The sequence below is a fragment of the Onychostoma macrolepis genome, chromosome 19, assembly GCF_012432095.1.
Source record: "Onychostoma macrolepis isolate SWU-2019 chromosome 19, ASM1243209v1, whole genome shotgun sequence".
Lineage (NCBI taxonomy): Eukaryota > Metazoa > Chordata > Actinopteri > Cypriniformes > Cyprinidae > Onychostoma > Onychostoma macrolepis.
Window position 1 is genome coordinate 5693014 of NC_081173.1, and position 72089 is coordinate 5765102.

Genomic DNA, 72089 nt, shown 5'->3' on the forward strand with positions numbered 1-72089 from the left:
CAAACCAGCAACCTTCTGCTTATCACTTCACTACCACAGAAGTAATGAAGCTATATCAAAAATTAGCATCTAATTGTAAACATATGAAATTAAATTTAGCAAGAAATGGAATGAGATGTGACATGAGATGTAAAATGTTTTACTTAGTGTAAATATTTTACAGGTTGTGGTGCTCATGGAGAGCAGCACACAAATGTTTGGACACAGCGGCAGCCAGATTGTCCCGCACATGTTCTCCTGCTCTTGTTCAAGGTTGTGTGGTTCATCATGGTCTTCCTCATCCTCTCTGTGTACTCAGGCAATGACAGCCTCGATGTCCGTTTTCCATCCATGATCAGATTCAGTCTGGCTGCAGCAGTGAAGGACGTGATTCACAGCAGAGACAGGTGAAGGTGGACACAGTGGTCATCTGCTTCATCAGAATAAAACTGCAGAATTGGCACAACTGTGTTGAGATGGCAGTAAATGTGGGTTCACCATCTGTAAATTCATGATTGTTAGAATAAGATTGAATAAAGCTTTGTTTCACGTGTTATTGCCTTGTGACAAGGTCATATTGACATGTGTTTTTATTTATTGTCATGGTTACTTTTATTTATTCTTTTACTCATTTATTCATGTTTCCTGTTGTTGTCAGTAAATAAAATATAATTGTTTAATTAACTTATGCATTAATTCATTACTTGACTGGACATTGAGATGTATTCACCTTGGCTGCATTTGTCTAGTGTGTATTCATGCATAGCTGTGGCATATGACAAAACAAATTACATTTTGCTTGTTTTACTAAAATTATATATAAAATTAATGTTATTATTGGTCAGCATTTATCATTATTATTGTAAATGTTGAGGGGGGGGGGCTAGCAATGTGTTCTGGGATAATCTTATTTTTTAAGTAAGTAATACTTACATTTTTCCAGTGTAAAATCAACAGTTTTCTCCAAAGGCAAGATCTACAAACAGCTGCCCGACGTCTCCTTTGTGCAGACATTGCAAACGCTGAGGAAAACTATACTAGGAAGGGTTATCGTGTTACTGATGCAATGAGGTGTTTGTGCACCTGTCGCTCTTATCTTCTTTTTATTAATATTACTGCAGAACTTATGATTACATACAAGCTCAGGGAAAGATGGTTGTTCTGTATCTTTAACAATGAACAATCATAATAGAAAACATAAATATAATTGGTTTACGTGCATCATAGTATGAGAATATATACAGAAAAAAAAGCACAATTACAAGGGTAAATATCTTTGAATAATCATAATAGTCATATAATCATAAAATGTATCAAAAAATTGCATTTGTTGTTGTTGCTATTTATAAGCCAGAGGGGTGAAACAAAGAGTTAAATTCAACAAGAAAAAGAGGAAAACAAAGAAGATTTAAGATTAAGATTTAAGATTTTTGCTTGTGGATGAAAGAATTTGAACATAAAATAAAGAAATTAACAACATATTGAAAAGACAACAATTCGGGGGTTTTCATAATAAAATATAATATCTTTAAGGATGAAACTGTGGGTCATATTAGTAGGGTTAAAAATTGTGTTTGTAAAAAACTTTGTATTTTTTGTTTATACTACAATCACAATAAAAGGGCAGCTGTTTCTTCAACAAGACCACAAAAATGAGCAAATTTCATCAAAATATTTACAGCTAGATGAATTAAACCTGTCGCTCTTATCTTTTAAGTTGTTGCGCTTGTTATAACGTCATAGATCACATGATAACGTCAACACGGCGGATGAAGTCCAGATCACATTCATACTCAACGAGATTTGGCTGAAGAGTACGTACTCTTTTAGCGCTCGTTAAGTAAGTACTTATTGAAATTAAGTACGTACTCATTGAGTATGCGATTTCGAACACAGCCAAAGTCTTCTTGCACTGGATGTGTTGGTTTCGGCCTCATTGCCAACTGCAGTCATGTCCTCATCTCATAGAACACCTGTGATTCACAACTACTTGCTAAGGAACTCACATTCAAGTAAAGTAGCCCTGTTGACAAGTTTGGGTGAGTAGGGGCAAAATGCACAAGATATACAGGTGCATCTCAATAAATTAGAATGTCATGGAAAAGTTCATTAATTTCAATAATTCAAGTCAAATTGTGAAACTCGTGTATTAAATAAATTCAATGCACACAGACTGAAGTAGTTTAAGTCTTTGGTTCTTTTAATTGTGATGATTTTGGCTCACATTTAACAAAAACCCACCAATTCACTATCTCAACAAATTAGAATATGGTGACATGCCAATCAGCTAATCAACTCAAAACACCTGCAAAGGTTTCCTGAGCCTTCAAAATGGTCTCTCAGTTTGGTTCACTAGGCTACACAATCATGGGGAAGACTGCTGATCTGACAGCTGTCCAGAAGACAATCATTGACACCCTTCACAAGGAGGGTAAGCCACAAACATTCATTGCCAAAGAAGCTGGCTGTTCACAGATTGCTGTATCCAAGCATGTTAAAAGAAAGTTGAGTAGAAGGAAAAAGTGTGGAAGAAAAAGATGCACAACCAACCGAGAGAACTGCAGCCTTATGAGGATTGTCAAGCAAAATCGATTCAAGAATTTGGGTGAACTTCACAAGGAATGGACTGAGGCTGGGGTCAAGGCATCAAGAGCCACCACACACAGACGTGTCGAGGAATTTGGCTACAGTTGTCGTATTCCTCTTGTTACGCCACTCCTGAACCACAGACAACATCAGAGGCGTCTTACCTGGGCTAGGAGAAGAAGAACTGGACTGTTGCCCAGTGGTCCAAAGTCCTCTTTTCAGATGAGAGCAAGTTTTGTATTTCATTTGGAAACCAAGGTCCTAGAATCTGGAGGAAGGGTGGAGAAGCTCATATCCCAAGTTGCTTGAAGTCCAGTGTTAAGTTTCCACAGTCTGTGATGATTTGGGGTGCAATGTCATCTGCTGGTGTTGGTCCATTGTGTTTTTTGAAAACCAAAGTCACTGCACCCGTTTACCAAGAAATTTTGGAGCACTTCATGCTTCCTTCTGCTGACCAGCTTTTTGAAGATGCTGATTTCATTTTCCAGCAGGATTTGGCACCTGCCCACACTGCCAAAAGCACCAAAAGTTGGTTAAATGACCATGGTGTTGGTGTGCTTGACTGGCCAGCAAACTCACCAGACCTGAACCCCATAGAGAATCTATGGGGTATTGTCAAGAGGAAAATGAGAAACAAGAGACCAAAAAATGCAGATGAGCTGAAGGCCACTGTCAAAGACACCTGGGCTTCCATACCACCTCAGCAGTGCCACAAACTGATCACCTCCATGCCACGCCGAACTGAGGCAGTAATTAAAGCAAAAAGAGTCCCTACCAAGTATTGAGTACATATACAATAAATGAACATACTTTCCAGAAGGCCAACAATTCACTAAAAAATTTTTTTTTTTTTTTTTTGGTCTTATGAAGTATTCTAATTCGTTGTTGAATTGGTGGCTTTTTGTTAAATGTGAGCCAAAATCATCACAATTAAAAGAACCAAAGACTTAAATTACTTCAGTCTGTGTGCATTGAATTTATTTAATACACGAGTTTCACAATTTGAGTTGAATTACTGAAATAAATGAACTTTTCCACAACATTCTAATTTAGTGAGATGCACCTGTAGTACTCAGTGGCCTGTAGTTGGCAATATCACATCTTTTGTAGCAGAAATAAACTGCTGCAGAAATGCTAGGTGCCATGAAAAATGTGATGTGTAACTGCAAAATTTATTTCAAATGTAGTGGACTAAAGAGTACAGATACTCATTCAAAAATGTAGTAAAGTAGAGTGTAAAAGTTCCTCATATCATTGATACTCAGTAAAACTACAAAGTATCCAAAAAGATACTCAAGTACAGTAATTAGCTACATTTACTAAAATATTTTAAACCTTTGGTCCTGCGGGAGTGCAGGTCTCTAATTGGGGCACCCAAGTTAGACCCCTAATGTCGTCACGACATAACATCTCCATTCCCTCCATCAGGGAACGAGATAACCGAGACGTTTTAAAAAACACCTTTTTTATGTAACTTGTGCTGAAGTTTATTTAACTAATTTTTGGCCACTGTGCAAACTTCTTAGTTAATTGTTACAACAAACTATATGTAATTGAATTTAGTGCCCAATTAAAAAAAACTTTTGTCATGTTAACTTGTGTTGAAGTTTATTTAACTCATAATTTTAAGTCAACCATGTAAACTTCTTGGATAATTGTTACAACAAACTACAGGTGCTGGTCATATAATTAGAATATCATCAAAAAGTTGATTTATTTCACTAATTCCATTCAAAAAGTGAAACTTGTATATTATATTCATTCATTACACACAGACTGATATATTTCAAATGTTTATTTCTTTTAATTTTGATGATTAGAGCTTACAGCTCATGAAAGTCAAAAATCAGTATCTCAAAATATTAGAATATTACTTAAGACCAATACAAAGAAAGGATTTTTAGAAATCTTGGCCAACTGAAAAGTATGAAAATGAAAAGTATGAGCATGTACAGCACTTAATACTTAGTTGGGGCTCCTTTTGCCTGAATTACTGCAGAAATGCGGCGTGGCATGGAGTCGATCAGTCTGTGGCACTGCTCAGGTGTTATGAGAGCCCAGGTTGCTCTGATAGTGGCCTTCAGCTCATCTGCATTGTTGGGTCTGGTGTCTCTCATCTTCCTCTTGACAAATACCCCATAGATTCTCTATGTGGTTCAGGTCAGGCGAGTTTGCTGGCCAATCAAGCACAGTAACACTATGGTCATTGAACCAGCTTTTGGTACCTTTGGCAGTGCGGGCAGGTGCCAAGTCCTGCTGGAAAATGAAATCAGCATCTCCATAAAGCTTGTGAACAGAAGGAAGCATGAAGTGCTCTAAAATCTCCTGGTAGATGGCTGCGTTGACTTTGGACTTCAGAAAACACAGTGGACCAACACCAGCAGATGACATGGCAGCCCAAATCATCACAGACTGTGGAAACTTCACACTGGACTTCAAGCAACGTGGATTATGTGCCTCTCCACTCTTCCTTCAGACTCTGGGACCTTGATTTCCAAATGAAATGTAAAATTTACTTTCATCTGAAAAGAGGACTATGGACCACTGAGCAACAGTCCAGTTCTTTTTCTCCACAGCCCAGTTAAGATGCTTCTGACATTGTCTCTGGTTCAGAAGTGGCTTGGTAGCCCTTTTCCTGAAGACGTCTGAGCGTGGTGACTCTTGATGCACTGAGTCCAGCTTCAGTTCTCTCCTTGTGAAGCTCTCCCAAGTGTTTGAATTGGCTTTGCTTGACTGTATTCTCAAGCTTGCGGTCATCCCTGTTGCTTATGCACCTTTTCCTACCCAAATTCTTCCTTCCAGTCAACTTTGCATTTAATATGCTTTGATACAGCACTCTGTAAACAGCCACACCTTTCAGTAATGACCTTCTGTGATTTACCCTCTTTGTGGAGGGTGTCAATGTTTGTCTTCTGGATCATTGCCAAGTCAGCAGTCTTCCCCATTATTGTGGTTTCAAAGAACAAGAGATACCCAGAATTTATACTGTAGGGCTGGTCATTTATTCAAACTCAAATGTAAATATTCTAATATTTTGAGATACTGATTTTTGACTTTCATGAGCTGTAAGCTCTAATCATCAAAATTAAAAGAAATAAACATTTGAAATATATCAGTCTGTGTGTAATGAATGAATATAATATACAAGTTTCACTTTTTGAATGGAATTAGTGAAATAAATAAACTTTTTGATGATATTCTAATTATAGGACCAGCACCTGTATACTGTATGTATTTAATTTAGTGCACAATTAAGTTGAGTGGACTTACATTTGAAAGTTGATACAATATTCAATCTAAAGTTATGACAACAAAACAATGTTAAAAAAACAAGTTGAAACAACAAAATCTGGCACGATCTCTAGCAGAAGTGCCCGCGAGCTCTACTAGAGGGGACCCCATCCTGTATCTTCTACCATTCGCCCCCGGACTCCATTTCCCATAATCCTTTGCCTGGACTCATCATCAATTGCAATCACCTGTCTCTCATCACCTCATCAGTCTCACACCATAAGAATAGCACACACAGGCTCACATTGCTGGTGACTGAACGTTCAAAAGTTTTCCTAGTTTCCTGTGTGTTCCTTGTTTTCTGAGTTTTGCCTTGCCTTAGTGTTTTTGACCCTGGACTGTTTCTTTGATTCTGATTGTTTGCTGCCTGCCCTTACCATCGCCTGTTATCTGTATTACTCTTTTGCCTCTGCCTTGGATATAACTGTTTTCTGTTACTGGACCTTGCCTGTATGACTACGCCTTGTCGAATAAAACCTGCATTTGGATCCCCAACTCCGTTGTCGCCTCCCTTGTTACAAAATCATTATTTTTGAATAACTCAAATGATCAGTTTCAATGAACTTAAAATTGAGGCAACCAGGTTACTTACTTTTTTAAGATAAACCAACAAATCATTTTTACAGTGCAAGTACCACTTCTAAAAAGATAAAAATGTAGCTTTAAAAAAGCGTGCAGAAAATTAGTCTCTCAAATTAGTCTTAATACTTATTTTCTTGAAAGTATTTCATACAAAAAAATAAAATAAAATAAAATAATATAAAATAAAAAAAGTTACTGACTTTTGATTCTATTTGAGCTTCTATTTTGAGTTCCTGTATATTCTGACTCTCTGACAAGCAATTGTTGGGTTGCTGGTTAAGTGTTGGTTCATTAGACATCTTTTTTTTTCTGCATGAAGATTAGCCTGCTGCCTTGAAGAAATTTTTACAGCTGACTGCAACTAAAACCAGTATGTCAGTGTACAATTAATGCTTAATGTTCACCTGATAACATTGCATATCATAAAGTTTAGCAACAAGTGACAGTAACTAGTTGCAAAGTGTGTTTTTTATGTTTTTTTGTGTGTTTTTTTTTTACAAACTTCAAAGTATACTAATCCAAAGGTGTAAAAACAATAACAGTCAGCAAACATGAGCATATTGTACCATGTTACTTAACGCAGTTCACTGGAGGACAGGATGTGGTTTCACACTGTCAGTGAATTCAAGACTTCTGAGAAACATACAGCTTGATGAGAATGTGCTATAAAAATAGATTTTTTTTCCTTTTTTGTAACATTTTAAACAGGTTTGTGAAAATTAAGTGGCACTTAGCAAGATCACTGTTCAAATCTTCTGTATTTGGAGCTGTTCAGATTCACCTCTGAATTCATCCTCCATTAATGAAGATCTTTCATGAGGGGTAGTTGAACTTTGACCAAGATCCTCCATTTTGACTCGTTCAGCTTCAGGTTCTTTGGTTCCTGCTGCTTGGTGCCACATACATCCAATTATAAATAGGGGAGAAAGCTCAGACCCAGCATGGCCAGTGCCACTATCTGAAGCAAAAAAATATAACATTTAGAGCAATTTATAACATTTTAAATTGATGAATCTCATCTTCATTGACATCAAACAGAATTAAATCATCCCATTGATTCACTCACCTGGGAAGTATTTCGATAACCAGGAAATTTCATTCGCTTTTCAGTGATGTTGTCATATTTTATCAAAGGGTGACACCATGTTGTTGAAGCAGATATATCTGTGTGAACCATCAATGCTTCCCAGGAGGTTTTCGTACAGGCAATGTATTGTCCATCAAAGAACGTCAGCATGATGCAGACAGCAGCTGGAATGATGCAGGTTAAAATGGAGATCAGACACTTTGTTTTGCATTGTGGGCTTTGAATATAAAACATGAGTGCACTGGAGAACAGTAGCCTGGTAATACCAAACTCTGCTACTTCGCTTTGCTTCGTAGACAGAGTCTGGAAGGGCATAATTGACAAGCGTTTACTTTCTCGTGGCTTGCCTGAAGTTTAAAATCATTGGCCGGGTCAGCCGCCTCGAACTTCCACTGTAAACACAGGTAGGCGGTGAAAACAAAACCATCGAGCGAAATACCAGAGTGAAGATGGCCTTCTTCAAGCAGTGGATGGGCCTCAAGGAGAGGAATTCTTCTTTGACAAACATTGACATGATATATGGAAGACACTAAGGGCCAAATACCCAATGCAAACTGATTCAGGGTTCCTAAAAGGGGAGCCAGTGGGGGAATCTGATAACCCCACTACTTAAATCTAAAGGCAACTGAGGAATGCTGGGAAGAAGAACTGGAGAGAGATCCAGGGCATGACAAGGTACTGACAGCACTCTTCAGGACTACCATTGTGGAAGCCATGCCTGCAGCAGTTTTGAACTCCAAGACAAACAATGAGTTCAGAGATCATGTGGTTCATGTTGTGGAACAGTAGACAAGAACCAAAGATGAAGGACCAGGAGAAGGAGCTGCAAAGAAAGCTGACTCAGCTACAGCTTGAGGAGCTGCTCAATAAGAAGAAAAAGGTCCAAGCTGTGCAGAAGGAAAATCATTCAGCAGTGATGGCACCAGTTAACACTCCAGTGCCAATCAATCCACCTTTAAAGTCACAACAGAGGTGTTCAGCTTGGATTAGGACTTGGCTTTCTGCAGGCCAGTCAAGTTCTTCCACACTGACTCAATCAATCATTTCTTTTTGAACCTTGCCTTGTACACAGAGGCATTGTCATGTTAGAATAGAAAAGGGTCCTGTCCAAACTGTTGCTTTAAAATTAGAAGCACACAATTCCCTAGAATATCATTATATGCTTAAACATTAAGATTTGTACTCATGGAAATTACTAAAGTAGTCAAACCTGTTCATTAAAAGGGGGTGACCCAATACTTTTGGCAATATAGTGTATATCACTCAGTTAATTAGAGGGCATCAGTAAAGTGCCCCGACCACAAACAGGGGGACAAATTATTACTTTTTTGGGGATGACAGGTTTTAGTGCAGGTTGAATTGACGATTATGCAATCAAAGCAGCTCCACTTAGAGCACTAGTGAAACATGTGGGCCATCAAAATCTTAGAGCACTCTTGATGTGGACTACTGATGCATTAATAGCATTTGAATCATTGAAAAAAAAAGAGGTACAGAATGCTCCTGTCTTTACCACACCCACGTGGGACAAACCATTCTATTTGTATGTTGCAAACATATACAAGTCAATCCAGTTATCTCAGAGGACAATGATACAATGCAATAATGTAGTAGATAAATATTCTAGAAATGTGAAGGAGCAATAATGGCAATTGATGTTGCATTCATGCAACATCAAGCTACACCATATGAAATTAGTGTATGGCAACAAAAGAGGAGCAACACATAATGCAAATGGATTTTGACAATTTCATGAGAGCCATATGATTGCTCCTTATCTCTGACGCGCATGGTTTTGACCATTGCGCGAGGGGGGAAGTGAATAAAAAATAAAAAAAATAAATAAAGCGACAAGGATATTGGTCACCTTGTTTGCAAGCAATGGTGGAGGAGTATTTATCTGAATGCAAAGTTCAAACATCTAGTAATGGACTATGTAGACATGATAAAAATCAATCGGAAGCAATAGAACACTGAGTAAGATTACTACAAGGGGTGACAATATAGGAGGGGACCTAAATGAATCTGTACAGTCCCTGCAAAAAATACAAGGAGTGAAAAGAGCAAATAAGGCAGAGCCAAGCATATACATACATTTGAATGGCCGAGCAAGGGAATACTAGAGCAATTTAAGGCAAGAATGAGATAAAATATGGATTTAAATCAAAATTCATAATATAGATAACCCCTAACAAGAATATAGAGTGGATAAACTATATTTATTGCAATCAGAAAAGATTTATTAACTATACTGATGATGCATAGAAAAACATTGAACTGGTTGTTGGTCGAAAAGGCGTATGTGTAATGTTTGGACCTGACTGTTGCAGTTATACCCCAAATAATACAGTTTTGGCTCATTCACCAAAGCAATGGAGAGAATAAAAAACCTGAGAGATGAAGTGACTGAGAACGCTGAAACAGACATATATACTTGGGCAAATTGGTCAAAGTCTCTTTAAGACAAGTCATGTCACTCGGCGGCCATCTTTGAAACGCCTCTCAGGCATGCAAGTGCAGCTCCTGTCTCTTTGAATGGGGAAACATCAAATTCTCCAAAACTGTTCACTAAGCTTACGATTAAATTTCATATTTGAAATCACCAAAGAAATCTGACAACAACTGTATCATTAATGTTGTTTCTTTTGCTCAAATAGCCTTATAAAAAGCTTATTTCCCAGGCTAGATCGGCCAGTGCACATGCGCAGTCCTGAGCACACGTCTCAGAACGCTGACTGTTTCTATAGCAACCGTGACTTCTAACGGCAGCTGCAGTGACATGCTGACTTTACTGATTAGCGATTGGCTCTTTCATTCAGAAGGCGGGGCTTCCTGCGGTTGAGCAGCCATATTGAGCATTGCATTTTTACCCATTCAAAACTAGTGACACGTCTTGGGTATTCTATAGTCTTTGGATTGGTTTGATTCACTTTTTGGGGCTTGGGGAGAATGGTTAACTAAAGTGGGCATCATAATAGGAATTGTTGTTGTTATGTTTCTTCTGCTGTATTGTACCTTTCATCAGATCAGTGCTGGCCAGTGCTGCAGCCAAACAGATGATAAATTTGTCAGTGAGACCAACTGGAATTGACACTGGGTGTTTAATCGTGCATACAGTGGGACCTGGACTGGATGAATTGGGTGAATTTGTTTATAGCCTTCCTGAAAAACAATAGAGTGTCATCACTGGAAAATATGAATAGAAGAAAGGATCGACGAGCACCTCAGTGCTTAGCAGCATGAGTAGATTCAACTGGAGGTTTAAAAACCCACTATCTACTCCAACACCGGATAGTGCTGGAGGGCAATGATATTTGCCTAAAAGCTCCTCTGGCAACAAAGGACAGCATCACCAGTTAGCGCTCCAGGCTACTGGAAACGCTTGGAGTTCCTCTGGCAGTGTGGGATAAACCAGTGCATCATATATTGCATTACATTACTTTGTTTTTACTAATTTTGATATTTGATAAGTTTAATCATTTAACTAGTCATCCATATACTTTACATAACCATGACAACCATGGGCAAGGCTAAATCATTCCATGCACATGCTTTGATACACATGGCCAATTGGTTCATTGTTCATTGACCCCCAAGAATGTATAGGTAGGGAAGCAGATTATTTTACTCTTCTCTAGTCAATCGTGAGGAGAGATGTTTGGATCTGACTTCCTCTGGAGTGCAGCATCATAAAGAAGCCATTTGTTAAGAGGTAATGGAGGACCATTATTGGTTCATAGATGGATAGAAGGATAGATGGACTTGTGGTGTTGCACTCTGGGCAAAGGGTTTAGTGGTGAGACTTGGTAAAGTCTCAGAGGGGGGAATATATTGTGCAATTTTACTATATATTATGTTATTTACTCAATATAGTATTATCTTACTTAAAATATTATGTATGGTTATAAAAGTAATCAACAGACTGATCAATATGCTGATTATTACAATACTGGAAGTCTTAATACAGATTGTGAGTCTTAAGGGGCCATCCAGTGGACAGTACTGGTGTCTTCCATTAGATTGTACCAGTGAACTTAAATAACCCGATGAACTGGGTGATTTCCAGGATATGACAATAATGATATATGTCTCATGTGACCACCTCCAACCAATAGGAGGCCGTAGAATAAAAGTTTTTTTTTAAAATGGCATATCTGCACAAATTCCACCATTAAAAATGGACCAGGTGGGCTGGTAATAAATTGTGGCAAACCAGACAGGCATAAACAATCCACCTTTTTCCTGCCGTAAAAATGGGCGTGGCCATTTGTAAATTCTATGGTTCTAGCTTCCGGTCTCATTCGCGTCCAGCTATTTTTAGCTGTACAAAACAGTTTGTTTTGCTGCTTGATATTGAAAATTGGTGTGTCTTATCATATTATTTTAATGTATTATCTTAATTATGATCACACTGGTTTGTAGTGCAAACAGTTTTAGCGTTTACTGCACGTTGTTATTCTCCTCGTTAAGTCTCACCCATAGGCTTACTTCCGTGTTGAAGAAAAAGCTGGATAAAAAAACAGAACTACCAAATATGATTCGCTTGGACAGATATAAAGGTGGATGCCCCAATGGACAGAGATTAGATGCAGCGGCTGTCATCTCGGCTTTGTTGCTGTGGTCAATAAAGTCTTATTTTGACATCTGGAACTCTGCTTCTTGAGCTTTATTGACAAATTTGAGAAGACCATCGTTTGCTTCCACAACACCCTTAGCTGGACTTATATGTTCGCAGCTGCGAACAAGAGCTTGTGGTTTACCACTTGTGAGATAGTATAAGATAGTATAGCCTGTCTTGAGTGTAAGAACTAGCTCAGATTCTTTTTTTTTAGGGAATTGAATCTTACGATCCAGTTCGATTTGATTTGATTGAACGGATTCAAAATTTATAGCTTACACTTCATCAACAAGTCATCCAGCGTCATAGTAGAATTTAGTGTATCTTACCAATTCTGTTGGTATTACTCCATGGCCAGCGATAATACAGACAAAATGTTTTTGTTTTTTTTTAAACTATGAGCAAGGTAACAAAGATCGACAGCTCAAGGCAGTAACTTATCAAGCACATAAACACAAACACTGCTCTTTAAAATGAAACAAAAGTTTATTTGAGTTACTTTTATACATTAAACTAAACTAAAATACATGGAACTAAATCATTGAAACACACACACAATCCTGAAGATGAGATTTACGATGTTTGCATGAAGTTCCCAAAATTCTAGTACTTGCTACTAGTTCTTAAATCTTAGGCCTCACCCTGAAAAAAATCGCAAAGCAGAGATTTGGCGTATCTTTCCTGCTTAAAGTTTTGTGCCAGTTTTCCAGCTAGCAAGGAGATTTCGTTTGTTTTACTTGCGTTTTGGTGAGAGCTGACAGCGGGTTTCCTTGATGGCTAGTCTCAGGGGAATCCCGGCGCTTCCGATTGGTTGCTGACCGGTCGTTCGGATGACGTCTTTTGGGAAAGCCCTAGCAGTGATTGGTTAGTTGCCTGGTTCTGTGAGCGTAACGTGCTCATTCTTCGGGGAGTCTGTTTTGCAAAGACTTTAGGTTTTGAAGATTTCTGGCAGAGTCAGGAGGTTTCAACAAAGTGTTTGAGTTCTGGATGGCAAGAATGCTAGTTGCTTGTTGGAGTAGTCATTTCAGCAGTTCGAGCAATTCAAACAGTTCCTTTTGGTCACTTGGTTTTAACCGAGCCGATTTGGTCCTTCCCACGGAGTGATCTTCCAATCAGACGTTGTTACAGCTAGGCTTAGCCATGCCCCGTACTGTTCCTCTTCAGGCACAAATTGACATAATGCTGTATCTGTCACATGAGGAAATATCCTAGAAGATTTTCTTGGTACTTCTATAAAGTGTTGTAACATGTACAGGTGCATCTCAATAAAGTAGAATGCTGTGGAAAAGTTAATTTATTTCAGTAATTCAACTCAAATTGTGAAACTCGTGTATTAAATAAATTCAATGCACACAGACTGAAGTAGTTTAAGTCTTTGGTTCTTTTAATTGTGATGATTTTGGCTCACATTTAACAAAAACCCACCAATTCACATGCCAATCAGTTAATCAACTCAAAACACCTGCAAAGGTTTCCTGAGCCTTCAAAATGGTCTCTCAGTTTGGTTCACTAGGCTACACAGTCATGGGGAAAACTGCTGATCTGACAGTTGTCCAGAAGACAATCATTGACACCCTTCACAAGGAGGGTAAGCCACAAACATTCATTGCCAAAGAAGCTGGCTGTTCACAGAGTGCTGTATCCAAGCATGTTAAAAGAAAGTTGAGTGGAAGGAAAAAGTGTGGAAGAAAAAGATGCACAACCAACCGAGAGAACTGCAGCCTTATGAGGATTGTCAAGCAAAATCGATTCAAGAATTTGGGTGAACTTCACAAGGAATGGACTGAGGCTGGGGTCAAGGCATCAAGAGCCACCACACACAGACGTGTCAAGGAATTTGGCTACAGTTGTCGTATTCCTCTTGTTAAGCCACTCCTGAACCGCAGACAACGTCAGAGGCATCTTACCTGGGCTAAGGAGAAGAAGAACTGGACTGTTGCCCAGTGGTCCAAAGTCCTCTTTTCAGATGAGAGCAAGTTTTGTATTTCATTTGGAAACCAAGGTCCTAGAATCTAGGGGAAGGGTGGAGAAGCTCATAGCCCAAGTTGCTTGAAGTCCAGTGTTAAGTTTCCACAGTCTGTGATGATTTGGGGTGCAATGTCATCTGCTGGTGTTGCTCCATTGTGTTTTTTGAAAACCAAAGTCACTGCACCCATTTACCAAGAAATTTTGGTTAAATGACCATGGTGTTGGTGTGCTTGACTGGCCAGCAAACTCACCAGACCTGAACCCCATAGAGAATCTATGGGGTATTGTCAAGAGGAAAATGAGAAACAAGAGACCAAAAAATGCATATGAGCTGAAGGCCACTGTCAAAGACACCTGGGCTTCCAGACCACCTCAGCAGTGCCACAAACTGATCACCTCCATGCCACGCCGAACTGGGGCAGTAATTAAAGCAAAAGGAGCCCCTACCAAGTATTGAGTACATATACAGTAAATGAACATACTTTCCAGAAGGCCAACAATTCACTAAAAATGTTGTTTTTTTTATTGGTCTTATGAAGTATTCTAATTTGTTGAGATAGTGAATTGGTGGGTTTTTGTTAAATGTGAGCCAAAATCATCACAATTAAAAGAACCACAGACTTAAACTACTTCAGTCTGTGTGCAGTGAATTTATTTAATACACGAGTTTCACAATTTGAGTTGAATTACTGAAATAAATGAACTTTTCCACGACATTCTAATTTATTGAGATGCACCTGTATATAATACCCAATTTTCATTCATTTCTAAGTTCTGCACTTGTCGCGACCATTTGTTTGACACTAAACTTCAATAACTAAGCTTTATCTGCTAAAAGGGGTTATAAAACTTTGATTAAACTTCACAGGTTACAATAAACACTTCAAGCATATAGAAGACATAATACACATTATTTGTAAATATAGTGCTCTAATAGCAGTGGTAATAACTGGTTGTCTTTTAAAATCACCATTGAATTTTTCTGTTCTTTGTCTGTAAAAGAAAAGAGTTGAAAGCCCAGAAGCGCAGGAAGCAGATGGTCAACAGCGCGGGTCATGGGATGTCGTGCTGTACAGATCCTGTGTGCGTTTGCAGGCCTGAGGGTATCAGCGAATTATCCTTTTCCTGTACCTGCACTGGTTCCATACATAGGCTTCACGAGACGCCATGAGGCTTCTCTCAACCATGCGTTGTGACACAGAACTCTTTTAATTCTTAATACAAAAGTTCTTTGTGGTCTTCGGATTAGATTAGTTCTTTATCACTCTTCCAATTTCTTCTGAGGAGATAACGACAAGGCATCGACAGGAAATCGACCCAGATCATTGGTGTCATGTGATAGTGTGATTAGTTTTTAGACCTCATGATGAAATGACACAGAACGGACACAGTAAGACCTCTGTGTCCATTCACAGAGGTCTTACATGAGGATTATTAGTCTTGTTCTCAATCGAGTGCTCGAATGCCCTTATGAAAGAAATGTAGGCAAGAGGATCTCCAGAAAATATTGGCACATCTCTTTGAGGTAATTGGGATAAGCTCTGCTGCTTGACCAACAACTCAGTTATTTCATTTTGGCGTTGCATTACATTGAACAGATATCTGCCATCATCAATCGACTGTTGAGTGTTACCATGGCATGATCTGTGGTTTGTTGAGATGGTCTCTGGATAGAGCTTTGATCCTGGGTGCTTGACATAGGCTCAGACTTTCTACACAGGTTAGATACTGGCTGAACTTGCCGTTCCTTTTGGCCTTTGAATGAATCACCAGCTTGTGACCCAATCTGTGACCTGTAATAATCATTCATGCCATCTTGACCTTCTTCATACTCTTTTAACACTTTGAGTTCAGCATTTGAAGCAGCAATTTCTGTATCCAGTTATAGCTGTTCTCCTATGATTTCAATCTCAACACTTCAGCCTCTAATTCTTGCTTCGTTCTTAAAGCAGATGCTCGGGCTAAAAGTGTTGCACGCTTACACTGCAAAAAATGATTTTCTTAGATTTTTTTGTCTTGTTTCCAGCCAAAATATCTAAAAATTCTTAAATCAAGAAGGATTTTCTAGACAAGTAAAAATTATTTTGTTTTCAGCAAAAACAAGTCAAAATCAAGTGAGTTTTTGCTCGAAACAAGCTAAATAATCTGCCAATGGAGTAAGAAAATTAATCTTGTTTTCTGTTTGAAAAATGCTCATTAGACCCATTTCTTTATTTGTGGTTGAAACCCATTTGTTCACATTAAACAAACTGCTCGAAATGTTCAATGTTGGGTTGAAACCAGTTAATCTGATCTTCTTTCCCATCTTCGTCAGGCAACATGAGTAACATTTCAGCATGACAAATCTGGCAACAAAAAAAAACACACATTCAGTTCCTTTACAGCAGTCTTCGCATCTTCTTTATCTTGCATTAATCTGTCAATGTCATTCGTTTTGCATGTTAACGGTGCCAATTTCCCTTGTCTTTCATTCTCAAATCGATTAATTTTCTCTTCAGCCGCCTTTGCAGTAGGCTTTGGCTCCCTCCTGTGGCTCCCTCATTACCCGGCACGTTTGCATGCACAGAATCATCTGCCATTCTGCTTAATTAGAAAGCGATCTTCACGCAAACTATCGCAGTTAAAATGAGATGCTACAATCGTTTCTAGTCTTCTAAACATTCACAAACTCCATTTGTGAAAAGACTTCCATCACAGTACCTTCAATCCTTTCTAACTCCTGAACGTCCTGAATCCAAACAGTGTTTTGTCGCGAGCCGCCCTCCACTTTCTTAATGAGCAGGGGTTTTTACTTTGTTGTATAATAAGCTTCTCTATTCTTTCGGGAAAAGAATTGACTCGGGTCTTCGTTCAAATTTCAATCGTTTACTGAATGTTCTGGTACAATGAACAGAAACAAATAAACTCCGGTCAAAAACTGTGTTGCTCCGTCTTTCTTTCCTTCTTAAAAAGAGCACCCCCTTAAAGGCATTCCAATAATAAACGGAGCAAACCATTACAGAATAAACATGGGGGGTGTTTAACCAATGTACATATAAATCCAAATATATTAAAATATCTATTCAAGCACTTTTAACTTTAATGTTACATTATTATTTAAATTATGGCTCTTACATTTACATAAAGCACGAAATGAATATAAATAAACATTAGAAAGTATTTTATGTCGACCGCGGAACACACCATTTGTGACCCTGGACCACAAGACCAGTCTTAAGTGTCAATTTTTCGAAATTCTGAATAAATAAGCTTTCCATTGATGTATGGTTTGTTAGGACAATATTTGGTCGAGATACAACTATTTGAAAATCTGGAATCTGAGGGTGCAAAAAAAATCTAAATATTGAGAAAATCGCCTTTAAAGTTGTCCAAATGAAGTTCTTAGCACTGCATATTACTAATCAAAAATTAAGTTTTTATACATTTACGGTAAGAAATTTACAAAATATCTTCATGAAACATGATCTTTACTTAATATCCTAATGATTTTTGGCATAAAAGAAAAATTTATAATTTTGACCCATACAATGTATTTTTGGCTATTGCTACAAATATACCCCAGCGACTTAAGACTGGTTTTGTGGTCCAGGGTCACATTTTTCAAGTTTAAGTCCGCTGAAGTTAATCTACTCTCCTCCTGTCTGATTTGTGGTTAAGGCTGGAAGGGATAGGTTAGCAGTTAGCTGGTTTGAAAACAGAAGAGCGCACATGTGCATATATAGCTCCCATTCGGGGCGAAGTTCACAGGATTTTGTCCACATAATGATAAGAGCACACATTTTAACATATTATTTTATTATTTAACACTCAGTATTTTAACTTAAGCGCTGCAAGCCATGCATACAGTGCCGGACATGACAGGTTTTCTGTTACGCAAAACAAGTACTTTAAAGGAATTCCTTAACTTATTACCATTACTGTGGCAGCCAACAGCAGCACAGCAAGCAGGGCCGTGCACAGACCTTTTGAGGGGCATGTGCTTAAACTGAAAAAGGGCACCCGCCCCACACATTTTATTTTATTTTTTGGGGTCACATGTTAATGACAATTTAAATAACATAGAATAATAGTCTCAAAAGCTTTAGATTTATTCACTATTAATAACCATAATAATAATATAGTTTGAAGAAAAATATATATATTTTTTTAGCTAGGGCCTATTCTGTTTGGTTTTATAAGCTAATTTGTATTATTTGGTTAACATGTTTATTTATGTCAAGTCAAGTCACCTTTATTTATATAGCGCTTTTAACAATACAGATTGTGTCAAAGCAACTTTACAGTATCAAATAGGAAAATAGTGTGTCAATAATGTAAAATGACAAGATTAAATATTACATTTTCAGTTAATGGCATTTCATTATTGAATTCAGTGATGTCATCTTCCACCTCAGTTCAATTTAATTAGTATCTGTGCAATCAAGTCGACGATATCGCTGGAAAATAAGTGTCCCCAACTAAGCAAGCCAGAGGCGACAGCGGCAAGGAACCAAAACTTCATCGGTGACAGAATGGAGAAAAAAAACGTTGAGAGAAACCAGGCTCAGTCGGGAGGCCAGTTCTCCTCTGACCAGACGAACCAGCAGTTCAATTCCAACTGCAGCAAAGTCAGATTGTGCAGAGGACTCATCTGGTTCCCGAGGTCTTGTCCCGATGGCCGTCTAGGTGACGAGGTCCTCACTGGGGATCTGTCTCTGGGGCTCATCTAGGTGTCCTGGTCTCTGTTGACGTTCAGGGCTGTAGAGGTCGTCTCAAGGTGCTGATCCACCATCTGATCTGAATACGGACTGGATCGGGCGGCTACAGGGGCCTTGGAATAAGAAAGAAACAGACTAATATTAGATGCCATTCTTCTTTTGCTGTAACGAGTACATCGGGTGTTATGGGAAGTGTTCCCTGTTCTGGTTGATCTAATTAATGCAGCCTAACAATCCTTTAACGGATTTGAATATTAGAAGTGTATTAGTGTGTTATGTGTACGCCAGGTTAAAGAGATGGGTCTTTAATCTAGATTTGAACTGACAGAGTGTGTCTGCCTCCCGAACAGTGTTAGGTAGATTGTTCCAGAGATTGGGTGCTAAATAGGAATAGGATCTGCCGCCCGCAGTCAATTTTGATATTATAGGTATTATCAAACGGCCAGAGTTTTGAGAACGCAGCGGACGTGGAGGACTATAATGCGATAAGAGCTCGCTCAAGTACTGAGGAGCTAAACCATTCAGGGCTTTATAAGTAATTAACAAGATTTTAAAATCTATCCGATGTTTGATAGGGAGCTGGTGCAGTGTTGACAAAACCGGGCTAATGTGGTCATACTTATTCAAATTCCAGTCAAAATGTCATTGAGAAGAGGGGAAGGTATAGCAATAAGTCAAGTATTTTTGCCAAACTATTTTGAAATTTAATTTAAATAATTATGTCCAACACAATTAAAGTCAAAATGGGAGATTATAAAAAAACCTAGCCATACTGTCAATATAGCACAGGGTTCCTCAATTAGTTTTCGCCGAGGGATGAATTCTGCCAACAATACCAAGTCAAGGGCCACTGACCTATATATATACAGTATATACAGGTGCTGGTCATATAATTAGAATATCATCAAAAGTTGATTTATTTCACTAATTCCATTCAAAAGTGAAACTTGTATATTATATTCATTCATTACACACAGACTGATATATTTCAAATGTTTATTTCTTTTAATTTTGATGATTAGAGCTTACAGCTCATGAAAGTCAAAAATCAGTATCTCAAAATATTAGAATATTACTTAAGACCAATACAAAGAAAGGATTTTTAGAAATCTTGGCCAACTGAAAAGTATGAAAATGAAAAGTATGAGCATGTACAGCACTCAATACTTAGTTGGGGCTCCTTTTGCCTGAATTACTGCAGCAATGCGGCGTGGCATGGAGTCGATCAGTCTGTGGCACTGCTCAGGTGTTATGAGAGCCCAGGTTGCTCTGATAGTGGCCTTCGGCTCATCTGCATTGTTGGGTCTGGTGTCTCTCATCTTCCTCTTCACAATACCTCATAGATTCTCTCTGGGGTTCAGGTCAGGCGAGTTTGCTGGCCAATCAAGCACAGTAACACTATGGTCATTGAACCAGCTTTTGGTACCTTTGGCAGTGCGGGCAGGTGCCAAGTCCCGCTGGAAAATGAAATCAGCATCTCCATAAAGCTTGTCAACAGAAGGAAGCATGAAGTGCTCTAAAATCTCCTGGTAGATGGCTGCGTTGACTGTGGACTTCAGAAAACACAGTGGACCAACACCAGCAGATGACATGGCAGCCCAAATCATCACAGACTGTGGAAACTTCACACTGGACTTCAAGCAACATGGATTCTGTGCCTCTCCACTCTTCCTTCAGACTCTGGGACCTTGATTTCCAAATGAAATGTAAAATTTACTTTCATCTGAAAAGAGGACTTTGGACCACTGAGCAACAGTCCAGTTCTTTTCTCCACAGCCCAGTTAAGATGCTTCTGACATTGTCTCTGGTTCAGAAGTGGCTTGGTAGCCCTTTTCCTGAAGACGCCTGAGCGTGGTGACTCTTGATGCACTGAGTCCAGCTTCAGTTCTCTCCTTGTGAAGCTCTCCCAAGTGTTTGAATTGGCTTTGCTTGACTGTATTCTCAAGCTTGCGGTCATCCCTGTTGCTTATGCACCTTTTCCTACCCAAATTCTTCCTTCCAGTCAACTTTGCATTTAATATGCTTTGATACAGCACTCTGTAAACAGCCACACCTTTCAGTAATGACCTTCTGTGACTTACCCTCTTTGTGGAGGCGTCAATGTTCGTCTTCTGGATCATTGCCAAGTCAGCAGTCTTCCCCATTATTGTGGTTTCAAAGAACAAGAGATACCCAGAATTTATACTGTAGGGATGGTCATTTATTCAAACTCAAATGTAAATATTCTAATATTTTGAGATACTGATTTTTGACTTTCATGAGCTGTAAGCTCTAATCATCAAAATTAAAAGAAATAAACATTTGAAATATATCAGTCTGTGTGTAATAAATGAATATAATATACAAGTTTCACTTTTGAATGGAATTAGTGAAATAAATAAACTTTTTGATGATATTCTAATTATATGACCAGCACCTGTATATATATATATATATATATATAATTCTTATTGTTACAATTATTATATTATTGTTGCTTTTGTTAAAATAGTCACAAGATGGTCACAAGATAAATATTCAGATTTTTCCCCTAGTAGTCTGTTTTAATCTAACAATTATGAACATTTTTGCATTTAGATACAGAAGAACTGCCTGTTGAATATTAAAAACAAATGAACAAACAAAAAAATCTGGATCTCCATGTCTGCCATGCAAATCAACTGTTCCTGCTCATCTCCAGACTGGATCTCTTCTCTCCACTTTCCCTATTTGCAGATTCAATTATTAGATCTGTCAGAATATTTTAATACCTAGATTTTTAGTGGGGGATCAAACTGTAACATTTTCAATGTAATTTTTGTTAAGAGACACGGAATTCTATTTTATAAATGTTTTTTTTATTTTCTGCGACGTTGTGGCAGGAACGACATACAAAATATGACAGTGATAATCTCAGGTAATTCAATGTTAAAAGTGTCTGATGTGAGTTTGAACATTATTTTGCGTGAGGTTTATAGCCGTAGTGAAAGAAAATAGATAGTTTACCTCAGATCTTGAAAATAAATGAAAACAAACTTACGTTAAAACTGTGAACTCACTGCGAACCAACATCCATAACAAAGTTGATATCAGTCACTCACTCACTCAAAACTGTTCTGCCCATTCACATCTGAGTCATCTATTTTCCGTGTCCACTTTTCTTTACTTCACATTTGCCATGTTTCACATAATAGCCTATCTACACTGGACGCGACAAAGCATTGCAAATCATTTGAACTTTGTGTCAGTACGTCATAAATAGAACGAGTCATCAGTTTTCTGTCTGGGATTTGTCGCGCAGCGCTGCACCAACATCAATTTTGTTTGTTGTAGCTGTGTTGCTTACATAATTTTATCCAGCATCACCGTCCTGTGTAGACACAATATAAGTTAATGTCCTGTTCAGATGCTGCTTTTGAATTTTCATGCCATATTATTTGAGATTAGCGCGGGCCAAACATTTTTCTCTCCCACCTATTGAGGAACCCTGCTATAGCATATCCAACATGTATCCGCCTACCTGGCAAAAACACTTGATACTGTGGAGGACCAGGGATGTTGGTCTCATGAAGGTCTAAAATAAGCCAGCAATGAACAAATTACATACAGTGTTGGGGGTAACGCATTACAAGTAACGCGAGTTACGTAATCAGATTACTTCTTTTTCAAGTAACTATAAGTAACGCGTGACTTTTTCATTTACAAGAAAATATCCCATTTATTGACTGACAAGTCTCCTGTCCCCATATTGGGAGAAATTGGAAGTGTTTGCTGTGTGAACATGATCTTACTGTAGTTCCAGATTAAATGTGAATGTGCATTCATTCATCTCACTTGTATTCATCAAAATGAATTAAAACAGTGAAATGCAAACTCAGAATATGACGCAAAGCTGCAATAATTAATTATGTTAAATAACACAAATGTATCTAATCCAATTTTATTAACCAATGTCTTTGCTGCTGACCTTTGATGATCCAGTTCAACCATACTAATAAGCAAAAATAACTTTAGATAAACTAACAATTGTGCTTCGTTTTTTAAATTGCTGAAGAGTGTTGAACCTTCTTCTCCTGTGTTCTACTGTACAGATGTGAATTTACTTTTCTTTCAGCCTGAGGTTTATTCATAACAATTTTTGGTGTGAAAGGGCTTTTACATTTGCTATAAATAGTACGTCTTTTATTAAAAATAAACAATCAGTATCACTCAGTCGCTTTCTCTCAAACTCAAATGCAGTTATGGGGTTTTTGACCAGTAAATGTGTGCAAATGCGCATTTTATCCGTCATTAAAACGGCGGCATCACATTACGTTTTCATCAACAGGTTACAAAGTTTGTTGTGGTTAGCTTAACAAGACGGCACTCCTGGCCGTCACGTGTGGACTTGCTCCACGGGGACCCGGGTCTGGACTGGAGTCAGCAGCGGCGGCGGGCGGGAGCTCCAGGCGGGCTTGCCATACGCGCTCCTGGCGGGCTAGCCACATGCGCTTCCAGGCGGGCTAGGGTGAGCCGCGGACGACGGCGTGAAGGGAGGGAGCCGCCGACGTTCGGGTTGGCTTTCCCCGTAGTCGGCGGCGTGCACGAGCGGCCGCCCGTGAACAGGACGGAGGAGCCGCGGACGGCGGCGATGAACTCCCCGCGAACGGCGGGCTGAAGACAGCCGCTGACGGCGGCAGACCGGATGGGCTCGCGGCCAACGGATTCGCGGCACTCGCTGCGATCCCGCCGAACTCCCACGCCTTTCCGTGGGCTAGAGCGGGAAGGACGAGCGGCGACTTCCATGCCGCGGGACAGACAGGAACAAACAGGAACCAAAAATAAAAGACTTAAGAAAAAACGGAAAACAAAACGTGGTGAAGGGGCGCCGCTTACTGTTTTGGTCTGGTCTTCTGTCACGGTGCACACAGCAGGGAGGAACGAGGAACACGCAGACGAGGATAAACTTAAAAATCATAGTCTTTAATGAGGACATCAGGGCAAGACAAGGCAGACACGGACAGGAACACCGGGGAATAACGAGTAGACCAGACGAAAACTAACTAAACAGGCAGGAACTAAATACACATGACAATCACTGATAACTAAAACACAGCTGGACAAGACTTAACTAATAATCACACTTAACAAGGACAGGAACATGACCAAATATGGAAACAAGAGGCGGGAACACATGACACACACGACAGAGGACGTGACAATAATAAAAAGAAAACAGGATAGAATACAAAAAAAATAGAGCAAGCTAGTGTTAGAGGTCTTTTTTTGCTTTTGTTAATTGTATAATAATAAAATAAAAAGAAAACAAATAGATTAGAAAAGCTAGTGTTTTTGTTGTTGTTTTAAAGAAAACAAGCAGTAAATGAATAAAGTGCAAGTCTAAAAGGGACAAGTTTTTTTTTTTTTAAGAATAGAATTAGAGTAGAGAGTGCTAGATTTAGAGGGTGAAATAAAGATGGAAGATATATGTATATATATATATATATATATATAGATAGATAGATATAATATAGATATGCATATGCTAGCAGTATAGTTACAATGGTATAACAGAGCAGACTGTGACACTGCATACTGTTTAATGCAATGCTTCACTTTCTATTTCCAGTGTGAGAAATAAACCAGTAAAAGAAAAATAAACTAGTAAGTAAAAAAAAAAACTTTCTTTCCCATTATTTATTTGGACAGCCAAAAGTTAAGCCATGTATTGCTAATTATCTGTTTAACCTGAGAAAAAAAAAATCCACATTTATTTATTTGTGTGAATATTCGGTACAAATCATTATCATAAACAGCAGAGTCTAGTAGAATAAAGCAACACTGTCTCTTAAAAATCTCATCAGTGTCAGTATGTGACTCACATCTATTGGACAGTTGTATTATGAATCATTGTGCAGGAAAGTGCTCCACCACTTCAACCAGGTGGGTCTGTGAAGTGCATTAAACTTCTTTTTCCTGCATAATGATTCAAATGAATACTGAACTCCAAACTGAAGATGTGGAGTGTGATGTCTGTACTGGAAGAAAACACAAAGCTGTGAAGTCCTGTCTGGTGTGTCTGAATTCTTATTGTCAAAATCACCTTGAACAACATGAGAATCTCTTCAAAGGTAAGAGACACAATCTGATGGACGTCACTGGACAACTTCAGGAGATGATCTACCAGCAAAATTATAAACTGCTGGAAATTTACTGGGGATGTGCTTGAAAATGTTTACAAATGAACTTATTGAACATTGCTAAAAAAAAAACAACAAAGAACCACTTAGCGGTGCTATATAGCATCTCAACTACACTCTAAAAAAAGATGGTTCTTTAAAGGTTCTTTACATGTAGTGACAGTGACAGTTATATTTAGAACCATAGCGTCCTGAAGAACCCTTTTATGCTGAAATGATTCTTTGTGTTAGAGTTCCGGGTTCTTTATCCCCCCTTTTTTTTTTTTTTTTTTTTTTTTTTTTTTTAAATGTGTAACTGTCGAAGCACCTCATTACTGATTTTCTGGAGTTCGGTGGTACTACACAGACTGTCAACACACTCTCAACAGGTAAATGATTTCATTCTTAAAATGTCAATAATTTAACTTTCAAATTGTAACTGGTTTCCTACTAATGTATTTTTGTCTCTTTTTAGTTTAACAGAATATGTAAGTGTGACCAGCCCTGTTCAGTTAAAGATATCTCCTCTTCACAACCAAGTAAGTAACAAAGATAGAATTTATGTGAAATGTACGGAGCCCTTTAAAGGACATTGTGGTGGGGAAAATTCAGGGTGAGTGGAAAATATTCAGGGTGGGAGGAAAACATATTTTTCAAATGTTTTGCGTTCTCTCGAGAAACTTTGCGTTCCCTCGCAAAACTTTTGCTTTCTCTCGCAAAGATATTTGCGTTCCCTTGCAAAACCATTTGAATTCGGACAAATTCTTCCTGCTTACTTTACAGCTTGCAGTGGTTACAGCTCGTATGTTCACAATGGAGCGGTTCATAGAGTTTTATTTTGAACTTGGACTCAAATAAATTAATAAGTCAGTGCTTCAAGGCACGGTTTTGGGACAACATAAAATGCTTAATGTGGCGTAATGTTTTAAAACAGTGACTTGGAGGACCAAATTCGATAATAATAAAAGCTGATAAAATGATAAGGCTAATATTAATAACCTTATTAATAATATTACTATTAATCAAGGAGAATAGCCCAGAATACGAACGCAACGCCCTGCACGTAGCCTAAGCTTTTTCTCCCCCATAAAACGCTTAAGGTAGGCTAAAATGAAAACAGTGATTTAAAAATACCAAATCCGTTGCATTCATATTCTGGGCTATTCTCCTTTATTAATATTAATATTATTAATAAGGTTATTAATATAAGCCTAACAATTTTATTAGTATTTATTATTATCGAATTTGGTCCTAATGTCACTGTTTAAATACATTAAGCCACATTAAAGCGTTTTAGAATGTCCCAAAACCGTGCCTTGAACTAACCTGACTGTATTTCTTTATACTTGAGTCAAAGTTCAAAATAAAAACTTTATGAACCGCTCCATTGTGAACATACGAGCTGCATGAACCTTTCATTATAGCCTACCTTAAGCGTTTTCTCGGGAAGAAAAGGCTTAACGTGCAGGGCGTTGCGTTCATATTCTGCTTTATTAATAGGAATATTATTAATAAGGTTATTAATGTTTGCCTAATAATTTTTATCAGGATTTATTATGATCGAATTTAGTCCTCCAATGTCACTGTTTTAAAACATTAAGCCACATTAAGCGTTTTAGAATGTCCCAAAACATGCCTCGAAATAAGCGCTGACTGTATTATTTGAGTCCAAGTTCAAATTAAAACTCTATGAACCGCTCCATTGTGAACATACGAACTGTAACCACTGCAAGCTGTAAAGTAAACAGGAAGAGTTTGTCCGAACTCAAATGGTTTTGCGAGGGAACGCAAATATCTTTGCGAGAGAACGCAAAAGTTTTGCGAGGGAACACAAATATCTTTGCGAGAGAACCCAAAAGTTTTGCGAGAGAACGCGAAACATTTGAAAATAATTTTTTCCTCCCACCCTGATTTTTTTCCACTCACCCCGAATTTTTCCCACCACAATGTCCTTTAAAGGGCTCCGTAGAAACGATGATTATTATTACTATTATTATTATTTGAGTTTATGCATAAACATACCCAGTCACAGCTATCCCCTGACTTTATATCACTTTTCCTTTTAACATACTACTTTTGACCTTCATAAACAATTGTTTAAACAAATGGACGGAGACACATTTTAACTAAACTCAACTGTGCATTTCAGATGCTGTCACATCCTACAACCTCGTCATCTGCAGAGAGAAACTGCCACTCAATCACACCAAAATATGCATAATGATGGACTTTCAGGCATCATAGAGGATTATGAAAATACAGGATAATGGAAATTGCACTGGAACTTGGTCTTCATCACACTATTTTGTTTTACTTCAAGTATTTATGTTCAATGTCAATTGTCATTTATTAATGTATTTGGCTAACAACTGTTTCTAGAGCACTGTCATTTGTTACAATTTTGCATGTCATTAAAAATGAATAAATAAAAGTACCTAATTGACATGTTTTTGTTTTATTATGTAAAACCCTAATAGAGGCTACAAGATAATATAAGACCAGGCAGATAGAGGGGTAAAAAACTATATTAATAAATCATATATACAAATAATATTAATACTATTAAAGATATAAATATACTAATATTAATGAAAATAAATTATCATTAAAAAGACCATTAATGTCCTATATAACATATTCAAAGCATGGTTCTTTATGGAACCCTATAAAAGGGTTCTATTTAGCACCAAAAAGGGTTCTGCTATTGTTACAAGCTGAAGAACCCTTTTCGGGTACTGTTTAGAACCATTTTTCTTAAGAGTGTACCACAAAGAACCAAAGTTTTTTGTGTAAAGTTTATTTATAGAGCATATTTCATAAACAATAATAATTCAAAGTGCTTTACATAAAAGGAATTAAAATAAATCAAAACAATAAAAGCAAGGAATAAAAAAAAATAAAAAAATTGATTTAAAATGAATTAACTCAACTTTATTTCTAAAACACTTTCAAAAACCACAATGGGCACCAAAGTGCTGTACATGAAAAAAAGAAAAAACAAATACATACAACCCAAATACATACAATTTACAACACATTATTAAAAGCTAAAGAAAATAAATGCGTTTTTTAACATCCTCTGAAATTACCCCTTGTAACGGTGCGTCTCCAGTGCAGGAAGGCACTGGAGACAACTGCCGATTTCGTAAGAGATAACATTTAATCAAATATTCGGGAGAACAGAAAAACACACACCTAAACGTAACTAAGATCGGACAAAACTTCAATGGAACTGAATGCTTATAAAGAATAGGAAACAAAGGAGTAAACGAGATGATTAATACAAAACAGGTGGGGATAATAAACGATGATTAACTAACAAGAACCGGAACTAAACCAAATAAGGGCAAACAGGAACTTAGAAGGGCAGACACGTGACAACCCTAGAGTAGGAGATGTTTTTAAGGACAGCGGAAGCTCATCCCATAGTCTAGGAGCTGCCACGGAAAAATCTCTATCTCCTCTACATTTCAAGTGCGATCGAGGAACTGTCATACACAGTTGATCCTTGGAGCTAAGAGATCTCAAAGGTTGATGTAGACTAATTAAATCAGAAACATACTCTGGTGCCAAGCCATGGAGAGATTTGAAAACATATAACAGCACTTTATACTGGATTCTCTATCGAATCGGTAACCAATGTAGTGAAATCAATACAGGAGTAATATGGTCTCTTTTTTTGGTTCCAGTTTAAAGCCTAGCAGCTGAGTTCTGAACCAGCTGCAGGCGAGAGAGGGGGGCCTGACTCGCACCCAGATACAAAGCGTTGCAATAATCCAAACGAGAAGACACAAAGGTATGAATAACCTTCTCCAAATCACTGAAAGAGAGTATAGACTTCAGCTTGGCTATAGATCTAAGATATTTAAAAAATATATAATAAAAAAAACAATTTTTAACAACAGCATTTATTTGGTGATTGAATTTAAGCTCGGAGTCAAAAATAAAGCCAAGGCTTTTCACAAAGGAAAGTTTGTTTTTTGTTTTTCCCAGGAAGCAATAACAGATTGTCATTAGAATCCATACCACATCCTTTCTGACCAAAAACAATAAACTCTGACTTGTCCTCATTCAATTGGAGAAAGTTGTTTGCCAACCAACACTTCACATCAGCCAAACAGTTATACAAAGACTCGAGAAGGTTGCTCCCCATATTTTATAGGGAAATAAATTTGAGAATCATCAGCATACAGATGGTAAATTAAACCGTGCTTATCAAAAATATTTCCGAAAATATCTGATTGCACTGTATAAAATACAGTGCAATCAGTTAGGATGTAGCTTATTCAGTAAATGCACAGCTAAACAGATGGGTTTTGAGTCTGGATTTAAATGTGGCTAATGTTTTAGCATCTGATCTCTTCTGAAAGCTGGTTCCAACTGCGGGCGGCATAATAGCTAAAAGAAGACTCCCCTTGTTTTGTGTGAACCCTTGGTATTTCTAACTGAATCGATTCTAATGCTCTGAGTGGTCTGTTAGGTTTATATTCAGTGAGCATATCTGCAATGTATTTAGGTCCTAGGCCATTGATTGATTTATTAACAAGTAATAGTACTTTAAAAGCAATCCTAAATGTAACTGGAAGCCAGTGTAAGGACCTGAGGACTGGTGTGATATGCTCAGATTTTATGGTTCTCGTGAGAATCCTGGCAGCAGCGTTCTGGATGAGCTGCTGCTGTCTAATGGTCTTCTTGGGAAGGCCGGTGAGGAGACCATTACAATAGTCCACCCTGCTGGTGATGAAGGCATTAACGAGTTTCTCCAAGTTTTGACTGGAAACAAAACATCTAATTCTTGCAATGCTTTTGAGATGATAGTATGCTGATTTAGTCTGACTCCAGAATCACACCAAGATTCTTGACTTGACTCCTAGAGTCAAGGTATGCATTCACCTTGAGAAAGTCATCTTTGTTTGCAAATGCAATGACTTCAGTTTTCTCTCTTTTTTTAACTGAAGACAGTTTTGGCACATCCAACTGTTAATTTCATCAATGCGTTGGCAGAGGGTGTCAATAGGGCTGTAGTCATTAGGCAATGGGCTAGGCAAACCTGAGTGTCATCTGCATAACTGTGATATGCAGTTGGGTTCTTTCTTTCTTTACAAAGCACTTTCACACAACTACCGGTTGATCCAAAGTGCTGTACAATACAGCTAAAATAAAACAAATAAGAAACCACAAAATATCAAAACACAAAATAACAATACAGTTGACATGGCTAGATAAAAGCTATTGACAAAAAATGTTTTTTAAGCAGGTATTCCTTCTCATTACAGGTTGAACAAGAGCGGTGCAAGAATTAAGCCTTGTGGGACTCCGCATGTAATGGACATCCACTTAGACTTATGGTCTCCTATACTCACATAAGTTTCATCAAAATTTTATTAAATACTCTCAACTTAAAACAGAAGAAATACAAAACCGATACATCTACAAAACTGTCATTGTTTTACTCCACTATAGATTCTAAATCAATTCAATTTTATTATTACCATTCAGTTAGTGTTTGTTGGGTCTACTTTGTCATGTTTGTGTGTCTCCAGACGTTTCCTGTGTGAATTCCCCTTGTTTGGATTATATTAAAGACTGTTGAAATTGATTCCTCGCTTCTTCCATCACAGATTGTGACAGACTTGTTATGTGTCAATATGTCAAGAAAAAGGGCTTCCTCATGACATGACCCCTCTACATTAGAACTGATTACCACCACCTAAAGCCAACTCTGTGCCCTATTCATTTGAAATATCCACAGAATTTCCACTGATGTTGATCATAAAAATTGAGGTATATCATTTATCAAACAAGTCCATCGGTCACATTTTTCCACTAACAATTAACTGCAACATTTCTCTTCTTTGAAAACAATTGGTCTACGATGAAAGAAGTCAACATAAAATGCATGGACAGTTGGAGGTGTTTGTGTATTGAATTTCAATATAGCGCAGCATCATGCTCACTACATCTGTATTTTTTTAGGAGACTGCTGTCTAGTGGATCTTTGTATTATGAATGATAGGGCAAGTTTAATGCACTTCATGGACAGACTCATTTTGCTCACGTCTCTCAAACAAAGAAACAGGAAATTACATCAACTCTCCACTTCGAGGAAACAGAAACTTTAGTGCTGTTTCGCTGTACTGTGTCTCTGCATTTTGTGAAATGGCTGAAGCCAGGTTTTCTCATGACCAGTTCAGCTGTTCAGTGTGTCTGGATTTGCTGAAGGATCCAGTGACTATTCCCTGTGGACACAGTTACTGTATGAGCTGCATTAAACATTGCTGGAATCGAGAGGATCAGAAGAGAGTCTACAGCTGTCCTCAATGCAGACAGACCTTCAGACCAAGACCCACTTTAAAGAAAAACACCATGCTGGCTGAAGTGGTGGAGCAACTGAAGAAGACTGAATGCAAAACTGCTGTTCCTGCTGTTCCTGCTGGACCTGGAGATGTGAAGTGTGACGTCTGTATTGGAAGAAAACAAAAAGCTGTGAAGTCCTGTCTGGTGTGTCTGAACTCTTTCTGTCAAAACCACCTTGAACAACATGAGAATCTCTTCAAAGGTAAGAGACACAATCTAATGGATGCCACTGGATACCTTCAGAAGATGATCTGCCGTAAACATAATAAACTGCTGGACATTTTCTGCCGCTCTGACCAGAGTTGTATATGTATGCTCTGTATGGTGGATGAACACAAAAACCATGAGACTGTATCAACTGCAGCAGAGAGGACAGAGAAACAGGTAGGCCTATACAGACTGAAAGACACTGGTGTGCTTAATTTAAGCAATTTTGATAAAACTATCAAAATCATTAAACAGCTATAATTCTGTACTGAACTAGAGTGACAGTGATAAAAAAAAAAATGCAACAGCTAATAGAAAATCATTAAAAGACATCTTGAGCGCAAATGGTGCTGTTCGTAATGATTAAAGGGCCATGAAACCCTATGTTGCAGCAACGGTGAACACACAAGATATTCTCAGAAGAGCGCCAAATGCATGAGTCATCATAGAAAGCGCGCCATACTGTTTTTTCTTCTTAAACCAAAATGGAACATTCTAAAAAAAAAAACCCGCTTAATGTGATAAAAAAAAAACTAATAACTATGTGTGCATGTGTATGTTGGTGGTGTGTGAATTGTGTCTATTACTCAGTAATGTGTGAGATGCTTGTATCTACCCCTACAACGGTAAGTTAACCCTGATTTCTGGAATACAAAAACAGGTTATATTCGCGGTGCACAAATCTTGTTTGTGCCGTAGACTCAGTGGTATCCACCTTTTTCTACTCACCCTTCAACCATTTAGAAGGAAATTAAAAAGAGTAAATACATTAATTATTTCAACAGACCATGAATAACCCTAAAATCTCGATTATTATCGCAGCAATATTATACATGTGTGTTTATATTATGTAACACAGACTACATAATATTTCAAAATGATTTATGTCATTTTGACATATCAAATATTGTATTTTCCTGCTTCGGAAACATGTAGTGCTAATAGGGATTAGAAGTGAAATGAATCAATTTGAAAGCATTCATGTGAAAATAAACCTTGTAACAGATGATAAGATTTTTCATTTTTCATATTGTTACAGCGGAGTGCAAAGGAAAAAAAGAGAATAATCAAGATGAAAAAAATGCAGCGTCCTGACGTCTGAAAGTAGAATGTGAAGGAAAATTTACAGCTCATTCAGTCAAATTGATGGATAAGAATTATTTGTCGCACAACTTTATAATTTGAAATTATTTGAAATGATTAAGAGTTTTTGAGTGGAAATTCCTCTAAACAAAAAAAGTGCCTCCCATAATTTAAAAAACTGTAGATTTATTAGGAAAAAAGTGGATATGGAAAAGAATATATGGCATGCAGATCCAAGAACTTGTAGCTTATTTTCACTTACTGTAGGCGATCACACAGTTTAAAGCATCACGAATAATTAAGCAAAGCATCTTCTCACTAGATAAGAATACAGCTTGTTGTCACAATGTCTCAACTTCTATAAAGCAGCTCTCCAGTGTGATCATGTTTTCATCATGGACATCTGACCTTGATGGACTGAACAGAAGAAATGAAACAGAAAAGATGTCCATGTCAAAGAGCAGAGCTCCAGAGCACACCTATTTGTGACCTAATTTCCATAGACCAATGGTAATTGGTCATTCATGCACACAGGGCATGCGCATAAAAGTGTAAACAGGAAGTTGGTTACTAGTCAAGTACAACAATGAGCATGAATGGCGAATAAAAGCAAGGACATCTTTGTTGCCGATTGCAAAATTATGCGTTTTAAAACGAAAACGCATTAGTGTAAATGTAGCCTCAGTCATATCTGAGGCAGTGGTGTCTGGCACCAATATAGCCAAGCATTCACTGCAAAAAATAAAAAATAAATAAACAGACTTTAACAGCATTGCCCAAGCAGGTGCTTTAGCTTTATTAATCTTTTAACCAGAGATATTCTGTGAGACAAAGGCAGGAGTCCTCAAAACATTTTGTAATTGAAACATCACTCATATTGCTGTGATGTAATGTTATTTGTTTTGTCCTATAGAAACACTTGGGTGATACACAGAGAAAATACCAGCAGCAAATCAAGAAGAGAAAGAAAAGACTTCGGGAGCTGAAAGAGGCTGTGGAGGCTCACAAGGTGAGTTTTGAGAAGAATAAGAACTGCTGGTTTCAGACTCAGCTAAGACTCTTCTGCAGTCGGTCAGTGAGGGTTATTTTCAGTCCCACTGAAACACAGCAGACCGTGAGCAGCAGTAAGAGCTGATTGTAATGTGTGTCCTACAGAGCTCTGCACAGACAGCAGTGGAGGACAGTGAGAGGATCTTTACTGAACTCATCCGCTTCATTAAGAGAAGACGCTCTGAGGTCACACAGATGATCAGAGATCGAGAAAAGACTGAAGTGAGACGAACTGAAGCACTTATGAAGCAACTGGAGAAGGAGATTGACCAAATGAGGTTGATAAATGCTGAGCTGGAGCAGCTTTCACAAACACAAGATCACATCCATTTCCTCCAGGTTATACCATGATCTTTCAACTCTTCTTTACAGATTTTACTGATTTTTATTGGTCCCTGAGCAGTATGATAAAAAATGACAGCATCTGTGTAATTTTTTTGTCTTTGTGTCTGTGTAGAGTTACCTGTCTCTCCCTGTTCCTCCTGGATCTCCAGATGTTCCCAAAATCACTGAGAGGTCTTTTGATAAAGTAGGAAAATCAGTGTCTCGGCTGAGACAGAATTTGGAGGATTTCTGCACAGAGAATATTGAAACGCTATCTGGTCAAGGTAGAGTACTGGAGACTCGTTTGTTGTCCAAAATAAGCAGGAAAAAATTCAATATTATGTAAAACTGCTTTAAAAATTTGTAAAAGTTTTTTTTTTTTACACTGAAAATGTCTGTTGGTTTCCACAGTGAGATGCATCCAGATCATTTCTCCCCCAGTACATGTGATCAAGAAAAAGCTTTTTCACCACAATAAAACAACAAATACTAGAGGAAGAACAGACTTTTCCTTTTACAAATTATCACTGAGAGGTCACAAATTCACGCTCTTCTGCCCTCAGCTCGCGTTTTCGTGGAGTGCTTTGACAGAGAGCTAAACAAAGCCCCAGTAAAGCTCTGTAAGGGAAATTTTATTAGTAGTAGTATTAGTATTTGCTTTACTTAGAAGAGATTTGTTAAATTGTCTGAATGCTTCATGAGTATGCTTGAGTTATTTTGATGTGCTAAAAGACCAACAGGAAATGTATATGTGTGTGTGTGTGTGTGTGTGTGTGTGTGTGTGTGTACCTGTTTTTCTATTCAGGTGGGGACTTAAACCTGAATACACACAGACTCATGGGGACTCGTGTCATGGTGGGGACCTAAATTGAGGTCTCCACGGGTAAACAAGCTAATAAATCACACAGAGTTAAGTTTTTTGAAAATCTAAAAATGCAGAAAGTTTCCTGTAAGGGGTAGGTTTAGGTGTAGGGCAATAGAAAATACAGACTGTACAGTAGAAAAAGCATTACGCCTATGGAGAGTCCCCACAAGGATAGCAAACCAGACGTGTGTGTGTGTGTGTGTGTGTGTGTGTGTGTGTGTGTGTACTGGTATATATGGTTTATGAGGACACAAATGTGTATAATAACATATAGGTACTACAACATAAACATGGTTTATGAGGACACTTCCTGTGTCCCTGAAAAACCAAAGGCTTAAAAAACATACAAAACAGTGTTTTATGAAATTCAAAAATTGCCAGTAGTTTCCTGTAAGGGGTAGGTTTAGGTGTAGGGCAATAGCACATACAGTTTGTACAGTATAAAAACCATTACACCTATGGAGAGTCCCCGTAAACCACAAATGTCAGACTCTGTGTGTGTGCGTGTGTGTGTGTGCAAGACCGAAAATATTTTAGCTTCTTAGACGTCCTATAGCTTCTTAAATAATTTGCATTAAATACTTAGGAATACATCTGGGGACATGGTTGGATACCTTAAATGGACACATATATGTTGAATATGCATTATAATTGGATGAAATAGAAGCATCATTGTTTGATTAGGGTTTAAATCCTAAGTCAGAGTGTTATTTGGGGTCTCACTCTGCAGCCATGACAGTGATGACTGTATTGACGGTCACTTTTTCTTGCAAGAAAATAAATCTTCAAAAGACTTTTGTCTCATACCTTCATTGAAATAGAAAATTGCCACGACAGTTTGGTGTCAGAAGTGGGATACCTTGAGGGTTTTCGTCTGGACCCGAGAGCAGACATGACTGATTATGGACTTAGTTCCAGCCCTACCCCGCATAAAAGTTCAGGGAGAGGACCAGATGGACTCCACTGATATTGTCTAAAAGAACTCAGTTGCAACGAATGGAACAAAAGTGGAAGGCGACATTAAGTTCATGAAACTTGGGATGTTTGTTCTGGAATTAACTGGAATTAGGTTTGCTCCTAATCGATTAAGAGTATTTTTAAGGCTAAAATTGAGATCGACCAGTCTAGTTGTGAGATCAATTGACACTAATTGAGAGTTATTTTCTGAAAAGGAAATTGAGTTGCCACTGGATGTTGTTGATCAAGAGTATTTTCTAGGAAGAAAATTGAGATCGACTAATGGTAGTCATAAGTATTTTCTGAAATAAAAGAAAATTGAGATGAACTGGTAATGGTCAAGAGTTATTTTCTGAAATAGAAAAGTGAGATTAACTAATAGGGATCAGAGATCATTCAGCGTAGTGAGCTGAAACCTCGGAGACGTGTGGCAAAATGTATATGGCCATAAATGTATGAGAAGGATAAAACAATAAATAAATTGGTTAAGCATCATGGGTTCCCTGTTTGTGCAACACAGTGTTGAAAAGTAAAAAAAAAAAAAAAATCCTGGGTTATATAATAGTGTATGAATGCAAGAGATCTGACACTTGTCTGTGAATTTGAGTGGATAGTCATAGCAGATCTCTGTCCTACATCTCTGATTTGTGCTGCACAGCAAAGCAAAAGTGGCCTGGTGGCCCATCAAATTAAAATTCATCTTATAGTAATGTTATATAAATAATAATGCAGGCAACATATGTTTGAGGTTGTGTTCAGTAACACTTTAGAATAAGGAACACTTATTCACTATTAACTACGACTTTTCCCTCAATAAATTCCTAATTTGCTGCTTATAAATAGTAAATTAGTAGTTGTTAAGTTTAGGTATCGGGTAGGATTAGGGATGTAGAATAAGGTCATGCAGAATAAGGCATTAATATGTGCTTGATTACTACTAATAAATGGCTAATATTCTAGTAATATGCATGCTAATAAGCAACTAGTTAAGAGACCCTAAAATAAAGTTTTACCTTGTGTTCATATTGTATGTATGCAGTTTTTTTTTTTTTTTGTGATGGGTTGAAAACCCACAGTGCATGAAACAGGAAAATGTATGGCCTCTTGCTGCAGCCTTCATACTCTCAACAGCTTGTGGTTAGACAGAAGCTGTATAACAGGATTTTACAAGAGCCAAGGGTCTCATGAAGCAGAGCTGCAAACCTGCTTTCACTGTCAATTTTTGCAGCAACTACACTGGCATTAGTTAAACCTTCATATGAAAATTGTGAATAGCTATTACATGGACTGCCTCTGTTTTCTTCTTTTGTGCCGATTTACAGATCTTAGGGTTAGGGTTAGTGAATCATTTTTGTATTTCTAATTGTATATTGTGTATTAAAGGTGTATGTTTTTATATTTTCCATGTATTGTGTTAAAAGATCAAGCTTAAATGAATAGTTCACCCAAAAATGTACATTCTGCCATCATTTACACACCCTCATGTTGTTTCAAACATGTATGAATTTTATGTTTAACACTGACAATAAACAACATTGCATAGAAAAAAATACATTCCACAGAATAAGTCCATTTTAATTTTCATATTGGGGTGAAGTGTTTTAACATGTAGGCACATAATTCATATATTTACCAGCTTGACATTGCACACAGATGCAGCTGTCTGAAGTGGAGGGTGGAGAAACAGTACTGTCAGTTTGTGAGTGAAGGTGTGGGTGTTGAGCATTGGCCGTTCTTACACCATGCTGCCCTTTTCATCTCACAGCCATGTGGGTAGATCAGAACAAGTGACTGCATCCAGATTGTAAAAAAAGATTGAAAAAGCAGAAAGTTAACTGACAAGAAGAATATCTTCCCAGCTTGAAACGGAAATTTAAGAAAAAAAATTTAAAAAATCCATAAAAAAAAAAAAAACGGTAAAAATAAGGCTTAATACATTTTATTAATGCAAAGGAATTTATTTAGTATTTTGCACTTCATTCAGTTGTGTTTTAGGGGTAAGAGAAATGTCCATAAAATTATTGATGTCCTGAAAGAAAATTAACGTACTGTAAAAAAATAAAAATTAAAAACTGGGAAATGTACTGTTAATTTTCTGCCAGGACATTATGCTTTCATTTTATGGACATTTCTGTTAACTCTAAAGCACAACACAATTTAGTGCAAAAATTCTATTTTATGGATTTTATACAGTGCAGTATATATATATATATATATATATATATATATGTGTGTGTGTGTGTGTGTGTGTATATATATATACTGTATATACACACAGTTGAGGTCAAACGTTTACATCCCTCTTGCAGAATCTGCAAAATGTTAATTATTTTCCCAAAATAAGAGGGATAATTCAAAATGCATGTTATTGTTTATTTAGCAATTCAGTACTGACCTGAATAAGACATAAAAGATGATTGGTTTTTCAGCATTTTTGTGTATTTGAACCCTTTCCAACAATGAGTGTATGATTTTGAGATCCATCTTTTCACACTGAGGACAACTGAGGGACTCATATGTAACTATTACAGAAGGTTCAAACGCTCACTGATGCTCCAGAAGGAAAAACCATGCATTAAGAGCCAGGGGGTGAAAACTTTTGAATGAAGATGTATACATTTTTCTTATTTTTCCTAATTATCTTTTCTTTTCTTTTTTTTCATTTAGTACTGCCCTTTAGAAGTTACAGACGATGCTTACATGTTTCCTAGAAGACAAAATAAGTTCAATTTACCCTAATCTTCAAATTCAAAAAGTTTTCACCCTCCGGTTACTTCATTTTTCAACCACAGCCCAGTTTTAGCATAGTAATTTGTATTTGTGAGAATAACCGTTATACTGTTTGAACGCAGTTTGTCTCTGCAGTAGGAATTAACATTTACTTTGAAACAGAATAGTGTACTTCTCTACATTAATAGCCTAACAATAGAATCTGGTTTAAATGTCATAGGTTAATTTGTTACAGAGAAATATTTTTGTAAATGTGATCAAATCTATCTGCTTAGAATTTATATTAACCAACAGTTTATTGAAAATGTACTTATTTAATTTTTGGCCCTGCAAAATATTTGTAATTGACCGTTCACAAAGAGCTTGATTGACAGGCGATCTGACCAATCAGAACGCAGATATTATGTGCCGCCCCTGCTATCCTCCATCTTGCCTGACATCTACAGCCTGTCTCCATAGAAATACATGTTAAAACAGGGTAAAAAAGACTGAATTTAAACTTTTTCAATATAACTAAAAATAAAAACGCGCGGAGGGTTAAACTGCGCTGTTGTTGGCTGCCACGGTAGCTGGTATTCCTTTAAAGTACTTGTTTTGCGCACCAGAAAATCTGTCATGTCCGGCGCTGTATGCATGGCTTGCAGCGCTTACGTTAAATTACTGAGTGTTAAATAATAAAATAACATGTTAAAACTTGTGCTCTTATCATTCTGTGGACAAAATCCCGTGAACTACGCCCCGAATGGGAGCTATATATGCACATGTGCGCTCATCTGTTTTCAATGCAGGTTCAATGTCATCTTCCCTTGAAAAATGGTGTGTTCTGCGGTTGAAATAAAATACTTTCTGATGTTTATTCATGTTCATTTTGTGCTTTAAGTAAATATGAAAGTTTTCATAGTCATAGTCTTGCCTGTTTTCATTCTAGCCTGTGTATCTTGCATTAACCCTTTGCCTTGCTTTTTCGGATTGTGTTTGCCCCTGCCTGGATTACTGCTGCGTACCTAGATTATCTCTCTTTGCCTTGCCCTGTTGGATACTGTTCGCCGATCGAAGACCCACGCTTGTCCTAGGAATACTCTTTGTCTTGCCTCATCTATGTCTGTTTGCTGTGTATCGACCAATGCCTATTTCATGATCACGCCTTTTAATAAAGCTCTGCAGATGGATCCGCACACCTCACGCTTCTGTCAGCTCCGTTACACATATTTTCTTACCACTGCAGCCCTGTCTTAATAATATTCATAAGTTTTCCCTTTTTGTTTTCTTTTAGGACAGTTCTGGAGAAAATGGGGCTGCTGGAAAATTAAAAAATGACATGAATAAAGTTGTTCTATACATTACTTTTGTAATTTAAGTTTATTTCAATTAACTGAGCATTACATTTGCGAGTCATAAGCATATTACAACGATTTACACTTAACTAAGAATAATGGTCAAATTTATAACTATTAATATTCTAAAATAAGATCTTCTTTATGACGTATGCAGCCTACAAATGCGACCTCCGAAGGATGCAGCCTTCTGTTTGAGAAACGGCCAATGTGTTTCGATCTAGTTTTCCCTCGTGTTTTCCCATGCCCATATATGGTCTTCCTGTTCCTGTTCCCTGAATGTGTTCTATTTGATTCCAGGTGTGTCTCGTCTTCCCCTTATTGAGTTGTGCATTTAAGGAGTTTTTCTGTGTTGAGTTTTGTCGTCCGCTGTTAAACGTCATTATATGTCATCCCTGAGTTTCCATGTCTATATCCCTCCGTTTTTGTTTATTAAAGTCTATGTTCAGCATCTCCTCGTTGCTCCCAGAGTGAATCGTGACAGTATTTAGAGTGCTGAAAAAGTCCCAAAGTGAGTCCACCAGTGTATATACAATCCAAAATGAGTGATAATCCACAAGCTTGCAAGTAAATCTGGAAAGAAAAGTCCACAGAAAGAAAATGCCACAATCCAGGTGTGTTTGGTAGCTGTAGCCAGACCTTCAGACTGACGGCTGAAGCCTCGTTTATACTCCGCTGACTGCGCGCGCATGTTTGACTGACTGATGCTAAGTGTCAGACATTTAAAAAACATAAAAAAAAAAAAAAAAAACTGTGCCATTTTACAAACATAAGCTTTATATATATAAAATAGTATATGAGATAATTAATATTAGTCTGGTGAGTAAACTAAAAAATTTTCTAGCCAATGGTGATTCTATTGCCGAGGTGTCCGTAGAGGTTTGATAATATTTACTGTCCAATAATGTATTGAATTTAATAGGTGCCTCTCACATTGTCCCACAGCAACATTAAATAGTGTAGATTAGTGTGCAATGTTTTGTAATAATAATTTATTCTGTTTAGTGTCCATTTCATTCATTTAACATATTTAATATTGGGGGCATCCAAGTTATTTGACGTATTTGAACATTTAAATAAATAAAAAAGTAACACAATAGTTACTTTCCCTGGTAATTAGTTACTTTTTATAATGGTGTAACTCAGTTACTAACTCAGTTACTATTTGTGAGAAGTAACTAGTAACTATAACTAATTGTGCTGTGTGCGGAGGGAGTAGAGGGGAGCGTTAATCTCTGTGTTTTTCTGAATGTGTTTCTCCATCTATTTGCCCACATTGTTTTAAACTATATTGTATAGCTGTGTGTGCGATCAGGGCCGTCCGAGGCATGGTTGCAATGTGTTCACTGTCAAAATGCATTATTTTTAATTCTTAAAAAAACACCATTATTTTATATGAAAAATAAATTCTATTTTATTTTATTGACAAAATATTTTTAGTTTGTCTTGTATATTTTTTCATTATATCAGATAGCATTTTAAGCTGTCATATGGTCATGTTACAACGTGCCCCTCAGATGTTTCAGTGTAACCCACCTACGGGGCATGTTGTCACATTTTACTTCAGTTCTTTTGGGGTAAATAAAGAAATACATATACACTGTAATTATGAAATAAGGCGACATATTGTAATGACTTGCAGATAGTGGTGATGAGAATGCTGGTGACTGGGATCGCTGAGTGGAGGTGGTTAGAGAGCCTGGTGAAACTGTGACAATAATTAAAGGCAGTTATTGTTACAATGAGCTTTATCACATTAGTTTGATTGAAGTATTGTGTTTACATGAGGTAAAGTTTAATCACAATATTACTAAAAAAATCTATTATAATCATATTATGAGGGTGCATGTAAACATAGTAAATAATAACAAACTCATCTGTGCTTAATGTATGACTACTGTATGTGTATTGTACGTCTTTACCTTGATTACAGTCTTCATTGATTAAAACTTTATAAGAGTGTACTAGTTTGCTTTATCCAACCCGAGAGTTTGTGTATCATATACACAGATACCAATTCTTACTAACTAATTATTAATTACAACTTTTGCCTCAATAAAGTCCTAATTTGCTTCTTATTGTTGGATAATAAGTTAGTTGTTAAATTTAGGTATGGGGTAGGATTAAGGGATTTAAAATATGATCATGCAGAATAAAACATTAATATGCACATTATAAGCACTAATAAACAGCCAATATGCTAATAATATTCATGCTAATGAGCAACTAGTTAATAGTGAGAATTAGTCCTTAAAATAAAGTGGTGCATTTTGATACCAGGAAAAACCATGTTGATAACGTAAAATCATATTACAAAAATGTAGCATACATTACTTCTATTGTACATTGAATACAATTGATGCACTGATCATTATAATCATCATCATCATTTTTCTGTGTGGATTCATCCATTCTCCTCACTGATCGTCTAATGTGACTTGGGCTGAAGGCATGGGACACAACCTTGACAGATCTCAATGATGATCGTCACAGTTAAAATTCAATATTGCAGCTTCATGCAGTTAAGTATAAACAGCATAGTCAAGCAATACACTCTGTTAAAGCCTTTATGTTACATGTGAGCCAAGACAAGGAGGGGTGAGAATCCAAGTGCAAGCACAAAAGTTTATTAAAACACAAACACAGATAATCCAATTGCATTGTTTTCTTTTTATCCTAATTTATATATTAAGGTCAAATGAACTTTGCCCATGAAATAACAGTCCAAGGACTGAGGAATTAACATTGACAGATCACAAATTTAATTCACGAGTTTATGTTTGATTTATTTGAATTATTTTAGTGGCAGTACACCGACACAAATGAATGACTTCGACAATGGCCATACAATAAATTGAAACAAGGAATCGGTTGTAGAACCAGATGTGAAACCAGCAGCTCTAATGAATCACAGCACTTTGGAAGGTGTTATTCATTTTTTTTTGACCACAAGATGGCCACAGCATGAACCATTTTTTAAAAAGCTTCGAGTAATGAACCTTTTTCTGATACAATTGGGTTGAAAGCTTCACTTCACCATTACTAGCATAAACCACTCAGTGTAGGCAAGAGAGAACATCAACTGGGAACACACAGACAGGAAACAATGACTGGCACACTATGGGTGCTTCTCAAACGGAAGGCTGCATCCTTCCTACACTGTACAAACTAAAGGTGCCTCAAATATCCCTTTGAGTACTCAAGGAACTTCAAAATGTAATTTAAGTGCCTCAAAGCTCTTTTTTTCATAATAGGGTTCCTGGAGGAACCATTTCAGTCTTTGCAGTTCTTGCAAGAACTTATGGGATCCTTGAAGCACTTTGTTTCCACTTCTGAGGTTCTGGAGTCACCCTTTCATTACACTGAGACCTCAAAGTGCTCTGAAGGTTCCTGGAGGAACTCAAATTTTTTAAAAGGGTTATTGTAAGATCTGTTAACATTGAAATGGTTCCTGGAAGATCTGACTTGTATAAGCCAGCATCTGGAGGAACCCAGAGATTCATGTGACAGAAATGAAATAGGACTGATTATTATTATTATTATTATTATTATTTACTTTTTGGAATGGTATGGAACATAATCACTTTTGTGGCACTTGGCATGTGAAAACAAAAACTTGGGCATGATTAGAAAAGACTAAATAGTCTTACAAATTGTCAAAAAGGGACATGCAAAATATACAAATCAGCCAGGTATATCTAAAATTATGTCTGAAAACACTGTTTTCAGCAATAGGAATATACACATATAAGGCCATACAGGCAGTGGCTACACCATGGTATTACAGATTATTTTCTTTATTTCTTTCTGTCAGATTGCACTTTTATGCCTCCATTTGTTGGATTTTAAATACTTTTGTTGTATAACTTAAATACTGCAATAACTGAAAAATAGTTTTTAGTTTAGAAACAAATGTAAAATTATTTGAAGGTAGATATTGTTTTCCCTGAAACTTTAAAGCAAACATTAAAAATATTATTGAACTAAATATGGCTCAACACATTGATTTCATTAAAAATACACTAATTATAACAATCAGTACAAGTGTAATATTTAGAATTTTTATTTCCCTAATGAAATAAGTTTCAATTATTCAGAAATAATTGTTTAACAATTAATATAATAAAAAAGTATGCTGTTGTCAAGAAGAAGAAAATGTCCTCGCGCACCTGCTGTCTGCTCGCGCGCGCGCAAGTGCGATTTCAAATACAAAGCATCATTAACGGTTCCTCTCCTCAAAGAAACAACCACAGCGCAGGACTGTCTAACAAAAGGTGAGTAAATTCTCCAAAATAAATATACAGATTTACTATTTGTACACAAATTTCTGTACTGACACGCTTAACTGTATGTTTTTATATTTAAATGTTTGTTGTTTACCATTTTAACCGCTAATTTAATAGCCGCGATGCTAGCTATCATAATGAACTTCGTGGGACGAAATGGAGAGTATTAAATCACAAACGGCGATTTTTAGTCAGCTTTGTTCATTATATTCACTTTTAGTCATTGTAACTCTGTTCTTTTCTGAACTAATTTGTTGTCGTTTACGTTTGTTAATCGTTACCCATCCATGTTACATGTAGACTATCTAATAGCTTATTTTTCGATTCATTTAACTTACAGAAAAAAACTGTTTTTGTCCTTTTCTCTCCTCAGAACCTATACATTTAACAGGGTTCACTGAGCAGCACTAATGTAAGTAGACCTTTTTTTTTTTTTTACTTTGAAATAACTGAAATAGTGTTTCAGAGTGAGGCCTAACATTAATCCAAAATTATATACAATATTAATGTTACACTGAATTGAATTAAAGAGTTTATAATTTATGTTTTCTTTTGTTTTTGTTTTTTTTAGCAGTTAATGAAGACGTTGTATGTTTCATGAATATGGCTCTGTAGTGGACTGCTGGAGCTGCTGATGTCTGTTGCTGGCTGACAATAAAGTGATCTCTTTGGACTTACCTCATCTTTTGAAGGTGTGTAAATAAGTGAACAATTGAGGAGAAACATCAGAAACCGATCTAAAACATTCAATTACTTATAGTTTATATGTTTTATTTTTTTTCCACTTTTATTTTCTTCTAAGAAATCCGAGCCTTGCTCCTGATCCTGCTGTGCTGGATGGTATATTATTAATTGAGGTAAGTCTGAGTTTGTGCATTTTGAGGTTTACACACACACACATATACATACATATATATATATATATATACATACACATACACACACACAGGTGCATCAAAAAAACAAATTAGGATATCATGAAAAGTGTTTTTGTAACTTATTTCAAAAGTGAAACTTTCATATATTCTAGATTAATTACATGTAAAGTAAAACATTTCAAAAGTTTTTTTTTGTTTGTTTTAATTTTGATGATTAGAGCTTACAGCTCAAGTCAAAAATCCAGTATTGGATTGCTGCAGTTAAAGCTATTGCTATTCAAATCATCAATCTTATTGTCTCTAGCAAAACAAATCATTACAGCTCCAAGTGAACCATGTTCGACAGCTCACCAAACTATTGTTCAGGCTTTAATGTGTGTTGCTGCAGACACCCGGAATTTGTACTGTAGGGATGGTCATTTAATTCAACTAAAATGTAAATATTTTTGGCTTTCGTGATCTGTAAGCTGTAATCATTAAGATTAAAACAAAAAAAAATTTTTTTTTTAATGTTTTACTTTACATGTAATGAATCTAGAATATCTGAAAGTTTCACTTTTTGAAACAAGTTAGAGAAAAAAAATGAACTTTTTCACGATATTCAATTTTTTTTTAGATGCACCTGTGTACAGTATATATACATACACACGAACACATACATACATAAATACATTCAAATATACATACACTGTGTGTTATTGCAATAGATATTGCATTGAACTAGTCCACAACCATTAATCAGTACGCTAATATAACAAAATACTCATTTTAAAGATACTCTGAATAAAACCATGTGCTAAATGAATAAATGTCAATATTTTGTTATTAAATTTTATGTAAATCCCTCCTTTTTCAACGAACTACACAGAATCTTACACTAACTGTGGTAATGGAGACCCATTTGGTGAGAGCAGCACTGCAGATTTTCCTGATGGTGAGGAGCTACTTGCTGACGAACCCACCAACATGATTTCACCTTATAAGTGCCTTTGTTCTATTCAACATTATACAGAAAAGCTGTTAAACGTACAGCAAAGTGTACTATTTTTCTGCTGCATTTGTTGGGTATTCAAGAGGAGATCATCAAGCTACCTACAGCTGTCTTGAGGCTTATCAATTTCTTAAAATTTCCTGTGTGAATTTTCCCAATCTGTGACCTCCATTTAGAACAAGAAAGAATGTTATCATTGACTGCGATGTACATTAAATTTGCTCATTTGAATTGTACTATTTTTGAGGTATGATTGTTTTAAAGTTCTAAGATATTTGAGTCACATTTATTTGTTTATGGTTTTGTCAAGGTGTAAGTTTTTTATTTTTTTTATTTATAACAATATTAACACTGGTGTTCCCATGAATTTGATTGTGATGTGCAGTATTGATTATTTATTTGAAACTTCTATGGATATTGTTGTTGTTAATCAATAAACAATGTTTGATATGTATTCATTTTAGTTTTTCTGTTTGTTTATTAAAATAATTAAATGTCAATAGCAGGAACAATAAACTAGAGGGAGGGAGAGGGGAACAAATATTAAAGAACTGAAATTGAGAAATGGTGCCTCGAAGCACCAAGGTGGTTCCTGACCATTCTTAATAAAAGGGTTCCTCCAGGAACCGTTAAAAGTTCCTCAGAGAACCACCCCTTTTTAAAGGGTGCCTAGAGGCTCTACAGAGAGTTCCGCCACCGTGGCGAAGTGAAGAACCCCAAAAGGTGCCTCCAGGAACCTTTAGTTTTTACTTTAGTTCAGTCCTTCGGAGGCTTGTAGACTAGTGTCCTCCTCAGCATTAAACGCTGTCTAGTAAGTGCGCGTGGCTAAGTCACACGTTCCCACCCCCAAGGTCACGGCACGAAAATAATTAAAACTTAATTTTGAAGTACGTTTTTTAATTAAAAATCTTTATAATAACTGGCTTTTAATGCAATGCAGTGAATGACAATCAATTAATTTATAACAAAGCAAAGCATCGAGCACGCCCGAGTTTGTTATGAAATGTAAGACAAAAATGTTTTCAGAGATGAAAGCACTTATTTTTTCTTATGTTGTGTTGTAAATTTGCCACTTACTGGTAAACCACACATGCTGTAAAGCACTGTGAGACCACAGATGTTTGCCATAGAAAATATTAGACTGTAGTAATTACCATAACATAAATACCATTTTTGTCTTATTAGAATGAAAAGTTGCAGGCCTACGTACTGTTTAATAGATCTGAGCTAGCTTGATCTAACAAGGAACAGTTGTATGTTATTAACTAATGTTAACAAGGTAGGATTCATAAATAGTGTATGACATGTATTGGTCATCGTTAATGTTTGTTAATCCATTAAGTAATGCTAGCTAATGGGACATGTAAATTGTTACCGAACAATGATTTAATGTAGTTTGAATATTTTATTTTTGTTTCAAAATGTTACATTTTCAGCTAATTTAATCAGGACTGATACTATTAACAGTAGGGGGTGCTCTGTGTACATCATTCATTCATTCATTCATCTGTAGTCATGCAGTGTAATGACAGTTAATTGTCTTTATAAACGATAACAAATAGTGTGTCATTGACAGGGACCAAAGAACAAACAGAGCCCTTCATACGTCTCCGAGCTGAAAAGGACAGTCTCTTCACAGGGGGAAGGAACTCTGCCCTGAATGGTTGGAAGTGAGAGAAAGTTCACTATTTTATATGTGAGCCTGGAGCACAAAAGCAGTCTTAAGCAGCACAAGTCTATTTGTAGCGATAGCCAACAATACATTGTTTGGGTCAAAATGATCCATTTTTCTTTTATGCTAAAAATCAGGATATTAAGATCATGTTCCATGAAGATATTTTGGAACTTTCCTACTGTAAATATATCAACTTAATTTTTGATTAGTAATATGCATTGCTAAGAACTTCATCTGGACAACTTTAAAGGTGATTTTCTCAATATTTAGATTTTTTTGCACCCTCAGATTCCAGATATTCAAATAGTTGTATCTCGGCCAAATATTGTCCGATCCTAACAAACCATACATCAATGGAAAGCTTATTTATACATGATGTATACATTTAAAAAAACTTACCCTTATGACTGGTTTTGTTGTCCAGGGTCACTTATATGATGTTGTTGCCTTTTATATTTTTTAGGTTTTAGGTGCACAATGGGACATTTAGATTTTTTTTTACTTGACTAGACTTATCTTAGAGAAGATGGGTCTGCAGGGCACAGTCACCCCACTCCAGGCAAAGAAGAAATGGGATAATTTAAAGAAAAAATATAAGGTATTATTTCTCATTATGTACACCCAAGCTCAGGGGTGGGCAACTTCGGTCCTGGAGGGCCACTGTCCTGCAGAGTTGAGCTCCAATCCTAATAAAACACACTTGAACCAGCTAATCAAGCTCTTACTAGATATAGTAGTAGGCAGGTGTGTTGAGGCAAGTTGGAGCTAAACTCTGCAGGACACCGCCCCTCCAGGACCAAGTTTGGGGACCCCTGATATAAATTTACCGAAACATCACAACATGCCATGTCTGTACTCATTAGGATTGTAAATGTCCTGCATCAGGCCAGGGGACAGATGATGGGAAACCAACTGCAGCAACCTGGCCCTGGTTTGTGCTAATGGATGAGGTATTAGGGCAATCTGCTTCAGTGTCACCCCCAGTCCTAATTTCCTCCATCCAAGAAGACAAGGCAGGAACAAGCTCAGTTGTGCTGGAAGACGAAGGGACAGAGACAACAGACAAGATGGAGAAAAGAGGCAAGAAAAGAGGGAGGTGCAGGGAGCATTCTTTTCTGTCACTGCTCAAAGCGGATATAGCTTATCAAGAGAAGCAGAGGAGAGACGGGAGAGGGAGGCCAGGGAGAGAAATGAAAGATTTGTCTCTACTTGAAAAATTTGTAGAAAAAGAAAACAATTCAGACAAAGTGAAGTTTTCCTTTTTATTCTTGTATTTTACAATTTAATATTTTGTTAATTTTTCATATTCTATTAGTTGTTACAATCTTTTCAGTAAGCTTAAAAATGTATCACTTTGGACCTATAGTGATTATTGCATTTATTGCCATTGTTTTTTTTAATGTGAAGAATATTCTGTAACTGATGGCAATTACTGAATAACATAAATGAAAACATTTGTTTCTTTAGCCTTTAAAATATACAGGTTTATCTTTTTGCATAAACATTTGTTCAAAATGAAGTAAACAGATTGAAACAGTGTAGATTCACATTTATTTGTATAGTGCTTTTCAAAATACACAGTTTCAAAGCAACTCTACAGGAAAAATACACATCCTCACAATTTAGAATGATCTGTTATCAGAGGTGGCTGTGTGAAAATGCACATTTCAGAAATGTACAGTTTAAAGTAATGGAAATCATGCAGCAATTGTTACAAATACACTTTAATATTAACTGAACAAGTCAAAGGTCACTTTCACTCCATAAAAAAAAAAAAAAAAAATCATACTGTTTACATGTTTTCAGTGAATGCATGTTTATATGTAGCAGACTAGGTCTTGTTACAAAATTAACACAAACAGTTCTCTCTTGCATGTGTTTAAACTTTGTAAAATTGGATTATTTTGTGATATTTAAAAATAAGTCGGATAAAGAAGTTGAAAACTATCACTATCTAAAACATTTAAGCATTAAGCTAACACACCTGCAATTAATTATCCCCCTAGCGAGAAAAAAAACCCTTTCTTTTCACTTACCCCACCACGTCCTTTGCAAAGATGCAAGCACAGAAGAAAGCACCTTCTGCGCATAACAGCATGATTGCACAAACTCCTGATATCATTCTCCATTTCCCAAAAATAGTGGAAAAGCAGCGGTATGACATCTTCCATTTTCACCCTCTCTCTTTGACGTTTTCGTGTTGTGGACTAGGGTGCGGACACAATTATGATGTAGCCACGCGTACACCTGATGCATCTTTCCAAATGAGAAGAATGACGGACTCAAAACGAAGGCTGTCTTCCAAGGATCCTTCCGATTGCGATACCTTCCATTTGAGAAACACCTAATAAATCAAGCACGGACCTTATAAACACACAGACCTTAACAAGCTAATGATACACAGGTGGAAGTAATCACAGAACAAAAGTCCAGGCAAAGGTTTATGGAAAATGTAGTTTGTGATGGAATGGAGTAGTAAGGAGTGCCCCTGGGGGAGCTTATGGACACTCCAGCTGGTGATCGTGACACTTTATTTGTGTTTGTACTGTAAGTAACTGAAATCGATTAGATGGTTGCATTGTCAGCGATCAAACCTTTTGCAAACAAGCCTTTTGCAAACAAGACTTTTGTACTTCACAGGCATACCTGATTTGCACACGTCTCTCAAACAGAGAACCAGGAAACTATTCCAGTCCTCTCCAGTTCAGGGAAAATAAAACCTAAGTGCCGTTTAGCTGTGTTGTGTCTCTGTCTGTGAGTGCATGCAGTGAAATGGCTGAAGCAAGTGTTTCAGCAGAGCAGTTCAGCTGTTCAGTGTGTCTGGATTTGCTGAAGGATCCAGTAGCCATTCCCTGTGGACACAGTTACTGTAAGAGCTGCATTACAGACCACTGGAATCAAGAGGATCAGAAGAGAGTCTACAGCTGCCCTCAGTGCCGACAGACCTTCATACCAAGACCAGCTTTAGGTAAAAACACCATGCTGGCTGAAGTGGTGGAGAAACTGAAGAAAACTGAATTCCAAACTGTTCCTGCTGGACCTGGAGATGTGGAGTGTGACGTCTGTATTGGAAGAAAACACAAAGCTGTGAAGTCCTGTCTGGTGTGTCTGAACTCTTTCTGTCAAAATCACCTTGAACAACATGAGAATCTCTTCAAAGGAAAGAGACACGATCTAATGGATGCCACTGGACGACTACAGAAGATGATCTGCCAGAAACATGAAAAACTGCTGGACATTTACTGCCGCACTGACAAGTGTTGCATTTGTGTGCTCTGTGTGGTGGATGAACACAAAAAACACAAAACTGTCTCAAGTGCAGTGGAGAGGGCCGAGAAACAGGTACGGCATTGTATGCTGATTCTGTCTGTTGCGACAATAACAAATCACATTTCACATGACCTTAACATTGTATCATTAACAGCTGTAATAGATTTACATTTTTATAAGACAATGATAGACAAATAAGAGTGACACTAGAGAAAAAAAGTTAGCTAGACTTCCAGCTATAGCAGGAAGTCATTCATTTATGTGTTTTTTCATGGTTAAGAATGTCATTCATCCAGTTCTGTGAGATAAAAACACAAAAGCGGTAGTCACATACAAAAACAATTAGAACTTTTGTTTTCAGTCAATATATTTCTGTGACTTTCTGCTTTTGTCCTACAGAAACACTTGGTTCAGACACAGAGAAAATTCCAGCAGCAAATCCAGGAGCGAGAGAAGAAGCTTCAGGAACTGAAAGAGGCTGTGGAGGCTCACAAGGTGAGTTCGGAGGAGAAACAGCAGCACTGGTTTAGTAAAGACTCTTCTTCAGTTGGTTATTGAGGGTGATTTTCAGTCCCACTGAAGCACAGACTGTGTGTCCTACAGCGCTCTGCACAGACAGCAGTGGAGACCAACGAGAGGATCTTTACTGAGCTCATCCGCTCCATTGAGAGAAGACGCTCTGAGATCACACAGACGATCAGAGATCGAGAAAAGATTGTAGTGAGTCGAGCTGAAAGACTCTTGAAAGAACTAGAGCATGAAATTGATCAACTAAGGAGGAGAAATGCTGAGCTGCAGCAGCTTTCACAGACACATAATCACACCCATTTCCTCCAGGTAGCATCATGACCATCAGTCTTTTCATTACTGAGAGCTTTAACAGATTTTATTGACACTTGAGCAGTATTTATTTACTATGAAATATTTCTGTCTTAAATGTATTCTCTGATTGTTTGTTTTTGTGTCTGTGCAGAGTTTCCCGTCTCTCCCTGTTCCTCCTGGATCTCCAGATGTTCCCAGCATCGCTGATGGTTCTTTGGATGTTGTAGGAAAATCAGTCTCTAAACTGAGACAGAAACTGGAGGATTTCTGCAGAGAAGAGACTGAAAAACTCGCTGGAAGAGGTAAAGTTCTGGAGACTCATTAGTATTCTATTTATCTATCTAGTTCTTTTACACTGAAACTGTATGCATGTGTGTTGTTTTCCACAGTGATATGCATCCAGATCATTCCCACCCCAGAGTATGAGAGCAGGAAAGACTTTCTACAGTGTAAGTTACAAGGAAAATTGGAACACTCAAAATATAGGATTGTTGTCGATAAAAAAAAATATATATATAACATTCTTACAGGAAAAGGTCCAATTATGAACACTGATAAATCAGTGTATTTTTTTTTCTATGAATTTTTCAGATATACTAGGGAAACATGAAGATAAGATATTTATTTACATTCTTCAGATAAAATGGATCCCATGCACATTTGGCAAAACTTGTTATCAGAATACTCTACATCAGTGTTTTAAAATAAATGTAAAATATGATATGAAAAACTAACAAAGATTAATTTAATGTTTTAATTATTGAAACTACAGATTTTGGTGCAGATCATGTTTTTTTGTCTCCATCAGATTTCTGTCAATTTACTCTGGATCCAAACACAGTGCATGAACACCTCAATCTGTCTGAGGGGAACAGAGTGGTGACTTACAGTAGAACACACCAAGAGTGTCCTGATCATCCAGACAGATTTAGTTTTTGGCCACAGGTGTTGTGTATTGAGAGCGTGCGTGAACGCTGCTACTGGGAGGTTGAATGGAGTGGTGATTATTGTGTGTGTATATCAGTGTCTTATCAGAGTATAAGCAGAAAGGGATGGGGTAATAAGAGCAAATTTGGAAGTAATGATCAGTCTTGGTGTTTAATCTGCTCTCCTTCCAGTTACACATTCTGTCAAAATAACCAGCAGACTAAACTCTCTGTAGTGTCCAGCTCCCGTAGAATAGGAGTGTATGTGGATCGCAGTATTGGCATTCTGTCTTTCTACAGCGTCTCTGACACAATGACCCTCATCCACAGAGTCCAGACTACATTCACTCAGCCTCTCTATCCTGGGTTTAGGTTTATTTTTCCATTTGTGTACAGATTATTTGGATCAGCTGAATATCCAACAGTGAAACTGTGTGATATAAAATAGATGGTCCATGGATTCAGCACATGCTGAATTGCCTAAAATAGTTAATGGGATTTGAAAGATGTTGCTGCTTAGTAACAATACACACTTGTTGATGTAACAGATTTGATTAGATCGAAAAAAGATAAGAGTAAAGAGCTTCAGATCTTCAGTAGGACTCTACCCCTCATATAATAATGCATTTACATTTATGTGGGATTGCTGCAATATTTTATGCCTGTACACGTCACGTGTTTACATTTCTGTAATATGCAACCTGAATTCCGGAAATGTTGGGACGTTTTTTAAATTTGAATAAAATGAAAATTAAAAGACTTTCAAATCACATGAGCCAATATTGTACTCACAATAGAACATAGACAACATAACAAATGTTTAAACTGAGAAATTTTACACTTTTATCCTTTTTACAAATTTTTTTTTATAATTTCAAATTTGATGCCTGCTACAGGTCTTAAAAAGTTGGCACGGGGGCAAAAAATGGCTGAAAAAGCAAGACATTTTTAAAAGATTCAGCTGGGAAAACATCTAGCAACTAATTAAGTTAATTGACATCAGGTCTGTAACATGATTAGCTATAAAAGGGATGTCTTAGAGAGTCTCTCAGAAGTTAAGATGGGCAGAGGCTCTCCAATCTGTGAAAGAGTGTGTAAAAAGATTGTGGAATATTTTAAAAACAACGTTCCTCAACGTCAAATTGCAAAGGCTTTGCAAATCTCATCATCTACAGTGCATAACATCATCAAAAGATTCAGAGAAACTGGATAAATCTCATGTTTTGGAAGGCACTATGAATGAAAGGTATATAAAGGTTTTAGAGCAACATATGCTTCCCTCCAGATGACCTCTATTTCAGGGAAGGCCTTGTGTATTTCAGCAGGACAATGCAAAACCACATACTGCAGCTTTTACAACAACATGGCTTCGTAGTAGAAGAGTCCAGGTGCTGAATTGGCCTGCCTGCAGTCCAGATCTTTCTCATATAGAGAACATTTGGCCCTTCATTAAACGAAAAATACATCAAAGACGTCCACAAACTCTTCGGCAGCTGGAAACCTATATCAGGCAAGAATGGGACCAAATTCCAACACCAAAACTCCAGAAACTCATATCCTCGATGCCCAGACGTCTTCAAACTATTTTGAAAAGAAGAGGAGATGCTACATCATGGTAAACATGCCCCCAGTCCCACCTATTTTGAGACCTGTAGCAGGCATCAAATTTGAAATGAGCTCAATTTGTGCATAAAATTTTAAAATTTCTCAGTTTAAACATTTATGATATCCATTTTCTATTGTGAACAAAATGTTGGTTCATGTCATTTGAAATTCTTTTAGTTTTCATATTATTCAAGTTTAAAAAATGTCCAAACATTTCCGGAATTCGGGTTGTATATAATATATAGCATTATATTTTGCAGTATATTTCCAAATATTTTTGTTTCAAAAGGGGAGAGTATATGTTAAAAGGACAATTCACCCAAACACTGTATGAAAATTATGTCATTATTTACTCACCCTCAAGTTGTTCCAAACCAGAATTAATTTCTTACTTCTACTGAACACAAAAGAAGATATCCTGAAGAATGTTGGCAACCAAACACTTCCATAGTAATTTTTTTTCCCGTACTATACATACATACTCCTTTTCTCTACTACTTGACGGAATGAGCTGAAACATCTAAAGGTACACCTTTACTTTAAGCACTTAATTAATCCACAGCCATATACAAATGGACTCACTACACTTTTCTTGTTTTCTGCATTCCCCAGTTCTAGCTTGGATATTAATGTAGCTTATACTCTAAACTGTGCACAGATATTGTTCTTATGATTAATTTCTTGTGATAATCATTTGCGAGTTGCTTTAGATAAAAGCATTTGTTAAATGAATAAATAAATATGTATAAAATAGAGGACAAGAATATTGATAAGAATAAACTATATGTCACACATGGCAAAGGTGTGAATATCTGACAAACATTTCTTTGAACTTCTTACTGATCTGGGGTTATGGCTTTATGTTAGTGTTAATGGACTGCAAATGTTTTATTTAGACTAGGGCCAGAAGTCCTGGTGTACAGGGAGGTATAGTATGAAAAATGTATATTGCAACTGCAAAGATCATTTTGCTGATATACTTTCATTGTAGAACATCGTTGAGTCAATTATCTGCTGGCCATGACACAAACTTCAGGCACTTACTGCTGCTCGCTGCTCTCTGTTATCTTCTCAGTCAAAGCAGTTTCTAAAGTTTGAAATGCCTAAAGACTGCCTTTTCAGTGACAAGCTTAAAGAAATCAGTCCATCACAGTATGTATTGGGCTAAATCGTAGAAAATGTCATATTTTATTTATAGATATAACCATCGTAAAAGCTGCATAATATGCTAAAAGGCCATATTTCAAATTTGACCTGTAAAGATTACAAATGGAACATTTATTTTATAAAAAGAACTATAAAAGGCTAAAAATTAGCATTTTTAGTACCAAAAATATGGTAGGTAGTATATTTATAGTGTATTCTTAACTAAAAATGGCTAAGAAATTACTAAGATAATAGAAGTGTTATTGTTATAAAACAATAATGTATAAAATACAAAACAAATTTTAAATGCTTATTTAGGTAAATAAAAAAGTTCCTTTTGTCAATTTTGTAACACATCTTAAAAATGCACTTAAAAATGCACACACATCTTGAATATGCACCATTCATTTTAAAACATTTTAAAGTCAAGAGACAAGATGGTCGCGTTAGCGTGAGCACCTGTTGCTGGATTCGACTGCTTTGTAAATTGAGCCTTATATAATTATTCTTATTCGCTAATCTAACTTTTCTTTTGAGTATTTAAGATTGTGCTCTAATGCTGGCTTTCAATATTGGAGTATTTTTTCCTAACCGCACGACTTCTTCAACAATGGATCAGGCCGAGGTGTCGCTACAAACAATTTGGGACGCTATCCAGCAGATCAAAGTTGAAATGACTGCTCACCTCGACTTAAGAATCTCGACCGTCCAAACGGGTCTTACCAGCATTCAAGGGTCTTTATCCTCACTGTGCAAGCAAATATTGGATTTTGGTCAGGTTTCTACACCTCCAGGACAAAGTAAACATTCTTCATCAGGCCAGGGAGAAAAAGCAGCTTTTTTTATAAAGGTACTTGAGTGCATATTTATCAGGATTTTAGTGCCGGTGTTATGGATCAACTGGGGATCATGTTAACTGGGGATGTGCGCGCGCACGCAAGTATGTTTACCTGGATTTCCAGCAGATGTTAGACGGCGACAGATTCGTCACTGCGATATTCCACCAGTTATAGATTAAAAAAATTGGTATCATGCATAATAAAGCGTTTTGATTCTGCAGTGTCACTATCTGCGTATTTCACGTGGTTTTAGGGAAGTTTACCATGCTCCCATGTCACGCTCACAAACCACGCCCACGTTAACATGGGACATTCGTTTCAATGGATGATCAAACTCTTCAAGGAACTGAAGTAAAAATGTAAGTATTTTCTTTTCAATATTACTGTATCACGTTGTGTCTGTAGTGTGCTGTCATGTGTTCTAAATAACAGATATAAAAATTTAAATTAGTGGTAGGCTGCCTAAAGCAAACATGAATTGCAAAGTCCTTTATGTTTTTATTGACAAGCCTGTTCATTGATCTGTAGATTACTATTGTTCTTAATCAAATCATTTATTTTCTGAGTGATTACATACATACAGTATCTCACAGAAGTGAGTATACCCCTCACATTTTTGTAAATATTTTATTATATCTTTTCATGTGACAACACTGAAGAAATGACACTTTGCTACAATGTAAAGTAGTGAGTGTACAGCTTGTATAACAGTGTAAATTTGTTGTCCCCTCAAAATAACTCAACACACAGCCATTAATGTCTAAACTGCTGGCCACAAAAGTGAGTACACCCCTAAGTGAAAATGTCCAAATTGGGCCCAATTAGCCATTCTCTCAAGGTCTCAGGTGTGAATGGGGAGCAGGTGTGTTAAATTTGGCATTATCGTTCTCACTCTCTCATACTGGTCACTGGAAGTTCAACATGGCACCTCATGGCAAAGAACTCTCTGAGGATCTGAAAAAAAAGAATTGTTGGTCTACATAAAGATGGCGTAGGCTATAAGAAGAACGGTGGCCAAGACCATACAGCGGTTTAACAGGACAGGTTCCACTCAGAACAGGCCTCGCCATGGTCGACCAAAGAAGTTGAGTGCACGTGCTCAGCATCATATCCAGAGGTTGTGTTTGGGAAATAGACATATGAGTGCTGCCAGCACTGCTGCAGAGGTTGAAGGGGTGGGGGGTCAGCCTGTCAGTGCTCAGACCATACGCCGCACACTGCATCAAATTAGTCTGCATGGCTGTCGTCCCAGAAGGAAGCCTCTTCTAAAGATGATGCACAAGAAAGCCTGCAATCAGTTTGCTGAAGACAAGCAGACAAGGTCATGGATTATTGGAACCATGTCCTGTTGTCTGATGAGACCAAAATAAACTTATTTGGTTCAGATGGTGTCAAGCGTGTGTGGCGGCAACCAGGTGAGGAGTACAAAGACAAGTGTGTCTTGCCTACAGTCAAGCATGGTGGTGGGAGTGTCATGGTCTGGGGCTGCATGAGTGCTGCCGGCACTGGGGAGCTACAGTTCATTGAGGGAACCATGAATGCCAACATGTACTGTGACATACTGAAGCAGAGCATGATCCCCTCCCTTCTATTCCAACATGATAACGACCCCAAACACACCTCCAAGACGACCACTGCCTTGCTAAAGAAGCTGAGGGTAAAGGTGATGGACTGGCCAAGCATGTCTCCAGACCTAAACCCTATTGAGCATCTGTGGGGCATCCTCAAACGGAAGGTGGAGGAGCGCAAGGTCTCTAACATCCACCAGCTCTGTGATGTTGTCATGGAGGAGTGGAAGAGGACTCCAGTGGAAACCTGTGAAGCTCTGGTGAACTCCATGCCCAAGAGGGTTAAGGCAGTGCTGGAAAATAATGGTGGCCACACAAAATATTGACACTTTGGGCCCAATTTGGACATTTTCACTTAGGGGTGGCCAGTGGTTTAGACATTAATGGCTGTGTGTTGAGTTATTTTGAGGGTACAGCAAATTTACACTGTTATACAAGCTGTACACTCACTACTTTACATTGTAGAAAATTGTCATTTCTTCAGTGTTGTCACATGAAAAGATATAATAAAATATTTACAAAAATGTGAGGGGTGTACTCACTTCTGTGAGATACTGTATATATATGTATGTATGAAGAACACAGATGGGCTACTTTGGCTTGAGTTTGTGTGATTTTACTCTGCTGATTTTATTATCTGAGATCTCTTGCTTGTACAGTCAGCTCTGGTGCCTCTGTATCCTCTTCCCTGGACATAAAGCAGCTATGTTTCATCCTGGATTTATGACTGATCTGAAATCAACATTTTGCACTGCCTTAGAACTCTGTTTAGAACAATTTTGTATTCAGTTTACTATAATCATATAATCAATTAAATTAACTAAATTTTATATATGCTTAATAGTTTGTTTGTATTGAAGGCCTACTGTACATTATGCTCAGTTAGGTGCTTGAATATAAATGTTGTGGATCTGTTGTCTTTCATTGAACATGTAGAGGACACTTTGTCTAAAGTAAATTCTAAGTTCATGACTCCTGCTTTTCATTTTACATATAGGCCTCTTGGCAGACTACTTGTGTTTCCGACCGTAGAAAACATGATATGAGCAGTGCAGGATTCAAAGGCAAACTCTTTAATACTGTATGTGTGATGAACACAATTTTTTCCACAATTTGTATGAACAATATATGTCACGTGTATGGCATGTTTACATTTTTAAGGTGACAGTGTTTGACAGGTGTTTATTAAAAGTGAACCATGCTGTAGGATCTTTCTTACTGCCTCATAGCTTCTTTTTCTAGTTCCCATGCTGTCTTTTGTATGAAAGTCGTATGACAATCACTCAGCAGCCACAACTTTTTCATGACTGACATAGGCAGAGCATGATACTGTGATGATGAATTATTACATATATGGCTAATATTGCAAAAGACAGTATATATCACTAACCTCATAATCATTTGTCATTTTACACAAATATGATACCTCTCTCTCCCAAAAGTTAATTAGAATAAGAAATCTTCAATATTTACTTCATTGCAGACTTCTTGAACTAAAAATATGACACAAAAGTCTGTCAGTTTCATAAATAATGACTGTGGGTCTTTTTATATGTAATATAACTTTGAATTATGCCAGTTATCTTCATTTCAGTGGTAACAACCTCACTAACATTTGTATTCAGCCTTTATGAAGATTTTAGATGACTCTAACACCTGTAAAGAGATGACAACAACCCCTGCAAGAACTTCAGATGATCCCAACTCTGAATCAACATGCGAAACTGCAAAATTACCCTTATATTGTAATCATTACGATCACAATATGTAAATCATTGCCTTAACATGTTTGTGCTTAACTGAATGATGTTAACTAACCAGATCCAATCTGTATCCAGACCAGATGGTGGATCAGCACCTAGAGAAGACCACAACATCTCTGAGTGTCAGTGGAGACCATGTCAGCTATATGTGCCCTACAGACAGATCCCCTGCAAAGACCTTGTCACCTCGACAGTCATCAGCACAACTGAGCTGGAAAATGACATCACTGAATCAACGATGAACTGACTTTAACTGAGAAGCTGTTTACTATTGTCCTCATTTTAGAGCTGCGTTACAGCAGAATTGAACTTTGTTTGCATTTTTGACACTCTATTTCCATATTTAACACTATGAAGCTCCTTTGACACAATCTGTATTGCATAAAGCACTATAAATAAAGGTGACCTCACTTGACTTGACAGACCTCTATTATAAAGCTGTACATTTCTGCAATACGGACATTGCATTTACAGTCATTTCTGACATAGCAGATTTCTCTTCATAGTAAAAGAAACATGCATTTTATGTGAAGCTGCTTTGAAGCTATATTGTTAAATAGTGTTTTTTTTTTTTTTGGCTTCAACACCTATTAACTGTATATAGGCTACGTTTTGTGAACATTCCCTTAAATAACTATTTGGGATAATTCACTGTATCCATGTGTAATTAATGTGTCAACAGGGCACGAAGACTGGGATTGGGAAACGCTGCTTTAACCACAGCAATATTGCTGCTGAAATTACATTGACACAAATTAAGGAATATTTTTGAACAACTGCCCACACACGCGTTTCAATGAAACAAAGTAAACACCTTATTTAATACATTTTCAATTGCCATTAGAAGAAAAATAATCCTTTGAAACGAATGTAGCCTAAACAAAATAATCTGGGCGTGGTCTGTGAGACGCGACATGAAAGCGCATTAAAACTTCCCTTAAACGGCGTCAGATACATTGGGACATCGACAGGGGAAACAACAGTGTCCAATAATTATACAAACATTCACAAATAATGTGGAAAGCTTTGAAATCAGTTCCGTTGAAAATTCATTGTGACGAATCTGTGGAGGTCCAACATCTGCTGGAAACTCAGGTGAAACTATTAGCGTGCACGCGCATGTCCCCAGCTGATCTGTAACACCTGTTTGATCAAAGAAGCGTTGGGAGTTTAATAGTGTAAAAAAAATTGCTTCGAAGCAATTCGACACCCGTCTCTACGGTGACACCTAGTGGTCATTTTCAAGTATTGCTCTGAAACAGTTTCGACAGAGAAGCAGTTAGGCGAATATACGAATTATAATCTATGTTGTGTTCGTTGGTTCGCCAAGTGATTCGGGGGCGTGGTTAGTGTTCATGACTGGAATGCTGTCACCTGGTTTCGAATCCGGGGTGAAGCAGTAATGCATAAAATAATAATAAGCAATTAGAATTTGTGTTTTTATTGTTCTGCTATTCTAATGTGTTGAAACATCGGTCTGACATCTGAATGAACTCTATATGAATAAATGTTATTTTGGTCATGAAAAATGAACATTAATGAAAGACATCAAGCCACAATGTCTGACTTCTTTTTTTTTTCTTTTTTTTTTTTACATATAAAGATTTTTATTTTAAAATATGGATTTTCTAAACAGTGTCTCAACACTTTGTGATCTGAATTAGATTTCATACAAGGTATGCCTTGCTTAGACGGCCCAGCAGTGTCAATAGCAGGCCTAGGTACAGGGACAATGTTACCATTCTCTGCACCCCCCAAAAGGCCAGGATGAGTGCTCCTCAAATGGCCCATCGTGGATGTTGTATTATTACAGTATTATTACAGTACATCTCACTTTATTTTGTGTTTCCAAATGGAAATGCTCCCACACCACAGATGCATGGCATCTCTTGCATGGAGCTTCCATTATTATGTAATCTATCAGTATGAAATAATCTATGTATCAATTAGCCTATGATATCCTATCTCTAACTTGCTTGTCACTATCTAACTTATATTAATGTATATGTATGCCTATATGAATGTATCAGTATATTTATCCTAATTATCTGTCAATGTCTATAGCCTATATCTATCAATATCTTAATAATAACTTTTCATCTAGCCTAAATATAATTAACAAGATTACACTATAAATATCACTATATCGCAAAATCTTTCTCCTCTCACAAAAACCCACGAAGTGAAGATGCGTTAACTTCACTTTTATACTTTGTGGGAGTTAGGTTGAGAAAGATGTGCGATTGTGTGATTTGTTCCCGACCCTGTCAATCAAACGCTGATTCGGCAGGTATGCCAAGTCTCGAAACACTTGTGACACGCCCCGATGCTTCGAATCGCCTTAGTCACGTGACATGGGTGTTTCGAATCGCCTTAGTCACGTGACATGGGTGTTTCGAATGGCCTTAGTCACGTGACATGGGTGTTTCGAATCACGCTTCGGAGCAGTGTTTCGAAACATCTGCGCTTCGGGATCTCGACACTGTGTCGAAACATCAGCTTCGCGTCAGCCATCCCTACGTTGAAGGTGTTGGTGCATGGAAAGCCTCAATTATTCCGCTGCCCAAAGGAGGCTTTCTTTAGTGACTTCTCTGTTACTTCTTCATTGTACTACTGTCTGCTTTGTAAGTGTCTTTCTCCCTCTTTGCTGAGAAACGGGGATCAGTGGAATTACATTTCTGTACAATGTGTTTTTGTAGAGCCATGTATTTTGTTTAATTGTATTATAATATGACCTGGCCACTTTCTTTTCGTTTTCTATAATATACTGCAGTTTGAATCTGAATTTGCAGATGTTGGCTTTATTTTTGTTTTGTGTGTGTGTGTGTGCCTGTGTGTGTTTTGTTTATGTGGTGTGTTTGTGGATTTGTGGTCCTTGTGTTTGCTCAACTTGTTGCTTTTTCCTTCACTCCTACCGTTCCTTTTGTTTTTCTCACTTATTTCTCTTTTTCTCTCTCTTAAACTATTACTTGATTGGCTAATTTATTGTTCCTTTAGTTATAATTGAATTAGTTAAAGGTTTAAAAGTTGTTCACCTTAATATTAGAAGTATTCTCTCAAAAATCGATGATCTTAGAGTTTGGGTTTTTCTGTATGAACCAAATATTATACTTTTTCAGAAACATGGCTAGATAGTAAAATCTCTGATGATGAAATTAAAATTGATTATGTTTTGTATAGATCTGATGGAGCTTCTAGAGGGGGTGGGGTGGCCACATACAGTATGTTTCTGTAAATCTTGTTTCTGAATGTATTATCTCTCACGTTGATCCTGTTAATTTTGAGTGCCTTTTATGCCTTATTATGGTTACTCTTCATGCTAACAATAAATGAATTACTGGGGACATCTATAGGCCACCCTTTGCTCTGTCTGACTCTACAATGTGTATTTTGTCCACTATCAATTCTTTTGAGAATTGAACATTATGAAATGATTATTTTGGGAGATTTTAATAGTAATTGGTTAGATCGTTCCTCTGTTAATGATAGAAATTGATTTGGAAGTGTTAATCTTACTCAGTTAATTAAGGAGCCCACCAGAGCTGATTATCGTTCTTCAACTTTGTTGGATTGGATACTTGTTACCAATCCTGAAAGGATAATCAAATCTGGTGTATTGTCAGATTGTTTAATTGATCATTCGGTTATTTATTGTGTCTGGAAAATAAAAACTCCCAAGTTCTCCTCCTAAATATAGAAGTATGAGACAGTGTAAAAATATGAATGAGCTTTACTCATGATTTAATTGATATAAACTGGGATAGGTTTCAGTTAATTCCTTTTGTTGAGGATGTTTGGAGTTTGTCTTATTGTCTGAGGTTACAAATGTAATTAATAAACATGCTCCCATTAGAACTGTTAGAGTCAAAGGCAGACATTTACCTTGGATTAGCTCTGATTTTATTAAACTTTACAAGCAAAGGGGTAAAGCTTGGGCTAAATATCGGTTATCTAGGGACTCCTCTGATTGGGAAAACTACAGGAATCTGTGTAAGGCAGAAACTAGGAATGCCAAAGCAATTTACTTTAAAGATCGTCTTTCTCAGGATTTTCATAATCCCAAACAGTTTTGGAATCAGTTGAATAAACTCTTTAACAAACCCATTAAAAGCTCATCAGTAAATATTAAATTGAATAATGATTCTATTTTTGATCCCTCACTTATTTCTCAATCCTTCAATCAGCATCTTTCCTCTATTTGTGGTTCTCAGTGTTTTGATTTCCATAGTATTACTTGTTCTTTAAACCCCACTACTCGTACTTGGTCATTCTCCTTTAAGAAAATTATGCCCGTTGATACTGTGCTATATATGATCTAAAAACCAACAGTAGTCCTGGTCCCGATGGCTTAGAAGCTAAATTTGTTATATCTGCTGCTTATGTATTAATGTATCCTCTTGCTGATTTATTTAATTTGCCTTTGTCAACTTGTTCTGTTCCCTCTATATGGAAGTGTGCAAGAGTTATTCCTCTGTTCAAAGGTGGAGACTCATCTGATGTGAATAACTATCACCCTATTTCTATTATTTGCTTTATTACCAAAATATTTGAGAAACTTATATTTAATCAATTATCTCTTTATATATCAGTTCTCTAAATATTCTTTCACCATTTCAATTGGGTTTTAGACCCAACTTTTCCACTACTACTGCCCTTTTAAAATTCACAAATCATGTGTTCTCATCCTTTGATAAAGGCCAAGCCACAGGTGCCATTTCCATCGATCTTTCAAAGGCTTTTGACATGCTCAATCATTACCTTCTTCTCGAAAAATTGTCTTCCATTGGTTTAACTACGAATGCTCTCCTTTGGTTTAATGCTTACTTGCAGAATAGGCGTCAGTATGTTGTATACCAAGGTTTTCAGTCTGATTACTCGATTGTTGAAAAAGGTGTTCCTCAAGGTTCTACTCTAGGTCCACTACTTTTTTCTATTTTTATTAATGATTTATCTCAAATATGTTTAAACTGCTCTGTACATCTCTATGCTGATGACACTGTTATTTACATCACTAATTCTGATCTGTCACAAATCCAGAACTCTTTACAGTCTGATTTTAATCTGGTTCAAAAATGGTTTCATAACATGTTTATGTTGAACAAGAAGAAATCTTGCTGTATGTTATTTGGCACACGTTGGTGCTGTTCTTTTTCTTTTGATTTGAATATTACTTTTGATGATGGTTTATCTCTTGAGGCTGTTGATTCATTTAAATATATTGGTTTTTGGATTGACCCTGAACTTACTTTCAAGCCTCATATTGATTATATTGTTAACAGAACATATGGTTGTTTGCGCTTACTTTATCGTTCAGTTAATTGTTTTACATGTCAAGTTAGGAAAATAATTATTTCTCAGGTTATACTACGTCTTATTGATTATGCTGATATAGTTTATCAAAATACCTCTGAAGGTGTCCATATCGTACTCATCATTGTCATGTATGAAATGCTTAATTGGTTACACCCTAAATCAAGAAGACAATTTAATTGGTTTCTGTTTATTTTTAAATGTGTTTATTATGAATCTTTACTAATGAGCTCATGACCTGAATCAGATGTGTTTAAGAAGATATGCAAAATGTGCAGGGTTGGGAACCACTGTGCTAGTGCAAAACATGTGTTTTTAATGAGACTGCCGTCTAGTGGCCATTTGAGACACAGGGTTAATAAGCAGAATATGAGTACATTTAAAATGATATGATGTTACACACTCTTGTACAGTAGGTGGCGGTATGCACCTAAAAGTTGTTTGCAATCCGCCATTAACCAAGAGAAGAAGAAGAAGAAGAAGTGGCCATTTGTATTATGAGTAATTTTGCATTAAATTCTCTTCAGACACGCCTGTTTTCCGCATGTCTCTCAAACACAGAACCAAGAAATCCTCTGGTTAGTGCCATTTAGCTGTGTTGTTTCTCTATATGTGTGTGTGCGCGCAATGGCATGCAGTGAAATGGCTGAAGCGAGTGTTTCTGCAGAGCAGTTCAGCTGTTCAGTGTGTCTGGATTTGCTGAAGGATCAGTGACCATCCCCTGTGGACACAGTTACTGTAAGAGCTGTATTACAGACCACTGGAATCAAGAGGATCAGAAGAGAGTCTACAGCTGCCCTCAGTGCAGACAGACCTTCAGACCAAGACCTGCTTTAGGTAAAAACACCATGCTGGCTGAAGTGGAGGAGCAACTGAAGAAGACTGAACTGCAAAGTGAAGATGTGGAGTGTGATGTCTGTACGGAAAGAAAACAAAAAGCTGTGAAGTCCTGTCTGGTGTGTCTGAATTCTTATTGTCAAAATCACCTTGAACAACATGAGAATTTCTTCAAAGGTAAGAGACACAATCTTATGGATGCCACTGGACGACTTCAGGAGATGATCTGCCATCAACATGATAAACTACTGGAAATTTACTGCCACACTGACTGTCGTTGTATTTGTTTGCTCTGTATGGTGGATGAACACAAAAACCACAGCACTGTATCAACTGCAGCAGGGAGGGCTGAGAAACAGGTAGGGTAAACGTACCTATTAAGCTCACCAAAATCTACACTGAGACATTTTTAGTGCACAAAATATTGGTTTCAGTACAAAAAGTTATCGTCCCCTTGGAATTATAAGGTTCTGTCTGATATATTTGTCAAAATTGAGTTATTCACGTATTCTTATTCTGTGACAATTTATGCTCCGTAATGCAGGAACCATTAAACAACAATAATTACGTGTCTGCATAATCAATAAGTGCAATTCACCTTTTTAGTGGCACTGTTTAAAACATAAGTTTAAAACATGATTTTTCACTCTTAATTAGCGCATGCATAAAACAAATAATCATCTGCAAAAATTGAACTGGCTTGAATGGCTTTACTGCAGAGCAATTACTGCACATAATGAAATATGTGTCACTGTCGTTTGATGGTGGATGTGGTGAATAGCGATCAAAATTTTATTTTTGAAGATGCTGAAAACGATAGTTTTGAGAATATATTGAGATTGTGAATATGAGCAGATGCTGAATGTATACTGGGGAAATGCGCTCTGACAGTGATGGTAAAATCATCTGCTCAAATCGAACCCTTAAGTTTCAAAAGGTAAGGAAGTATGCTTATTTTATTCTTTTTTTTATTGTATGTTCTTAAAATATCAGGAGAGTTTGCAGCAGTTAGAGATCCATCCGTGCTGGATATAAGTCTGGGTCGCTAAAGAACCGAATATATTCAGTTTAAAGTCTTAAAATGTCTTAGATTTTACAGCATTAAAACTTAAATATCAAATAGTCAACAATTTAAATGATGGGGGTCTTAATTACAACAATAAACGTCAACATGTTATCTCGGCCATACTGATTTAAAGAGAAAGCCATTTTCCTGCTTTTTGTGGAATAAAGTCCTGGTCAGATGGATTAGAGTAACGTTAGCTGTCTTAACTGTTCCCTCAATAATGTGTTTAATTACCCACTATAATCCTAGCTAAAATTAACATTTAGAATTTAACAATATTTAGTATTGCCCTTTGTGTCTAACTTAACCAAGAAAAAATTATTTGTCCTAAAATATGGAATAAATGTGATAACGAAAGCATTAAATTTACCTTTCTCATACATGTTGAAGTGTGCTTAATGGGTATGTTTACCCTATAGACTGAGAGACACTGGTGTGCTGATTCCTTGTCATGCTAAATAATTATTCCTGATATCATTAAATAAGGATTAAAACATTACTTTTCATTAATTAAAAGATTAACATGTTTAAAAGGCAGTGACAGAGAAATAAAAGCAATTTGCAACTAGAGTTAAAAAGAGGTCCTGAGAACTAGCTCATCTTTATCATTGATTTTGATGTGTTTTCGTCATGGTTAAGAATGCAAACCATCCAGTATTCTGAGATAAAAACACATAGGCAGGAGTCACTCAAAAACATTTTGTTACTTTCAGTTTCACTCATATTTCTGTAATTTACTGTAATTGTTTTGTCCTATAGAAACATTTGGGGGTTACACAGAGAAAATATGAGCAGCAAATCAAGGAGAGAGAGAAGAAGCTTTGGGAGCTAAAAGAGGCTGTGGAGATTCACAAGGTGAGTTTTGAGAAGAAGAAGAAGAAGAACTGCTGGTTTCAGACTCTTCAATTAGTCGGTGAGTCCCACTAAAGCACAGCTGACTGTGCAAGCAGCAGTAAGAGCTGATTGTAATGTGTGTCCTACAGCGCTCTGCACAGACAGCAGTGGAGGACAGTGAGAGGATCTTTACTGAGCTCATCCGCTCCATTGAGAGAAGACGCTCTGAGGTCACACAGATGATCAGAGATCGTGAAAAGACTGAAGTGAGTCGAGCTGAAGCACTCTTGGAGAAACTGAAGCAGGAGATTGATGAACTGAGGAGGAGAAATGTTGAGCTGGAGCAGCTGTCAAACACACACGATCACATTCATTTCCTCCAGGTAGCATGATGACCACTTTTACTGATTTTATTAAACTCATTAGCGGTACTTGTCAATGAAATATTTATTTTCTGGTTGTTTATTTTTGTGTCTTCGTAGAGTTTCTCATCTCTCTCTGTCCCTCCTGGATCTCCAGACATTCCCAGTATTACTGACAGTTCATTTGATGATGTAGGAAAATCTGTCCTTCACCTGAGACAGAAAATTGAGAATATTTGCAAAGAGGAAATTGAAAAGCTATCTGGTCAAGGTAAGGTACTGGCAGTGTTGCCAAGTCTGCTGTTTTCTCGCAGAACTGAACTACTTTGACACGTTGCCATGTGTTGTTTTTCATGTCCATGAGTTGAAGTGATCCCAATAACATGATATTTAGGCCCTGGAATGGAAATTTTACCAGGGGAACCCTGCCAAAAAACATGCATTTTCCCCTGGAATGCAATTTTTACTGGATCCCCCGAAATGTGATTGGGCTAGTTCTGAGTAGCAATTGACCTATCGGTAAGTCCCGCCCCTTAGTTACTGTTGCTCCCTCGGACAAACAAACGGAGTTGCTCACTGTCTTTCAATGACAGCTGCAGTGTGAAAACCTTGTCCCACGATGTTTTTGCACAATTTTGGACACAGAAGGCCACCAAATGGGAATTAAATATTCCATGGAGGGATTTATAAAATATTTAAAAATAAATACGGTGGGTAACTCGAAGCAAGGGTTTACAGATCACGATGCAAGCGGGAGAAGTCTCATATTACGGTCGGTCATCACGATCGCGGATGACAACATGCAGCATCAGCACTGTTCATGTATCGCAGGGTACGATTAAATTAATGTATATTTAACCAGTTTAATATGGAGAGGCACTGAAATGTAGACCTTCGTTTATGTGTTTTTGACCTACACTGTACAAGACGCGAGAACAGCCCGCTATTTAGGTTGTACGTTAGCATGGACTCACTAACTTTAACGTTAGCTAGTTTTAGCCAGAGATACCTTGCTAAAGCACAAGATAACATTAACGTTCTGCTTGAGCAGATGAGAACTGTAACTTAATGAGTGTATGACAACCAGAAAATGAATGTTTTTGTCTTCATTTGTATTGGGGTGAATACTTAGGGACATTTTGCTCTGTTTAGTTTGGATTCAGGAAATGTAATAAAATAAATTATATTGCCCATCCTCTCAGGATACCTGGAATCAGTGTTACAAGTACCCCAGGCACATCGTTTTTCCATTTTTGAAGCATAAACCCCATAAAACCGATGCGAGCTTCAGATCTTCCCATGTTTCTCTATGGCGCTGAAACCTAAAGATGTCCGAGTTCCGCTCCCCGTGCAACTGATACTCAACTGCCATTGGCTAGTCTGCGTTCGAGGGGAGGGGCTTACCGATAGGTCAATTGGGCAGGTTTTGATGTGAAAACTTAGCAACCCTGAGTACTGGAGACTCACTGTATGGCACTGTAGTCTGTCCTGACCACCCTGCCACAACAAACATTTTGCACAACAGCAGACTATTTGTATACACCACAACAGTACACTTCTGTCTACTCTGCACAGACATGCCTTCAGAAAGCAGAAGTTGTGCCTCATGTCACATGCTTGCGACATTATGTATACGGCAGGCAGTGCCATCTTATGCAGTGCTGTTGATGAGGGCCAGTGTAAGCATCATCAACCAAAAAATTGCCATGTTTCTATACAGTCTTCACACTTGGGGGTGTTCCCGTAATCCCTGTTGGAAAAAAAAACAGCATAGGAGAGGGCCTAACCTTTTTAAATAAATGTTTTAAAATGTTATTTTATTTAAGCAATTCATAATTTGACAAACATAATCTAAATAAAATAAATACAATTTCTGTAAGAAAAATGTATTTCTCCAAATCGGCCTATTCAGTAAATGCATTAAATGAACACCCATTTTCTCCATATTAGAATGTTTCCACCTAGCGTTTGCGGCTCTGTGATTGGTGGTCAACCCATGAAATTACAGAAGTGTGGTGTATTGAGATACATGAATGAACAGTAGATGTCACTAATATGCCAGTGGTAGAGACGACACAAAGATGTCATGAAGAAGTGAATGAAAAATGTGGTAATAAAGAGCGGAACAAGTCGGCTACTTGAGGTCCTGAAGTTTGTTACTGTGAAATATACAACATATTGGCGACGAGGATGGCCCTTCTTGCTCTCTTGCCTCTTCCTGCTTTTTTGGAAACTCCGGGTGAGCCGACTATACCGTTTAATTCATGGATTCGTATGTTTGATAACTACATGACTGCATTGTCGGAAGAGGACATTGCGGAAAAGAGACTCTCTGATAGGGGTGTGCGATACTGCAAATTTTGGTATCGATCCGATACCGAGTAAATACAGGGCCAGTATCGCCGATTTCGATACCGATACTTGTCATTTAAAAAAAAACATGCATTTAAATGACCAATAACAATTAAAAAAATTAACAGTACTAATGTTGATGTAACTAATATTATATTCACCTTAAAGCTACATGGATATTATTTGCCTTTCTAAAAGGACTTTGCAGGCAGAGGAGCCCAGAACATGAAAGCAATGCACAGTTTCATGTTAAGTATTTTCCTCCCATAGAAAAGAGTTATAAAAATAATTAACGTGGCTTAATAAATTAAGAACGTAATATTAAAAGACAAAACTCAGTATACACCTTATTAATAGGCCTACAAGTTAGCATGTGCCCAGAATATGAAAGCAACTTTCAAAGTTTTCACATTATGCATTTTCCTCCCATAGAAAACCATTATTAAAAAAAGTTTAATGTAAGTAGCTTATTGAATGAAGACTATTAAACCATAACTCGTTTAGTATTGAAAGGATTTTCGTATGTTATGTACGTACTATATTTCTCTTTGTTTTATACATGCTGTAATATCTGTTTGTTATTATTGCAATAAAAACTGTGATATGAAAAATTCGGTATAGTTTATAAAAATATATAGGCCTACTATGTATGTACAGGTAAGCAGATGAACCCAGAACATGAATGCAACGCGCTGCATTTCATTTTCTCTCATTGCAATATAAAAACATTTAATATGGTGCAATGGAGGAAGACAATGCTAAAGACCAAATAAATAAATAGACTAAATTCGGTATACAGTTTGATAATAGAATATAATATGTGGCAAGCAGATGAGCCTAGAATATATATGCAAACATGCTAAATTACATGTTAAGCATTTTACTCCCATAGAAAACCGTTATAATGAAAACATTTAAAGTGGCTAAATGCATTAAGAAATAATATTAAAAGGCCAAACTCAGTATACACCTTACAGTGATACTACATAAAAAGGACAAATTCGGTATACAATTATATACAATATGCACTATGTGAAGGATTTCCTTCCTCCCCTTTTCATTTCTTCTGTAGCTCGGAGTTCTGTTCCATCTCGCGCTGTATCCGCTTGCGCTTGAGCCGCTGGGTCACGTGATGGCATGACAACAAAACAGCGTAGCGATGTTTGCATACGAGATGTGAAAAGAGCGGAATATACACCCACAGACATGTCTACACTTTGTTGAAAGTATTAAACAATGTATTAAGTGTAGAGGAGAAAAAATGAACCTAAAATATCGATCTTATCAGGCTAGTATCGATCCGATACCAATACTAACATTGGTATCGATACTATCGATATTAGGATCGATACGCCCACCCCTACTCAGTGAAACTATCAGCATGTGGCTGCGCGAGCTGCTTAGTGACCTGCGACTTCGGCATGCTCACGGACGATATGATTAAGGATATCGTTGAGAAGACATGCACTCAGTACTGTGTCCAGTACTCATCCAGGTGGATGCTGCCCACTGGTGGTGGATGAGGAGACCCCCTCACAATGTAAAGCGCTTTGAGTGCCTAGAAAAGCGCTATATAAATGTAAGGAGTTAATTAATTAAAAAATACTGTCTCCTGAGTTTGCAGCTGTTACTGTAGAGGAGCTTAAGTCTACGTGTGATGCCTGTCCTATTCTTCAACAGGTGAAGGCTTGCATTGAAAAGGGGTGG

The 72089-nt window shown here is 37.1% G+C and overlaps 2 protein-coding genes and 1 long non-coding RNA gene across 3 annotated transcripts in view; all 3 read left to right on the top strand.

Moving 5' to 3' along the window:
- The first annotated feature begins 31057 nt into the window (after positions 1–31057).
- LOC131525709 (uncharacterized) lies at positions 31058–53415 on the top strand. Its single transcript, XM_058753620.1, has 13 exons — positions 31058–31686; positions 33506–33601; positions 33748–33981; positions 34100–34250; positions 34378–34545; positions 47584–47670; positions 48568–48778; positions 50418–51024; positions 51352–51447; positions 51556–51789; positions 51926–52076; positions 52164–52223; positions 52583–53415. The coding sequence occupies exons 1-13, from the start codon at positions 31105–31107 to the stop codon at positions 53146–53148; spliced, it is 3243 nt and encodes a 1080-aa protein (XP_058609603.1). The 5' UTR covers positions 31058–31104; the 3' UTR covers positions 53149–53415.
- Positions 43624–46529, top strand: LOC131525717 (uncharacterized). The gene is made up of 4 exons (XR_009267274.1): positions 43624–44550; positions 44710–44830; positions 44941–44995; positions 45885–46529. It is a non-coding gene; the product is annotated as an uncharacterized LOC131525717 (long non-coding RNA).
- An 11992-nt stretch (positions 53416–65407) lies between the features above and the next one.
- Positions 65408–72089, top strand: part of LOC131525710 (uncharacterized) — a 16810-nt gene continuing 10128 nt past the window's right edge. The window contains 5 exon segments of the mRNA XM_058753621.1: positions 65408–65637; positions 65640–66127; positions 67594–67689; positions 67818–68051; positions 68151–68301. Coding sequence (XP_058609604.1) covers positions 65559–65637; positions 65640–66127; positions 67594–67689; positions 67818–68051; positions 68151–68301 — 1048 coding nt within the window. The 5' untranslated portion in view covers positions 65408–65558.

Excerpts from the sequence above, each read along its gene's own strand:
- LOC131525709 (XM_058753620.1), top strand. The coding sequence starts at position 31,105 with ATGGCTGAAGCCAGGTTTTCTCATGACCAGTTCAGCTGTTCAGTGTGT. Across the intron at positions 31,687-33,505 it reads CAGAGAGGACAGAGAAACAG|AAACACTTGGGTGATACACA; the intron begins GTAGGCCTATAC and ends TTTGTCCTATAG. Across the intron at positions 33,602-33,747 it reads AGGCTGTGGAGGCTCACAAG|AGCTCTGCACAGACAGCAGT; the intron begins GTGAGTTTTGAG and ends TGTGTCCTACAG.